The sequence below is a fragment of the Lolium perenne genome, chromosome 4, assembly GCF_019359855.2.
Source record: "Lolium perenne isolate Kyuss_39 chromosome 4, Kyuss_2.0, whole genome shotgun sequence".
NCBI classification, from domain to species: domain Eukaryota; kingdom Viridiplantae; phylum Streptophyta; class Magnoliopsida; order Poales; family Poaceae; genus Lolium; species Lolium perenne.
In genome coordinates this window covers 166,608,479-166,680,567 of record NC_067247.2, presented here as the reverse complement: position 1 = coordinate 166,680,567, position 72,089 = coordinate 166,608,479, and the positions used below count along the sequence as shown (strand labels likewise).

At 43.6% G+C, this 72,089-nt stretch overlaps 2 protein-coding genes and 1 non-coding gene across 3 annotated transcripts; all 3 read right to left on the bottom strand.

Moving 5' to 3' along the window:
- Nucleotides 1-26,766: 26,766 nt before the first annotated feature.
- Nucleotides 26,767-26,840, bottom strand: TRNAV-CAC (transfer RNA valine (anticodon CAC)). The gene has a single exon. It is a non-coding gene; the product is annotated as a tRNA-Val (tRNA).
- Nucleotides 26,841-26,965: 125 nt separating this feature from the next.
- On the bottom strand, nt 26,966-28,815 carry LOC127347359 (pentatricopeptide repeat-containing protein At5g43790). Its single transcript, XM_051373551.2, has one exon. The coding sequence runs from the start codon at nt 28,805-28,807 to the stop codon at nt 27,038-27,040; it is 1,770 nt and encodes a 589-aa protein (XP_051229511.1). The 5' UTR covers nt 28,808-28,815; the 3' UTR covers nt 26,966-27,037.
- Nucleotides 28,816-34,002: 5,187 nt separating this feature from the next.
- Nucleotides 34,003-36,666, bottom strand: LOC127294461 (rho GTPase-activating protein 2). The gene is made up of 5 exons (XM_051324279.2): nt 36,262-36,666; nt 36,051-36,171; nt 35,793-35,912; nt 34,918-35,148; nt 34,003-34,841 (listed from the first exon to the last, which is right to left on the bottom strand). The coding sequence occupies exons 1-5, from the start codon at nt 36,570-36,572 to the stop codon at nt 34,239-34,241; spliced, it is 1,386 nt and encodes a 461-aa protein (XP_051180239.1). The 5' UTR covers nt 36,573-36,666; the 3' UTR covers nt 34,003-34,238.
- Between the last annotated feature and the right edge of the window lie 35,423 nt (nt 36,667-72,089).

Genomic DNA, 72,089 nt, shown 5'->3' with positions numbered 1-72,089 from the left:
CACTAGGGATAAAACATTGGTGCTATGTTCGAGGATGTAGTTACTGATTACATTACGCGCAATACTTAATGCAATTGTCTGTTGTTAGCAACTTAATACTGGAGGGGGTTCGGATGATAACCTGAAGGTGGACTTTTTAGGCATAGATGCATGCTGGATAGCGGTCTATGTACTTTGTCGTAATGCCCAATTAAATCTCACTATACTCATCATAATATGTATGTGCATGGTCATGCCCTCTTTATTTGTCAATTGCCCAACTGTAATTTGTTCACCCAACATGCTGTTTATCTTATGGGAGAGACACCTCTAGTGAACTGTGGACCCCGGTCCAATTCTCTTTACTGAAATACAATCTACTGCAATACTGTTCTACTGTTTTCTGCAAACAATCATCATCCACACTATACATCTAATCCTTTGTTACAGCAAGCCGGTGAGATTGACAACCTCGCTGTTTCGTTGGGGCAAAGTACTTGGTTTGTGTTGTGCAGGTTCCACATTGGCGCCGGAATCCCTGGTGTTGCGCCGCACTACATCTCGCCGCCATCAACCTTCAACGTGCTTCTTGACTCCTACTGGTTCGATAAACCTTGGTTTCTAACTGAGGGAAACTTACTGCTGTACGCATCACACCTTCCACTTGGGGTTCCCAACGGTCGCGTGCTGTACGCGTGTCAATAGGCTATATGTGAATCAATTTTTTCTTCCAAGAACTTGTCAAGATTCAAATTTATCGGTGCTAATGGAAACTAGTGCGCACTAGACGAGCCCCTTGCGCAAGTGTTGGCCATTACATATAGTTTAAAACTCAAGAATGTTCATACATGATAGGCCATATGTGCAAAGGAATTTTTTTTTCCCGTGAACTTGTCAAAATTCAAGTTTATCGGTGCAAATGGAAACTAGTCCAAAAAATTACATAGAGGTCCAAGAGAACTAGACAATAACTAATAGGACCTGCAACTTTACAAAAAGGACCCCAAAACATATAGCAGAAAATCAACCGAGTCCTTCTGGACCGCACATCAGATCTCTGCTCCGCATCCTTTCCAGCAACTCCGTCGCCGGGGACGCACCACTTGGGACGGTGTCGCCGGTAGTCGCCAGGACGAAGGAGAAGAAGGGCCTCAGCAACGGCACATTGGCTCTAAGAAGGGCCGCTGAAAGGCCAAGATGTTCACGGGCAAGACGTATGACGCCGTCGTATGCCCCGAGCTTGTGAACGTTAGCAGCTTGACTTCCCCATTGACCAGATCTGAAGCACTGACCAAAGCAAGCCTCACCGTTAGCGCCATCACCTTGATGGCACCAGATCGGGTTTGGCCGGCAAGATCCGCCGATTCACCGTAGGCCGGATCTCGAAGCCGATGACGAGATCCCCGACTCCATTGCGCCATTCTGCTCATGGGAAACACTGGATCTAAGCTTACAACAACATGAACTCCCTCGGATCCAAATTAACTGACTCAACTTTGCTTATCTAAATATGGATGTATCCACACATGTTTTTACTCGAGATACATACACGTCTAAGGAAAGTTGAATCAATTAATTTAGTTCGGAGGGTGTACGATATACAGAGAGAAGTCGGCCTCGTCTCCGGTCGGCGAGGCTGCCGGAGAGAAGGGGGAGAGGAGCCAGGGGAGTGGGAGAGACTCGAGAGAGAAAGAGAAGAGGAAGAAATGAGAGCTCCCTGGGGAAGAACATTATTTTTGTCGTTCTGCTCGTAGCTTGAAACTGAAAATTTCGGCCGCGCGCCAAATCATCCCGCCGCATCCATTCGAAAATCCCGTGACCAGTTTTACCCTTTTAACCCTGGTCCGGAAGCTACAACCCACCGACCATGGAGGGCTCATTCGGTAACAATGAAATATCTTGCCTAGATCCCGAACCCTCCCCACAGGCCCACACCCACCCACAAACCATTCGCCCCATTAGCTCAAAAATACTCTCACACGCCAAAGCTCTGACTCTCTACAGTACTAGATCTGCTTCACCGCCGGCATACTCCTCCACAGCCTAGCCTTGATCGTGTTGGCTGTCCACCCACCTGATCCGCTCCCCCGCCGCCCTCGCCACCGACGGATCTGCTTCACCGCCGACCTCGCCACCGACAGATATGCTTCACCGCCGACCTCGCCACCGACGGATCTGCTTCACCGCCGACCTCATCCACAGCGTAGCAATCAACGCCTTTCCTGTCGATGCACCGGATCCTCTCCAACGGAACCGTGTCTACTTCACCGCGCCCCCCCTCCACAGAAGCCGATCTATTCCACCGACTACCTCGGTGCAGCGGCTGTATCAACTTCACCGAATCCCTTGCCAGCCAACCAGATCTGCTTCACTAACGCCCGCTTCTACTGAAACAGGGTCGACTCATCGTCTCCCGCGTTCGCCGCCGCTGGAATGCAAGTTGCCGCCCCCGTCCACCCCACCGCAGCTTGGTTAGTACGCTGGCCCGTTAGATCGCGGTGTTTCTTTAGCCATGTTTTGTGTAGTTATTTGCAGATCTCATATGCCATTAAATTTCTTGATGTGTTACTTCGCATGAAGTTCGTTTAAATATTGTACAAGCATCAAAGCATTATCCGGTCGCTACCATCCTGTTCATTCTACTGACACCTGTGTGCATCCACATATTTATAGGGGACCCATTCATTTGCTGCCAACTGTTTTTGTACTGCATGCTATTCCTTTTATAGTCATGCTATGGGCATTTCCAATCTGGTTGTTCATATACCACGTCATTAGCTCACCGCTAGCCGCTAGCTGTTTTCTCGTGTCTGCTATTCTTTTACTGCTTTTATAATCATGCTATGTGCATTTCCAATCTGCTTGCTCTTATACCTCGTCTTTAGCTTATAGCTATTTTTTCCATGAATGCTCCTGTCGCACAGCTTGTATAGTTATTGCTGCGTGCATGTCTGGTCTTTGTATTATCGTAGACTAACTTGTCAATGTTATTTTTCCTAGGGATTGATCATGCGAACCACTTATTAGAATATCCAACATTAACAGCGGGGACGCTAGGGAAGGTTGGAATCTGAGTTCTTGGTTGGTAACTTTGGCGCTTACTTCCGTTATTATCTATAACCTATATGCATTGTTCCTTATGCAAGAGATAAACACTTAGAACCCTGCCATAGCAATGCCATCCATGCTTTACTATGTTTCTGCCTATTTGATATGCTTGTCTTGGAGCAACTGCGAAGGTGATTTGAACCTGACATTTGGTCATTCTTAATGCCAGTTTACTTTATGTGGAAAACCTTGGCATTACCCTACTCTAAATCTGAATGTCTGAAATTCGTATCTCATGCAAAGCAACATCTAGTTGGTTTTAATCTGATATCTGGTAAATATTGGCTTATTCATTTGGCAGCTCAAGTTTTTTGTTATTTGAAACCAGCTGACTTGGTCTTAAATGTGATATCTAAACACAGATTAAGGACAATGGAGCAGGAGGATTAGCATTTCACTTGATGGCTGAACCTAAAATGACAGGCATGTCGACCACGACTAGTGCACGCAAGAGAAGGACCTGCAGCGAGCCAAGATGTTCTCGCTACATGTCAAGTTATCTGATCTCTACATTGCGTAATACATGTTTGAATAGTTAATTGTTGTAACTATTTTTGCAATATTACCAGAATGCGCTTTAGTGAAGCAGTCATCATTAGAAGATAGTCGCCAAAGCGACCACTGTGCAACATTATGATGTAAGTCTGCTTAGTACAAGTTCCATACATTGTCTTATTTATGCAACTTGTTATTATCTTATATCTACATTGCATAATAAATGTTTGAATAGTTCACTGTTGTAACTATGTTTGCAATATTACTAGAATGCAGTTGTAATGAAGAAGTCCTTAGTAGAAGATAGAGCGCAAAAAAGGTTCCGGCGTGAGCCTATGCAACGATATAATGTAAGTCTGCGCTTAGTACTTGTGACTATCTCATATCGACAATGCTTAATACATGATTGCATAGTTCATCGTTTAATCTTTTTGCATTATTATCAGAATGCAGTGCAGTTCTGATGAAGCAATCTTCATTAGAAGAGAGGCCCACAAAAAGTTCTGATCTTTGTTCTGATGCATCCTCTCATAGCCGTCAACCTAGACCATTCTTTTCATCAAATAGTGAACATCTCAAGGCTGTACTTTATAAAAGACATGGTATTGCCGCTTTAAGGTCTCAGAGCTGATATGTTGACCAAGAGTACACAAGATTCAATCAAGGCGATTGCCAAATGTCAACATGTTATTGATGATGCTAATAGAAGTCCTCAATGATTCTATGTAATTTTTTTATTTGGGCACATTAATTTCCTTGTAATTTTCCTAGTTATTTTATTTGTGTATGTAATTGTGTGTATCATTGATATCAGATTTTAGGCTCATGAAATTTAATGCAAGTTGACTAGTCAAACAACCAGGGCCCTATAACAGATTGGGCCGGCCCATTAACAGTAGTGTGGGACCCACTTTCATTTTGGGCCGGCTCACTTACTTACTGGGCCAGCCCGTTAACAGGAAAGTGGGACCCACCTGTGCTTTTGGCCGCCCACCTTGTCTTGTTGGGCCGGCCCACTTGCTACATGATGGACCCCACATACTAAATGGGCCTACCCTTTAAGAGGAAAGTGGGACCACTGCGTTTTTGGCCGGCCCACTAGCGTGTTGGGCCGGCCCACTTGCTATATGGTGGCCCCACCTATTAAATGGGCCGGCCCTTTAACAGAAAGTGGGACCCACTGTGCTTTTGGCCCGCCCACTATCTTGTTGGGCCGGCCCACTTGCTATATGGTGGACCCCACATACTAAATGGGCCGCCCTTTATCCTGGGAAGTGGGACCCACTGTGTTTTTGGCCCGCCCACTATATTGTTGGGCCGGCCCACTTGCTATATGGTGGACCCCACATACTAAATGGGCTGGCCCATTAACAGGAAAGTGGGATCCACTGTGCTTTTGGCCCGCCATCGGCTTGGTGGGCCGGCCCATTTGATCTAATGTGGACCCCACGCACTAAATGGGCCGGCCCGATTAGCGAGGAAAGTGGGACCCACTGCACTAATTGGGCCGGCCCAATAACTTCTTGGGCCGGCCCACTTGCTTTAAGGTGGACCCCACTTTGTAAATGGGCCGGCCCGATAACATGAAAGTGGGTCCCACATGTTTTGTGGGCCGGCCTTTTTGCCTGTTGACCGGTCAAACGAGTGCATTCGGCCCGGCCCACATGCTTAGTGGGCCGGCCCATTAATGTTTTGACCAGTCAACCTTAGAGGTTAGGCCCGGCCCACGTAACTAATGGACCAGCTCAGCTATATAGTTGACCGATCAAACTAAGTCAGCTGGCCCGGCCCGCAAACTTAATGGGCCGGCCCGCTTAAGACGTGGCAGGCCTCGTGTGGGCCTACCATCTATCACGGGGTTTCAGCGGTTAACGCCGTTAACTGCCAGTTAACGGTGTCTGCCACGTGGCAGTTTGCATGACGTCAGCAGTCAACGGGCTCCCGGAAACACTTCTGCAACGGTCCGATTTTCCGTGGCGGAAGGGCACCCAAGCGCGACGGACCGAAAAATACGTGGTAGGACTTTGCCTGACGCAGTTTCGACAACAGAACCCATATCGTCGGGTTAGGCCCATAGGCGACGAAAAACACCCCTTAGCGGACGATTTTGAGACGTTGCCTATCAGAACTTTTCTTGTAGTGGTAATGGACACACCCAATTAAGCGTAGCATAAGATCTCGTCATTAAGTTATTTGCTATAAGCTTTCAATACATAATTACCTAGTCCATATGACCATGAGATCATGTAAATCACTTATACCGGAAAGGTACTTTGATTACACCAAACGCCACTGCGTAAATGGGTGGTTATAAAGGTGGGATTAAGTATCCGGAAAGTATGAGTTGAGGCATATGGATCAACAGTGGGATTTGTCCATCCCGATGATGGATAGATATACTCTGGGCCCTCTCGGTGGAATGTTGTCTAATGTCTTGCAAGCATATGAATAAGTTCATAAGAGACCACATACCACGATACGAGTAAAGAGTACTTGTCAGGAGACGAGGTTGAACAAGGTATAGAGTGATACCGATGATCAAACCTCGGACAAGTAAAATATCGCGTGACAAAGGGAATTGGTATCGTATGTGAATGGTTCATTCGATCACTAAAGTCATCGTTGAATATGTGGGAGCCATTATGGATCTCCAGATCCCGCTATTGGTTATTGGTCGGAGTGAGTACTCAACCATGTCCGCATAGTTCGCGAACCGTAGGGTGACACACTTAAAGTTGGATGTTGAAATGGTAGAACTTGAATATAGAATGGAGTTCGAATATTTGTTCGGAGTCCCGGATGAGATCCCGGACATCACGAGGAGTCCCGGAATGGTCCAGAGAATAAGATTCATATATAGGAAGTCATTTTATGTGAATTAAAATGATCCGGAAGGTTCTATGGAAGGTTCTAGAAGGTTCTAGAAAAGTCCGGAAGAAACCACCAAGGAAGGCGGAGTCCCGGTGGGACTCCACCTCCCATGGCCGGCCAACCCTAAGGGGGAGGAGTCCCAAGTGGACTCCCCAAGGGGGTCCGGCCACCCCCTCCCAAGGAAGGTGGGATTCCCACCTCTAGTGGGAGTCCTAGCTTGGGTAGGTTTCATGTGTTATGGAAGGTTTTGGTTTGGGGTCTTATTCGAAGACTTGTAGACCAACTCTTGGGTGTTCCACCTATATAATGAGGGCCAAGGGGAGGGGTGATGTCTACGCCCCCTCCTTTTCCTGTAGACAGTGTTGGGCCTCCAAGAGCAGAGGTTTGTAGAACAGCGGCAAGTTTTCCCTTAAGTGGATCACCCAAGGTTTATCGAACTCAGGGAGGAAGAGGTCAAAGATATCCCTCTCATGCAACCCTGCAACCACAAAGCAAGAAGTCTCTTGTGTCCCCAACACACCAAATAGGTGTACTAGTTCGGCGAAGAGATAGTGAAATACAGGTGGTATGAATAAGTAGCAACGGCACCAGAAAAGTGCTTTGCCCAGACAAGATAAACAAGCGAGTAACGCAGCGGTAGTAACACAAGAAACAAGAAACAAACAGCGATAGCAGTATTTAGGAACAAGGCCTAGGGATTAGACTTTCACTAGTGGACACTCTCAACATTGATCACATAACAGAATAGATAAATGCATACTCTACACTCTTGTTGGATGATGAACACATTGCGTAGGATTACACGAATCCTCAATGCCGGAGTTAACAAGCTCCACAATTCAATGTTCATATTTAAATAACCTTAGAGTGCATGAAAGATCAATAAGACTAAACCAAGTACTAACATAGCATGCACACTGTCACCTTCATGCTAAGAAAGGAGGAATAGATCACATCAATACCATCATAGCAATAGTTAACTTCATAATCTACAAGAGATCATAATCATAGCATAAACCAAGTACTAACACGGATGCACACACTGTCACCATTACACCGCAAGTGTGAGGAATAAAACTACTTTAATAACATCACTAGAGTAGCACATAGATAAATTGTGATACAAAACACATTGCAATCATAAAGAGATATAAATAAGCACTTCACTATGCCATTCATAACAGTGAATAAGTATTCTGTGAAATATAGCCTAAGAGACCCACACGGTGCACACACTGTCACCTTTACACACGTGGGACAAGGAGTGTCTGGAGATCACATAAGTAAAATTCACTTGACTAGCATAACGACATCTAGATTACAAGCATCATCATATGAATCTCAATCATGTAAGGCAGCTCATGAGATTATTGTATTGAAGTACATAGGAGAGAGATGAACCACATAGCTACCGGTACAGCCCCGAGCCTCGATGGAGAACTACTCCCTCCTCATGGGAGCAGCAGTGGTGATGAAGATGGCGGTGGAGATGGCAGCGGTGTCGATGGAGAAGCCTTCCGGGGGCACTTCCCGTTCCGGTGGCGTGCCGGAACAGAGACTCCTGTCCCCCAGATCTTGGCTTCGCGATGGTGGCGGCTCTGGAAGGTTTCTGTGGGTTTCGTCGAATGTATCAGGGTTTTCGCGACGGAGGCTTTAAATAGGCGGAAGGGCAGCCTCGGAGAGGGCCTGGGGCCACCACACCATAGGGCGGCGCGGCCCCCCCTCTGGCCGCGCCAGGGTGTAGTGTGGGGCCCCCAGGGCTTCCCTCTGGCGGCTCTCGGGTGTTCTGGATGCTTCCGGGCAAAATAGGAACCTGGGCGTTGATTTCGTCTGATTCCGAGAATATTTCGTTACTAGGATTTCTGAAACCAAAAACAGCAGAAAACAGGAACTGGCACTTCGGCATCTTGTTAATAGGTTAGTTCCAGAAAATGCACGAATATGACATAAAGTGTGCATAAAACATGTAGATATCATCAATAATGTGGCATGGAACACAAGAAATTATCGATACGTCGGAGACGTATCAGCATCCCCAAGCATAGTTCTGCTCGTCCCGAGCAGGTAAAACGATAACAAAGATAATTTCTGGAGTGACATGCCATCATAACCTTGATCATACTATTTGTAAAGCATATGTAGTGAATGCAGCGATCAAAACAATGTATATGACATGAGTAAACAAGTGAATCATATAGCAAAGACTTTTCATGAATAGCACTTCAAGACAAGCATCAATAAGTCTTGCATAAGAGTTAACTCATAAAGCAATAATTCAAAGTAAAGGCATTGAAGCAACACAAAGGAAGATTAAGTTTCAGCGGTTGCTTTCAACTTGTAACATGTATATCTCATGGATATTGTCAACATAGAGTAATATAATAAGTGCAATATGCAAGTATGTAGGAATCAATACACAGTTCACACAAGTGTTTGCTTCTTGAGGTGGAGAGAAATAGGTGAACTGACTCAACATAAAAGTAAAAGAATGGTCCTCCATAGAGGAAAAGCATTGATTGCTATATTTGTGCTAGAGCTTTGATTTTGAAAACATGAAACAATTTTGTCAACGGTAGTAATAAAGCATATGTATCATGTAAATTATATCTTACAAGTTGCAAGCCTCATGCATCGTATACTAATAGTGCCCGCACCTTGTCCTAATTAGCTTGGACTACCGGATCATCGCAATGCACATGTTTTAACCAAGTGTCACAAAGGGGTACCTCTATGCCGCCTGTACAAAGGTCTAAGGAGAAAGCTCGCATTGGATTTCTCGCTATTGATTATTCTCAACTTAGACATCCATACCGGGACAACATAGACAACAGATAATGGACTCCTCTTTTATGCATAAGCATGTGGCAACAATTAATAATTTTCTCATATGAGATTGAGGATATATGTCCAAAACTGAAACTTCCACCATGGATCATGGCTTTAGTTAGCGGCCCAATGTTCTTTTCTAACAATATGCATGCTTAACCATAAGGTGGTAGATCTCTCTTACTTCAGACAAGACGAACATGCATAGCAACTCACATGAAATTCAACAAAGAGTAGTTGATGGCGTCCCCAGTGAACATGGTTATCGCACAACAAGCAACTTAATAAGAGATAAAGTGCATAAGTACATATTCAATACCACAATAGTTTTTAAGCTATTTGTCCCATGAGCTATATATTGCAAAGGTGAATGATGGAATTTTAAAGGTAGCACTCAAGAAATTTACTTTGGAATGGCGGAGAAATACCATGTAGTAGGTAGGTATGGTGGACACAAATGGCATAGTAGTTGGCTCAAGGATTTTGGATGCATGAGAAGTATTCCCTCTCGATACAAGGTTTAGGCTAGCAAGGTTATTTGAAACAAACACAAGGATGAACGGTGCAGCAAAACTCACATAAAAGACATATTGTAAACATTATAAGACTCTACACCGTCTTCCTTGTTGTTCAAACTCAATACTAGAAATTATCTAGACCTTAGAGAGACCAAATATGCAAACCAAATTTTAGCATGCTCTATGTATTTCTTCATTAATGGGTGCAAAGTATATGATGCAAGAGCTTAAACATGAACACAACAATTGCCAAGTATCACATTACCCAAGACATTATAGCAAATTACTACATGTATCATTTTCCAATTCCAACCATATAACAATTTAACGAAGAAGAAACTTCGCCATGAATACTATGAGTAGAAGCTAAGGACATACTTGTCCATATGCTACAGCGGAGCGTGTCTCTCTCCCATAAAGTGAATGCTAGGATCCATTTTATTCAAACAAAACAAAAACAAAAACAAACCGACGCTCCAAGCAAAGCACATAAGATGTGATGGAATAAAAATATAGTTTCAGGGGAGGAACCTGATAATGTTGTCGATGAAGAAGGGGATGCCTTGGGCATCCCCAAGCTTAGACGCTTGAGTCTTCTTGATATATGTAGGGGTGAACCACCGGGGCATCCCCAAGCTTAGAGCTTTCACTCTTCTTGATCATAGTATATCATCCTCCTCTCTTGACCCTTGAAAACTTCCTTCACACCAAACTTCTCATAAACTTCATTAGAGGGGTTAGTACATAATCAAAAACTCACATGTTCAGAGGTGACACAATCATTCTTAACACTTCTGGACATTGCTCAAAGCTACTGGAAGGTAATGGAACAAAGAAATCCACCCAACACAGCGAAAGAAGCAATGCGAAATAAAAGGCAGAATGTGTCAAAACAGAACAGTCCGTAAAGACGAATTTTTAATAAATACTTCTGTTGCTCAGATCAGAAAACTCAAAACTAATGAAAGTTGCGTACATATCTGAGGAACACGCACGTAAATTGGCATATTTTTCTGATTTTTCTACAGAGAAAACAACCCAGATTCGTGACAGATAGAAATCTGTTTCTGCGCAGAAATCCAAATCTAGTATCAACCTTCGATTAGAGGCTTCACTTGGCACAACAAAACACAAAACTAAGATAAGGAGAGGTTGCTACAGTAGTAAACAACTTCCAAGACACAAATATAAAACAAAGTACTGTAGCAAAATAACACATGTGTTATCTCCCAAGAAGTTATTTCTTTATAGCCATTAAGATGGGCTCAGCAGTTTTGATGATGCACTCGCAAGAAATAGTAGTTGAAGCAAAAGAGAGCATCAAGAGGCAAATTCAAAACACATTTAAGTCTAACATGCTTCCTATGCATAGGAATCTTGTAAATAAATAAATTCATGAAGCATAATGCAATAAGCATAGAAAGATAAAACAAGTGCAGCTTCAAGATTTTCAGCAAAAAGAGAGGTGTTTTAGTAACATGAAAATTTCTACAACCATATTTTCCTCTCTCATAATAATATCCAGTAGCATCATGAGCAAACTCAACAATATAACTATCACATAAAGCATTCTTATCATGAGTCTCATGCATAAAATTATTACTCTCCACATAAGCATAATCAATTTTATTAGTTGTAGTGGGAGCAAATTCAACAAAGTAGCTATCATTATTATTCTCATCAAGTGTAGGAGGCATAGTATAATCACAACAAAATTTACTCTCCATAATAGGTGGCACCAAAAGACCACTATCATTATAATCATCATAAATAGGAGGCAAAGTATCATCAAAGAAAATTTTCTCCTCAATGCTTGGGGGACTAAAAAGATCATGAAAACCAGCTTCCCCAAGCTTAGAACTTTCTATATTATTATCAACAATGGTGTTCAAAGCGTTCATACTAATATTACTACCAGCATGCAAATAAGATTCCATAGGTTTTTTAATTTTCGCATCAAACAATCCATGTTTTAAATCAGGAAATAGAATAAGAAGCTCATTCTTGTCCATCATGCCAAACTAGTGTAAACAAGAAACAAAAAGATGCAATTGCAGGATCTAAAGGAAATAGCTTCGAGTACTTACAACGGCGAAAATAGCTTAGTAGCCGAGATCCGGAGTGTGAGTACCTTTTACCTTTCCTCCCCGGCAACGGCGCCAGAAAATAGCTTAATGTCTACGCCCCCTCCTTTTCCTGTAGACAATGTTGGGCCTCCAAGAGCAGAGGTTTGTAGAACAGCAGCAAGTTTTCCCTTAAGTGGATCACCCAAGGTTTATTGAACTCAGGGAGGAAGAGGTCAAAGATATCCCTCTCATGCAACCCTGCAACCACAAAGCAAGAAGTCTCTTGTGTCCCCAACACACCAAATAGGTGTACTAGTTCGGCGAAGAGATAGTGAAATACAGGTGGTATGAATAAGTAGCAACGGCACCAGAAAAGTGCTTTGCCCAGGACAGTAAACAAGCAGTAGTAACGCAGCAGTAGTAACACAGTAAAACAGTAAACAAACAGCGATAGCGGTATTTAGGAACAAGGCCTAGGGATTAGACTTTCACTAGTGGACACTCTCAACATTGATCACAAAACAGAATAGATAAATGCATACTCTACACTCTTGTTGGATGATGAACACATTGCGTAGGATTACACGAATCCTCAATGCCGGAGTTAACAAGCTCCACAATTCAATGTTCATATTTAAATAACCTTAGAGTGCATGAAAGATCAATAAGACTAAACCAAGTACTAACATAGCATGCACACTGTCACCTTCATGCTAAGAAAGGAGGAATAGATCACATCAATACCATCATAGCAATAGTTAACTTCATAATCTACAAGAGATCATAATCATAGCATAAACCAAGTACTAACACGGATGCACACACTGTCACCATTACACCGTGCAGGAGGAATAAAACTACTTTAATAACATCACTAGAGTAGCACATAGATAAATTGTGATACAAAACACATTGCAATCATAAAGAGATATAAATAAGCACTTCACTATGCCATTCATAACAGTGAATAAGTATTCTGTGAAATATAGCCTAAGAGACCCACACGGTGCACACACTGTCACCTTTACACACGTGGGACAAGGAGTCTCCGGAGATCACATAAGTAAAATTCACTTGACTAGCATAACGACATCTAGATTACAAGCATCATCATATGAATCTCAATCATGTAAGGCAGCTCATGAGATTATTGTATTGAAGTACATAGGAGAGAGATGAACCACATAGCTACCGGTACAGCCCCGAGCCTCGATGGAGAACTACTCCCTCCTCATGGGAGCAGCAGTGGTGATGAAGATGGCGGTGGAGATGGCAGCGGTGTCGATGGAGAAGCCTTCCGGGGGCACTTCCCCGTTCCGGCGGCGTGCCGGAACAGAGACTCCTGTCCCCCAGATCTTGGCTTCGCGATGGCGGCGGCTCTGGAAGGTTTCTGTGGGTTTCGTCGAACGTATCAGGGTTTTCGCGACGGAGGCTTTAAATAGGCGGAAGGGCAGCCTCGGAGGGGGCCTGGGGCCACCACACCATAGGGCGGCGCGGCCCCCCCTCTGGCCGCGCCAGGGTGTAGTGTGGGGCCCCCAGGGCTTCCCTCTGGCGGCTCTCGGGTGTTCTGGATGCTTCCGGGCAAAATAGGAACCTGGGCGTTGATTTCGTCCGATTCCGAGAATATTTCGTTACTAGGATTTCTGAAACCAAAAACAGCAGAAAACAGGAACTGGCACTTCGGCATCTTGTTAATAGGTTAGTTCCAGAAAATGCACGAATATGACATAAAGTGTGCATAAAACATGTAGATATCATCAATAATGTGGCATGGAACACAAGAAATTATCGATACGTCGGAGACGTATCAAGGGGGCCAGCCACCCCAAGCACCACAAGGTGGCCGCACCACTAGATGGCCGGCGCCCCCCTCTCCACAAACCCTAGCCGCCCCACTACTCCTTCCTCCCCGCACGCTTAGCGAAGCTCCGCCGGGATTCTCCACCGCCACCGACACCACGCCGTCGTGCTGTCGGATTCAAGAGGAGGTACTACTTCCACTGCCCGCTGGAACGGGGAGGTGGACGTCGTCTTCATCAACAACCGAACGTGTGACCGAGTACGAAGGTGCTGCCCGTTCGTGGCGCCGGAGGGATCGTGATCAAGATCTTCTACGCGCTTTTGCAAGCGTCAAGTGAACGTCTACCGCAGCAACAAGAGCCTCATCTTGTAGGCTTTGGAATCTCTTCAAGGGTGAGACTCGATAATCCCCTCGTTGCTACCGTCTTCTAGATTGCATCTTGGCTTGGATTGCGTGTTCGCGGTAGGAAATTTTTTGTTTTCTATGCAACGTTATCCTACACTCGCCAGCGTGGAACAGCCACACGCAGCAGCTGATCGAGCTCTTCCAAAGACATGTGCAACACTGGGACATTGTTGGATGCAGCTCTACACCGATGGTCAGGACCCTTGACGCAGGGGTGGATGAAACCGGCTCTCTTTCTGCTGTCCAGCAGTTGCTTGGCAGGGAAATCCGGAAACAGCAGCTTCAGCTTCCGGTAACCGCACTAGCCAACCAAGAGGATCACAAATCATGATCAGCTTGCCTCTAATTTGGTACTATCCGAAGTTTTGAAGACATAGATGTCTCTCGGGTCTTCTCAACGAGGCATGTATGCCATGTCTAATCCTACCCATGGTGCTCAATCTTGGTCATGAACCAACTAGCTTGTAGCTTATTATATTTATTGGTTGTTCTCCGTTAGGCAGACCGTCCTCCTCATACCTGACGAACGCCCTCTCATGCCTATTGATGAAGAAGACGTCCCAAGTCTGTTGGTTGTCGGGATGCCAACGAGGATTCATCCGCTGCTTTGGCGTGAGGTCAAGGTAGTAGTGATTCGTGATGGCCGCTCGACACACAGTATCCTGAGAGACGGGAGGGACCGACACGCCCCCAGCGCTTAGGCTCCAGCCGGCGGGAACGCGGTAGCCCGATGGGCAAGCGTAGTTCGAGGCACAAAGCTCCTAAGCCTTCAATATTACTTGACTAGAGTGTTTCTCAGGGAAAAGGAAAAATATGTTGAATGCTTTAATTTTGTGTCTCGGAAAGCCTAATTCCTTTTTTAAACAATTGTCCACGAAAGTATTTTTTCTGCGGTTAATTTGGATTTTGTGTATATGCTGAATGCTTTCATTTTGTGTCTCGGAATAAGCTTCCTGTCTCGAAAAGCCTATTTTTTTCCATAAAGTTGGCTACTAAAAGTACTCCGCCTATGATTAAATAGGATTTGGTGTATATTTTGTAGGGTATAATTTGGAGTAAATGGTTTTAAAGTTGTGCTTATCCTTCTTTCCTTGAGAGTAGTAGAGTGTTGGTAGGGAGGAGGAAGTGAATGAATCAACACAGATTTTATTTAGATGGGTTGGTACGGTTTGGTTAGCTATTGCGTCAATTGGTATTTTGGGTCCAATAGTTGATATATATTCAATAAAAATTAACCCGGTGCAACGTACGGGCAATTTTTCTGGTCTATACCTAATAATAAAAGCAAAAGAGGTTCTTGTTGGTCCATTTTTTCTTACCCTATGTTTAAGTTAAAATTACATCTACTGCCACCGTTTAAGAAATACGTTTCGGCTCGCCTCGTTTTGGTCAGTTTGTCATCTTCCTTCGCCCGAACCTGCCCCTCTCTCCTCACCGCTAAAAGGAACTGATGCCATCATTCTTGTCGTGCTCCATGAGCCCCCACTTTGTCGCAGATGAGAGGAGGCGCGGTTACAGAAACGCGTACGGAGTACAACCTGCAGGCCGCTCCGTTAGAGGATAGACGCCCACGAGATCCAGTAGTGCTCAGATGCGGTCGGACCACGCGAGCATCCATCCACAGGCCATGACCATACTGTTGGAGATATGCCCAAGAGGCAATAATAAAATGGTTATTATAATATCTTTGAGTTTATGATAATGTTTACATACCATGCTATAATTATATTAACCGAAACATTGATACATGTGTGTTATGTGAACAACAAGGAGTCCCTAGTAAGCCTCTTGTATAACTAGCTTGTTGATTAATAGATGATCATCGTTTCATGATCATGAACATTGGATGTTATTAATAACAAGGTTATGTCATTATGTGAATGATATAATGGACACACCCAATTAAGCGTAGCATAAGATCACGTCATTAAGTTATTTGCTATAAGCTTTCAATACATAGTTACCTAGTCCTTATGACCATGAGATCATATAAATCACTTATACCGGAAAGGTACTTTGATTACATCAAACGCCACTGCGTAAATGGGTGGTTATAAAGGTGGGATTAAGTATCCGGAAAGTATGAGTTGAGGCATATGGATCAACAGTGGGATTTGTCCATCCTGATGACGGATAGATATACTCTGGGCCCTCTCGGTGGAATGTCGTCTAATGTCTTGCAAGCATATGAATAAGTTCATAAGAGACCACATACCATGGTACGAGTAAAGAGTACTTGTCAGGAGACGAGGTTGAACAAGGTATAGAGTGATACCGATGATCAAACCTCGGACAAGTAAAATATCGCGTGACAAAGGGAATTGGTATCGTATGTGAATGGTTCATTCGATCACTAAAGTCATCATTGAATATGTGGGAGCCATTATGGATCTCCAGATCCCGCTATTGGTTATTGGTCGGAGAGAAATCTCAACCATGTCTACATAGTTCGCGAACCGTAGGGTGACACACTTAAGGTTTGATGTCGTTTAAGTAGATATGGAATATGGAATGGAGTTCGAAGTTTTGTTCGGAGTCTCGGATGGGATCTAGGACATCACGAGGAGTTCCGGAATGGTCCGGAGAATAAGATTCATATATAGGAAGTCACTTTCCAAGTTTGGAAATGATCCGGTGAATTTATGGAAGGTGGTTTCTAGAATTATCCGGAAATAAATCACTATGGAAGGAGGAGTCCCAGAGGGACTCCACAAACCCTAACCAGCCAACCAAGTGGGAGGGTGGAGTCCATGGTGGATTCCACCTCCTTGGCCGGCCAAGAAAAGGGGGAAGGGGAGAGTCCCTGTCCCTCTAGGTTTCGTCCATAATGCAGTTTTTCTGTTGGGGTCTTATTCGAAGATTTTGGGCAAACCCTTGGGGTTCCACCTATATAATGAGGAGGAGAGGGAGGGGGCAGCCCATGGTTTGGCCGCACCACCCCTGCCCCCTTGAGGCCGGTGCCCATGGCACCCCCTGTCCCCAAACCCTAGCACCCCTCCTCCACTACTTCTCCCGCATATGCTCAGCGAAGCTCCGCCGGAGATCTCCATCGACACCGCCACCACGCCGTTGTGCTGCCGGGATTCCGAGGAGGATCTACTACTTCCGCTGCCCGCTGGAACGGGGAGAAGGACGTCGTCATCAACACCGAACGTGTGACCGAGTACGGAGGTGCTGCCCGATCGTGGCACCGTGATCAAGATCTTCTACGCGCTTTTGCAAGCGGCAAGTGATCGTCTACCGCAGCAATAAGAGCCTACTCTTATAGGCTTTGGAAATCTTCAAGGGTTAGTCTCATTCATCCCCTCATTGCTCCCATCTTCTAGATTGCATCTTGGCTTGGATTGCGTTCCCGCGGTAGGAAATTTTTTGTTTTCTATGCAACGAATCCCTACAGTGGTATCAGAGCCGTGTCTATGCATAGATGGTTGCACGAGTAGAACACAATGGTTTTGTGGGTGTTGATGCTCTTGTTGTCTTTATTTTGAGTACTTTGCATCTTTGTGGCATAGTGGGATGAAGCGGCCCGGACTAACTTTACATGACCGCGTTCATGAGACTTGTTCCTCGTTCGACATGCAACTTGTATTGCATAAGAGGCTTTGCGGGTGTCTGTCTCTCCTACTATAGTGAAGATTCAATTTACTCTTCTATTGACAACACTAGTATCACCGTTGTGGTTCATGTTCGTAGGTAGATTAGATCTCTCTCGTAAACCCTAAACCACGTAAAATATGCAAACCAAATTAGAGACGTCTAACTTGTTTTTGCAGGGTTTGGTGATGTGATATGGCCATAATGTGATGATGAATATGTATGAGATGATCATTATTGTATTGTGGCAACCGGCAGGAGCCTTATGGTTGTCTTTAATTTTCATGTTGAGTAGTATTTCAAAGTAGTTGTAATAGTTGCTACATGAGGTGAACAACCATGAAGACGGTGCCATGGACCTTGACGCTACACCGATGATGATGGAGATCATGCCCGTTGATGATGGAGATCATGTCCGTGCTTTGGAGATGAAGATCAAAGGCGCAAAGACAAAAGGGCCATATCATATCGCATATGAATTGCATGTGATGTTAATCCTTTATGCATCTTATTTTGCTTAGAACGCGACGGTAACATTATAAGATGATCCCTCACATTAATATCAAGATAATAAAGTGTTCTCCCCTCGTATGCACCGTTGCCAAAGTTCGTCGTTTCAAAGCATCTCGTGATGATCGGATGTGATAGATTCAACGTTCATATACAACGGGTGTAAGCCATGTTGCACACGCGGAATACTTGGGTTTGCTTGACGAGCCTAGCATGTACAGACATGGCCTCGGGACAACGGAAACCGAAAGGTTGAACACGAGTCATATGGATGATATGATCAACATGTTGATGTTCACCATTGAAGCTACATCATTTCACGTGATGATCGGTTTTGGTGTAGTGGATTTGGATCGTGTACCACTTAACAACTATGAGGGATGTTGTATTAAGTGGGAGTTCATTAGTAATTAGATTAAAACATGAACTAATTATCATAAACATAGTCTGAGTAGTATTTTGAATTAATTTTGTAGTTTTGGCATCCGTTTTTCTACCATGCGCTAGTCTTGTTATTGAGATAGAAATACTGTTAAAATCTGACAAGAAACTTTACGGACTGGTACCGTATTGTTAAAGAATCAAGAAGTGATTAAGTCCTATAGCAAACTTTTAGTAAACCTCACATTGTTGATTCAAAGAGCTATGGTTTCAATTAGTACATAAAGTTATCTTGTCTCCGTGAAAATCGAAGTTCAAATCTGTTTGAAAAGTAAGGAGCTGAAAATTTAGTTTTCAGAAATAATCAAGGTATGAGATATATGTGATATCTAAGACCTTATTGCAAGATGATAGAATATAATTTGGTGAGACTACATAAACTCATAAGTTTTATGGGAATGTACGAAGGTTGAAGACGCAAGGCGTCCCAATCCTCCAACTATTGGGGCACTAACAATATTCACATATCCATGAAGTTATCATCCTTAGTATGCACCGTTGCTAAGACTCGTCGTATCGAAGCATCACGTGATGATCGGGTGTTATAGATTCTACGTGTGCATACAACGGGTGCAAGCCAGATTTGCACATGCGAATACCAAGGTTAAAACTTTATGAGCCTAGCATGTACGTACATGGTCTCGTAAAGTCATTATGATACAATGGATAAAATTATGAGTGAAATTGTTCATCATATTACAAGGTTACTAATAGTGAAATCCGGAACACTTGTCATATGATGATCAACTTCAAAGTAAGAACCTCAAGGTTATTGGTATTTGACTAACAAACCGAGAAGTTATTGAAGTTGATGTGTTTTCTGAATAATGAAGAAAGCTAAAAGAGAAACTACAAAAGATTATTGGCAGAAAGAAAGAAAAGACTAGAATGTCTAGCCCAGGTGTATATAAATGATATACATGTTATGGTTATATTCCTAGTTAGGTCACACAATGAAATTCTTGGGTATTTGTACCATATTGGTTGGTATGAAGTGTCATACAAAACAACGCAATACAAGAATACAATGGCCTAAGTGACTGACAAGGAATATGATAGGAATGCACGACTGGAACAAAATAAAGTGTTATTATGTTCGTCATTAGCATTCTATCTAGCCCTTAGAATTTATAATAAAGAACTTAATAATTGTTATTTTGCTCTGGTCAAATGAAAACAATGAGTTGTTCAAATTATGACATTACTCCATATACGATGGATAAGTTATTATAAATAGTGAAACACACATACATAACACTGACGCTAAAATGCCATAAGGCAAATGATTTGAATTCCACTTATTTGTGGAACCGCCATTTAGGTCATGTTAGAAAGGAACGCATGAAGGAACTCCATGCAAATGGATTTTTGGAGTCATTTGATTTTTGAATCATTTGGCGCTTGCAAATCTTTTCTAAAGAGAATGATTAAAATACCGTTCATAGGCCAAGAGTTGAACGGGCAACTAACTTAGTGAAAAGATACATGATGATATATGTGGTTCACTAGGCATAGTTGTGTGCGGGAGATTCTTCTACTTCATGAATACTTCCAACAATAAATTGAGTATATATATGTGGATATATTCGATAAGGAAGAAGTTTGAAACATTTGAATGGATTCAAATAAATTTCAGCATGAAGTGGAAATCATCGTAATAGAAAATTCAAATATTTATGATTGGATCATTGGGAAAATATTTGAATTACGAGTTTTAGCGAACATCTAAGAGAGTCATGAAGTTGTTCTAAAACTCACATTTCTTGGAGTATCATAATGATGATATAGTATCCGAGAGATGTATCCAAACCTTGTTGGATCAATGATGAGATAAAATATTGATGCCATTATATTTTTTGTGGATTATGCTTTAGTGACTACCGCTTTTACACTTAATAGAGCATCATCATGATCCGTTGAAATGACACCATACGAGTTATGGCATGGGTATGAATCCTAATAGTCTTTTCTTAAAATTTTGGTATGCATAGCATAAGTAAATAAGTTTACAACCAAAATCGGATGAATGTCTTTGTTGGTTATCCCAGAGAATTGATTGGGAATTCTTCCCACTATGTAGACAAAGACAAAAGTGTTTGTCAATGTTTCTTATTTCCAAGAAATTGTTTCTAGCGAAGTATTTGAGTGGGAGGACAATAGAACTTGATAAGGTTTATGAACCTGAGCATAATGATCAGAGTAGCACAGCATCGGAATTGGTTCCGGAAGCGGCCACGACAATCATGGCTCCCATGACTACAAAGTGTTTAAGCCATGGAGATCGAAGTACTTATTGAACCTTGTAGGTATGGTTTACTTTGTGATCAAATAAATGATTTGTGGACAAAGGATTGATTTTGAACAATGATAAACCAACTACAAACAAAGAAGTTATGATGGGCCCTGACTCCGTTTAAAATGGCGATACACCATGAAATCCAAAATAGATGAATACTTATTGAAAGTAAATGGATCTATAAAATAGATGAAGCTTGACTTGTCGAAAAGTTGTTTGCGACAAAATTCAAAGAGTTGAATACAATAAGATTAGATCTTCTGTAGCAATGCTTATAGTCTATGTGGATTATTCTAGTAATCACTACATATTTCTTTTATGAGATATGATAGTAGGATGACAAAATACATTACTTATCAGAAGTGTGTATTAAAGGTGTATACAAGATACAACCAAGAGTTTTGCTGGTCCGTGGAATACTAGATAGGTATACAAACTTCAATTGGATGAAGTAAGTATCATGGAGTTGAAATCTTCACCAGATGAAATAGTCAAAGAGTTTTTGATTTCATCAGAGACGATGAAGAGACTTGCATTTGCAAGAAATTAAGTGGGAGCGCTGAGACATATTTATAATACTTTATGTAGATGACATATAGTTGGTTATAAATGATGTAATTGTATACTTGATTAAAAAGGTTTCATTGAGAAATTAACTTCAATGAAAGGATATGGACTGAAACAAATTAGTGTCAAGATCTATGAAGATAGATTGAAACACATAATAAGTTTAAGTCAAAGTACATAGAATGGATATTGAAGTAGTTCAATATATAAATATTAAGAAAATGTTCTTGTCATGTGAAGGTTTAACAAGACTTGAGTGTATCTGACACTCGATGAGTAAAAACACATGAGTGATTTTAGATCATGAATAATATGTACATAATCAGATATCTTGTGCTCTAAAAAGTTAGGAGCATATACCAGAATGATTCATGTGATGATCATTGAAAAACAGTAAGAATATTCTTGAGTACTTAAGAAGAACCAAGAATATATATATATAGTTTTTGTATGAAGAAATGACAAACAAATCGCTGTAAAGTGTTGCACCGATATTTGTTTTGTCACATATGAAAATAAAATTTCAATTTCAAATTAGACTAAGTGTTGTTTAAAAGGTAGCACAATGAGCTAGAAGTTGTCTATGCTAGATTTAGAAGAGTTCTAAATATTGTGACGGATTCTACAAAAGAAGGCAGAGTATGTCATTGTTTTGACAATGACAAAGGATGTTAAGTCAAGAGGTTCTTTTAGAACTTGGTGTAGTTCCGACAGAGTCAGAACTTTGAAGCTATATTGTGTATGACAATATTAGTGACATATTTCAGACCGCGGAATTAAGGTTCCACCAGAAGACCAAACATATTTAATGCCGACTCATTTGGAAATGAGTGATGCGTTGAGACGCAAATGAATTACAAAATACATACGGTTCTGAGCATGTCAGATCCATTGACTAAAACCTCTCCCGTGAGCAAAACATGATAAAGCACCGGAAGGCCAAGGTGTTATATCTTTACAAATATAAACTAGATTATTGACTCTAGTGCAAGTGGGAGACTGTTGGAGATATGCCCAAGAGGCAATAATAAAATGGTTATTATAATATCTTTGAGTTTATGATAATGTTTACATACCATGCTATAATTGTATTAACCGAAACATTGATACATGTGTGTTATGTGAACAACAAGGAGTCCCTAGTAAGCCTCTTGTATAACTAGCTTGTTGATTAATAAATGATCATCGTTTCATGATCATGAACATTGGATATTATTAATAACAAGGTTATGTCATTATGTGAATGATATAATGGACACACCCAATTAAGCGTAGCATAAGATCACGTCATTAAGTTATTTGCTATAAGCTTTCAATACATAGTTACCTAGTCCTTATGACCATGAGATCATATAAATCACTTATACCGGAATGGTACTTTGATTACATCAAACGCCACTGCGTAAATGGGTGGTTATAAAGGTGGGATTAAGTATCCGGAAAGTATGAGTTGAGGCATATGGATCAATAGTGGGATTTGTCCATCCTGATGACGGATAGATATACTCTGGGCCCTCTCGGTGGAATGTCGTCTAATGTCTTGCAAGCATATGAATAAGTTCATAAGAGACCACATACCACGGTACGAGTAAAGAGTACTTGTCAGGAGACGAGGTTGAACAAGGTATAGAGTGATACCGATGATCAAACCTCGGACAAATAAAATATCGCGTGACAAAGGGAATTGGTATCGTATGTGAATGGTTCATTCGATCACTAAAGTCATCGTTGAATATATGGGAGCCATTATGGATCTCCAGATCCCGCTATTGGTTATTGGTCGGAGAGAAGTCTCAACCATGTCTACATAGTTCGCGAACCGTAGGGTGACACACTTAAGGTTTGATGTCGTTTAAGTAGATATGGAATATGGAATGGAGTTCGAAGTTTTGTTCGGAGTCTCGGATGGGATCCAGGACATCACGAGGAGTTCCGGAATGGTCCGGAGAATAGGATTCATATATAGGAAGTCACTTTCCAAGTTTGGAAATGATCCGATGAATTTATGGAAGGTGGTTTCTAGAATTATCCGGAAATAAATCACTATGGAAGGAGGAGTCCCGGAGGGACTCCACAAACCCTAACCAGCCAACCAAGTGGGAGGGTGGAGTCCATGGTGGATTCCACCTCCTTGGCCGGCCAAGAAAAGGGGGAAGGGGAGAGTCCCTGTCCCTCTAGGTTTCATCCATAAGGCAGTTTTTCTGTTGGGGTCTTATTCGAAGATTTTGGGCAAACCCTTGGGGTTCCACCTATATAATGAGGAGGAGAGGGAGGGGGCAGCCCATGGCTTGGCCGCACCACCCCTGCCGCCTTGAGGCCGGCGCCCATGGCACCCCCTCTCCCCAAACCCTAGCACCCCTCATCCACTACTTCTCCCGCATATGCTCAGCGAAGCTCCGCCGGAGATCTCCATCGACACCGCCACCACGCCGTCGTGTTGCCGGGATTCCGAGGAGGATCTACTACTTCCGCTGCCCGCTGGAACGGGGAGAAGGACGTCGTCATCAACACCGAACGTGTGACCGAGTACGGAGGTGCTGCCCGATCGTGGCACCGTGATCAAGATCTTCTACGCGCTTTTGCAAACGGCAAGTGATCGTCTACCGCAGCAATAAGAGCCTACTCTTATAGGCTTTGGAAATCTTCAAGGGTTAGTCTCGTTTATCCCCTCATTGCTCCCATCTTCTAGATTGCATCTTGGCTTGGATTACGTTCCCGCGGTAGGAAATTTTTTGTTTTCTATGCAACGAATCCCTACACATACTTGACTGAAGGAGGTGCTTCAAGAGCCGTGATGCTTTGCTCAATAGAGAGCATGCACAACGGGGATGAGGGGGAGATCCTGTCATGGTCATCAAGGGTGGAAGAAGAGATAAATCTAGATCTAGGCTGGAATTATAAGAATGGGAGATAAAGTGCAGAATTGTAAAGGCAAAAAACTAAAGACAACTAAGGAAAGTATGAGGGTAGGTTTTTTATTTTTCTTATCGAGCCACCCAGCCTCCCGCTCTCCGGCCTTATAGGTGCGACCGCGAGCCTCGATGTTAAGTACGGTTATTACACTGGTGCACTCATTAGTGCTACACTCACTTAGTCTTAATTATTACAGAAACCTAGAGAACAGGGGAAGCTCCTGCATTGGATCATCATCAGACGGCTATTGTACGTCAAGGATGAAAGCTGATCGATAGACACCTGGAGAACAGAGGAAGCTCCAGATCGTGACATTACCGGCTGGCCGAGACAAGACTTCCAGGCTTGAAGGCAGGGAATGCCGCCATGATGAACTTGACGTCTTCCCAAGTGGCTTCCTCCTTTGAGATATTCTCCCAATGTATGAGCCATTGTTCCACGGCTATGTCATAATCACCTGCAGAACGAGAGATCCGGCGACGTTGTAGTATGTTAGCAGGGAATGCTTTAATCTTACCTTCTGCTGCGAGTCCTGGTAGTTTAGAATTCGGTACCACCTCTGTTCCAATGTGCTTCTTTAACTGATTGACATGAAAAACATCATGTAACTTTGTTCCTTATGGCAACTGAAGCTTGTAAGCCACACTTCCCACTTTTTGTATGATTCTGAATGGACCATAAAATTTTGATGTTAACTTCAGAGAATTTCGGAGGCCTAGTGCAGGTTCTCTATATGGCTGCATCTTGAGATATACCAGATCCCGTTCGCTAAATTGTCTCTCATTTCTATTCATGTCAGCGATTTTTTTTTCATTCTGTTTTGAGCCTTCTGGAGGTTGTACTGTAGAGCTTTCATAGCTTCTTCTTGTTCTAGTAATGTCAGGATTTGGGGGCATCGTCAGAACCGGCGCGTTGCCACCCTCGATGTGCTCGATGACGGCGTCGAGCGTCCGGCCCGGCACACGCTCCACCAACGCTTGCGTCCCACGGTGTTGTTGCGCGGAGGCGGCGGCCGTCGTAGGAGGCGAGCTCCTGCTCCCACCGCCGCAGGAAGTCGGAGTTCCACACTGTGTAGTTGTCGGGGTGGTAGCGTGGCTCGGCGCGCTCCTGGTCCGATAATGTGAGTCGGACCTCCTCGATGGCGACGTCGAGGGCGTGTCCCTGGGGCGGCGGCGGGATTGGCACGCCGCCCGCACTTAGCTGCCACCCGCCGCCGGGAGGCCTCTTGTCCGGCGGGCAGGGGTACCCCGCCTGGTAGAGGAGGTATCCCTCCCACGTGTGGACCGACCGGCGGGGAAAGCCGTTGTTGGCCGCGCCGTCTTGCTCGTTGAACGCCATGGATCTCGTCGAGGGAAGAGTGGCGGATAGAGTTCGTCTCTGGCTGGGGTTTCGTCGGTGCTACGCGTCGCGGTGAGCGGGGATATTTAGGCGGGGCTGGGCCCGACGATTAAATGCCGCGTGGATGCTACGCGTCCGCGGCGAGCTGACTGGCGGCAGCATTTTCTGCGCGCGGAAGACGATGCGTCTGTCGCTGACCGGCCGGGTCCACATCTGCGGCGAAGCCGAAGCGAAAGCGCGGGAGAGATTTCTCGGCGTTTCGCGCGCTTTCGCTTCGTCCGGAGTCCCCGAGCGCACCTCGGGGGACCGGGGATGGCGTGGGCTCGCCGGATGGATGAAGACCCGAATCCGGGGAAAAACGAGGAACCGGGGGCGCGACTGGGCCGAATTTCACCGTCCGGATGGAAAAAACGGCGCTCGGAGGCCTCGTCGGGGAGACGAGTGGGGATGCTCTTAAGATGCACATCATGCAACAGTTTCAAAAGCAATAAGCCATAGCTAGATTTAGAATAGGTCTTCCACTGTGCCGGAACTCAGAATCTACTAGAGCTGATGATGTAGACTGGAGCCAGTCATCCTTTGCCACAACATGAATAATTTTGTTACACCTTTAGATGCTGGTTTATCTTTAGTGAAATGATCCGACAGAGATTGATTACTATTACTATGCCTTTTGCTGCGGCAAAGGTTATTGAGAAAAATGTGATATTGAGGTGAAATGAGTTGGCCCCGTTGTTTCAGTGTAGCATTAACATGATGATTTAGTAACTTAAACAATACTAATGTGATATATACACAGCTCGGTTAGCTCCTGCAGCAGTAAAATGCAGACTTCATAAAAGGTTACCCAAAGGCTCTTCCAATTCAGATAAAAGAATAGACAATCGCAGATAGAAATTCCTTGAAAAAAAACGAAGATAGAAATTGGAAAGAGAAAATGAAAAGAAGTTTTGTCTGAGGCCACAGGTTCAAACAAAGATTGAAATTCCTCGCAAAAAAAATCAAAGATCAAAATTGCAAAGAAAAATAAAAAAAGATTGTCTGAGCCCAGGTTCGAACTGGGGACCTTTAGTGTGTGAGACTAACGTGATAACCAACTACACCACCCAGACATGTTGTACATGTTGCTAAGACAAACATTTTATATCGTACATGTCAATGACTTTTAATCGTCCTTGATCGATCACAAGTTCGGAAGTGGAGATGTGTGCACCGCTGTATGACAGAGATGTATCGATTGGACAGGGACAGAGAACATGTGAAGGAACAAGAGTCTACAGCACATTCTGATGTACATGACAGACAACGGTCACCAAAAATCTCCACATGAGCAGCGGCCATCTCTGAAGTGATGGAACCGGGTACGGTCCCTCATGATGATCTCCCTTCCATACAGCCGGGAGACGAGCTTGGTGCTGTCGTGACAATCACTGCACACCCGGAGGTTCTTGATGATCCTGATGGGCGAACCTTGAGGGGAGGCGATCAGGGCGAATGCAATGGCGAGCCTCTCGCTGTGATAGGACAGAGCGTCTGCCTTGTCCTCCTCCTCGACATTGAAGAGCACGGCCGTGGTGCTCGGGCGGTGCCCGCATTCGTTTAATCTGGCCTCGATCTCTTGAACCATGGCATATATCTCCCTTGACGCAGGGTGTGTCTTGTCTCCCATCAAGAACTCATGGAGAACACCGTCGATGTCAAGGAGGCTTGACCCAGGGCTCTTGTCAATGCCCATGTCCTTCATCTCCTTCCTCGCCTTCTTGGCGTCCTCCCATAGTCTCATTCTTGCGTAGAAGTTGGACATGAGGACATAATTTCCACTCTGCTCTGGCTCGAGCCGCACCAGCTCTCCGATCATCCTCTCCCCAAGCTCTAGCTTGCCATGAATCCCGCAAGCCCGTATCAGAGACCTGTACATGGCGGCATTCGGCGGAATGTCCATCCCTCGGATAAGCTTCTCAGCATCATCGAGCCGACCAGCTCTTCCCAGTATATCGACCATGCATCCGTAATGCTCAATCCTCGGTGCGACCCCAAACTGAACCTCCATTTTGTCGAAGAGCCATTGCCCTTCATCCACTAACCCAGCGTGGGCACACGCGCACATCACCGCTAGCACCGTAACGCTATCAACCAGGAAGCCTTGGGCGCACATCCTTTCAAACAAGGTGAGGGCAGCACGGCCATGCCCATGGAATGCCAAACCCTGGAGCATGGCGTTGTAGCAGCGCGTGTCCATGTCGTCGTCAACGCTAGCGAATACCTGCTCGGCCAGGTCCATTCTCCCGCACCTGGTGTACATCTCGACAAGCGCGGTGGCCACGAAGCAGTTCACGGCGAGCCTGCGCCTGAGAAGATACGTGTGCGCCCACAGGCCATGCCCGAGAGCGCCGAGCTCCCCGCACGCGCTGATGACGGCGACGAGGGTGATCTCGTTTGGCCGGACTGTCGATGACACCACCATGCGCCCAAACAGATCAAGAATCTCCGCGGCCTCGTCGGCGGCCCGGCGGCGCGCGTAGACGGTGAGCAGCGCGTTCCAGGCCGGCAGGTCTGGCTCGACGATCCTGTCGAACACCCGGCGGCAGGGCACGATCCTGCCGCAGCGAGCGAAGGCGTCGAGCAGCGCGGCCCCAAGTACGCGGTCGCGGGATGCCGCCCCGGCGCCGAGGAATTTGATCGAATGGGTGGCGAGCGCGAGCGCTGCGCGGGGCGGGGAGGCGCGGAGGAGGGCCGGATAGGTGAACTCGTTGGGGCGGAGGAGCGCGGCGCCGCCGAGGAAGAGGACGCAGTAGAGAGGGAGCGCCGAGGGGAGGTGCGCGAGGAGGAGGGAGTTGGCGAGGAAAGCTGTGGGTTGCAGCGGGGAGCAGAGGAGGAGCTGGAGGCGGTGGGAGACGGAGGAGGAGGAGGCGAGGCGGAGGAGGAGGGCGAAGTTGGGGGAGTGGAGCGCGAGGCCGGTGGTGAGGAGCAGCGCGTGGAGCTGCCCGAAGACGCGCGGCGCGGCGGCCCGGAGGCGGCGGAGCGCCGGCAGTGGGTCGGCGGCGAGACTGTGGCGGGAGGGAGCCGCGTCTGGGCTCATTTGCGCCCAAATTTGGGCTGATAGGAAATCATTTGCCTTTATGGGCTTAAGTAAAATCAAAATTTTGGGCCGTCTAGAACTACATGCACAGTTGTCATACAGTATTAAAAAAGGTAAAAAAGATGCACATGTTGGATACACGTACTGGCTTTGAACCTGAAAGTCTAGGGGCAAAGAAGAAGCTAGACATGAATGCCTCATCGCATGTAGATAAAGGAAAAGAAGAAAGAGTGCCCCCTCCACCACCAGTCTATGTGCCACCAAAGGAAAAAAAAAGCGTTTGAAGAAAGCTGAAGGGGCGGCTCTGTCCAAGAGTGGCCAGGAGAAGAAATCTGCTAGCATTGAATCTGTATTGGCGGCCTCCTGCGAGGAGGGCAGCCAGGCGTAATGAGTGTTTTCAGCTGGAATGGTCGCGGGGCTGGCATGGCCGCGACTATTCATGAACTCCGTGATTTCGCGCGGAAATATGCCCCATCTATTCTTTGTGTTGTTGAAACTCAATTACCTAAGTCTAGAGTGGAAGGACTAGCGAGTACGCTAGGTTATGATAGGGCCTTTGCGGTCAGTAGCTCTGGTCGGAGTGGAGGCATTGGCATTTTCTGGAATAATGAAATAAAAGTGGAAATTTTACCTTACTCTCAGTATCATTTGGTTGCTATTGTTTCTTTACTTGATATGGAAACTTGGCGTCTAACATGTGTTTATGGAGAGGCACAAGTACAAGAACGTCATAAGACGTGGGACATGTTGAAGTTCATCAAATCATCGTCAAATCTTCCGTGGATGTGTATTGGTGACTTCAATGAAGTACTCCATAGGAAGGAACATGTGGATGTCAACGAGAGGAGCAGGGCTCAGATTGCAGCCTTCCGTGAGACAGTTGACATTTGTGGACTTGCTGATCTTGGTTATAGCGGGCTACCTTGGACGTTTGAAAAGAAGGTGGCGGGAGGATCTTACTGTCGAACACGGTTAGACAAGGCTTTGGCGTCACCGAGCTGGAGCTCTCGGTACCCTCTCACGCGTCTCGAGCACCTCACGGCAGTCACCTCGGACCATTCGCCGATACTCCTCCGCTTGTCACCCAATGAGTTCAGTCATCGGCCAGGAGGTAGCATGTTACGGGATTAGATCATGTGGGAATCACATGAGAATTTTTACCCTTTCTTGAAGAACGCATGGCAAGAAAAGGGGAGCAGTACAAGCACTGATCAAGTAAAGAACAAGCTGCGGTCACTATCCAACAATCTCAATGGGTGGAACCGTGATACTTTTGGCAATGTTAGAAAGAAATTAAGGGATCTAAAGGCAGAACTAGAGAGGCTACGTTCCCTGCCTAATAGAGTTGGACCGACCCAAGTGGAGCTCAAGGTCTGTGATAATATAGCTCAACTGCATCAGCAAGAAGAGGTAATGTGGCAGCAACGATCCCGAGTTCAGTGGCTCTCGGAGGGGGATAAGAATACACATTTTTTCCACCAGAGAGCAAGTAATCGGAAGAAGAAAAATAGAATATCAAGGCTGCAAAAACCGGATGGGAAGTTCACTGACAACCCACATGAGCTTCAATCTCTAACACGTGAGTTCTACTCGAACCTGTATGCGTCAGAGGGAACAAGTGGGATGGATGAGATTCTGAATACTGTGCCCAGCTCGGTATCTAGAGAGATGAATGAAGGACTAATGGCACCATATACTGAAGAAGAGGTGAAAACAACTCTATATCAGATGTTCCCTACTAACGCGCCGGGGCCAGATGGATACCCAACACATTTCTTCCAGAGGAATTGGGAGTTATTTGGAGATGAAGTTACAAGTTCAGTCCTCCGCATACTCCGGGGAGATGATAGCCCTGAGGAAATAAATGACACCTTCATTGTGCTTATTCCGAAGGTGGCAAGTCCGACCGAACTAGGTCAGTTTCGACCAATTAGCCTATGCAATGTTATTTATAAAATTGCTTCGAAAGTCCTTGCTAATCGACTGAAGAAGATTTTGCCGGAGATTATCTCGCAGGAGCAATCAGCCTTTGTCCCAGGGAGGTTGATCACAGTTAACATAAATACAGCTTATGAGTGCTTGCACTTTATGAAGAGAAACAAGGCGAAGAAATACCAACATTGTGCTCTTAAGCTAGATATGAAGAAGGCATACAATCGGGTTGAATGGTCATATCTACAAGCTATAATGTTGAAATTAGGCTTCAACTCCGGATGGGTAAACCTAGTGATGAGAATGGTATCCACGGTTACATTCTCAGTTCTGTTTAATGGATCACCGACTGAAACTTTCAAACCTACTCGTGGTATCCGTCAAGGAGACCCTATCTCCTCGTATTTGTTTTTCTTGCAGCAGAGGGCCTCTCGTGCCTGTTAAAATCAAGAAGTGTGTTACAATCATCAAGTCTTCAAGGTTTAAAAGTGGCTAGCACTGCCCCGGCAGTCAACCACCTATTGTTTGCTGATGATAGCCTGCTGTTTGTGAAAGCGAGTGTGCAGGGTGGGGAAGTAGCTGAGGTGTTGGATGCTTATTGTCAAGCCTCAGGTCAAAGAATCAATCTTGATAAATCTTCGGTGTTCTTCAGTAAAAGGTGTCCAGGGGTGACACAGATAGCAATGAAGAATGCTCTAAATGTCCAGAACGAGTCATTGAGTGAAAGATATCTTGGTATGCCGTCAGATATTGGATGATCTATCAGGGGTGCATTCAAACACTTAAGTGACCATGTCTGGAAAAGAATTCAAGGATGGCTGGAACATCTTCTATCCTCTAGGGGTAAAGAGATTCTTATCAAATCCGTTGCACATGCAATTCCCACATATTCCATGGCGTGCTTCAGACTACCGCGTGGTCTATGCCAACATATCAATGGACTCCTCCGTAATTTTTGGTGGGGATGCCGTGATGGGAAGAGGAGAACTTGTTGGGTGGCATGGGAAGAAATGACCACACCCAAATATGCACGAGGTTTGGGTTTTAGAGATATTGAAATTTTTAATCTGGCTTTGCTAGCTCGGCAAGCTTGGAGAGTTCTACAAAACCCAGAAACTTTAAGTGCCAGGATTCTCAAGGCAATTTATTTTCCAGATTGCGGGTTTCTTGATACATGGTTGGGGTCACACCCATCTCAGATTTGGCGTTCGATTATCGATGGTCGTGAGATACTTGTTCAGGGCCTCATAAAAAGGATCGGAACAGGTGAAAAGACACATATTTGGAATGACAATTGGTTGCCACGTGAATCTTCCCTAAGGCCAATTGCATGTCGCAAAGAAAACCCTCCAATGACAGTAGCGGCCTTCATTGACTCGACTACTGCAACTTGGAACAGTCAGAGGCTAGACGAATGGTTCTTGCCCATGGATGTTGAAGCAATACAGGCCATCCCGATCAGTACGACACGCTTTGATGATTTTTGGGCTTGGCATCATGAACGAACTGGAGTTTTCTCTGTTCGGTCAGCTTACCGTATGGTTGTGAATTCGAAGCGGCGACGTGAGGAATGGCTTGACGGCACGACGACCAGCTCAGACCACAAACAGGAGGAAAAGAATTGGTCAGCTCTTTGGAAGGTACAAGTACCATCGAAACTTAGGGTCTTTCTTTGGAGGCTGGCCAAGCAATCCATTCCCACTGGTGACGTCCGACATCATCGAAACATGGCACCAGATTGTTCATGTTCAATTTGTGGAGCTGAGGACTCGTGGCGCCACTCGCTTCTTGAGTGCACGATGAGTAGATGTGTATGGGCTCTTGCACCGGAAGAAATCACAGAACATATGATGGGCACGGCTGAACCGGATGCAAAACAATGGATTTTCTCGTTGATCAACTCACTAAAACACGAGGACCTGATTCGCTGCTTTGTCACGCTATGGGCGATTTGGTTTGCCCGACGAAAAGCAATTCATGAAGGGGTTTTTCAAAGCCCGCTTTCCACCCATGCTTTCGTGGAAGCTTTCTTGCGAGATCTGGAACATGTTTCGGCAAGCAAGAAGAAGGCTAGATCACCGGGCCCCATTCAGCCGGTGAGGAGATGGATCGCACCACCGGCAGATTATGTCAAGATAAATGTTGATGCGGCTGTGCGGAAGGCCAGCATTGCAGGAGCGGGGGCGGCTGTGTGTCGTGCGGCCAATGGTGATCTCCTGGGAGCATCGGTGATGGTGGTGAAGGGTATTGCCGACCCTGCGACGCTGGAAGCGATTGCCTGTCGTGAGGCTCTTGCTTTGGCAGCTGATCTCCAAGTCACGCGGCTGAGAATCGCAACGGACTGCTTGGAGATAATAAACAGCCTGGATGACAATTATATGGGACACTTCAGTAGCATTATGAAGGAGGTAAAGTCCAGAGCTGTTAGCTTCGCTCATGTGTCTTTCGTTCACGAGCGAAGATCATCAAATACTGAGGCACATGGTCTTGCTAGATCATCTACCTCACGAGACTTTGGTCGTCACATCTGGTTGGCTCAAACCCCAGACTGCTTTTGTATCCCTATGAAAATTTCTGTTTAATAAAGTGACGGCTGTTTTTCCCTCAAAAAAATAAAAATAAAGATGCACATGTCGTCTACGAGTGCCAGGAACAGGACACATTCGGTAAAAGCACAAGAACTTGATAATAATATAAATTCGCAAAAAAGGTAATTATAGAATTATTTACATGCTGAAAAGCATTGCATTTTTCATGTTGGCTACTAATCAATCTGAATTAGTCCAAAGATTGTAGATAGAGGGGATCACTAAATGATCAATGTTGTGGGAGAAAAGATGATAGCAGTAAAACTACTCATCTCTGAACTTTTGTCGGAAAGTTTGTAGTCCTGGAGAGGTCAGGCAATATTGCTTTGAGATTCGTCCATGATTCATGAAAATAAACATACGTGCACCTTCCAAGATTCATGGGAAGAACTCCATTTTGATCTTCAGTTTCGAGTGAATTAGCTCACATCGCCCAAAAGATTCAAGAATTAGAAAACGTTTTTTTTAATCCAAAGGCTGAATGCAAACGGTGAGATTGATTCAGAAAAGAGCTGCTCTCAGTGGGATGTACGGCAGGCTACATTAGAAGCAAGACTTAAGGGGAAAACTTACAGAACAATTGTTACTGACGGATATTTCTATTTAGAAGCAGGTTCCTATATATGAAAGCAATTCGGATGTCTCCGTTGAACAGTTATCACAGATCCAACTTGCTAGAGAGTAGAAACTTGGCATTTCATCTTAATTAAATAGCACAAGTACCCAATTACACAGCTCAAGCTGGAGAACGTGCAAAGAATATGTTGACTGAACGACAAAGTTCCTCAACCCTATGTTGACTGAACGACGTGCAAAGAAAGAGTACCAAGTTACAACTACGCGTGAAATTACATGGATGACAACCAAAGGTGAAATGTAAATCCTCGCAAGTACTGTAGATGAGCATCGAATTAGCTCCCTTCCTTGGCAAACTCTACCTCCTCATTTGTAGTTTTGGTCTTCATTTCCATTTGCGTCTGCTCAACGCTCTCAGCATCTTCCATTCTGCTTATTTGATCATTCACCTCGCAAGATCCAGTGGAGCTCAGCTGCGCTGGCTCTTCCTCTTTGCTGGAGTGAAAGATGCTGCTTCCCTCGTCTTCATCGGCTGGTTTGCTCACTTGGTGCCATTCTAGCCTTCTTAAGAAACCTTCTTCGATATCATTGAGCGACAGATCCTCGTCGTCACTGCTGTTGCTGACGTAAGGCAGACGAAATTCAAACGAGGCGTGCCTCCTGGACGAACCAATTAACTCTTCACTGTCCACTTTTAGTTGATTGGTCTTGCCAACACTGTTTGGGCTTTCACTACTGTCATCACCATATTTCTCAGTCCCACTTTCATTGTCATCACCTTGATGCTCCTCATCAAGTTCATCGCATAAAGATGATGATGAAAATGTCGAATATGTTCCCTCATCGTCCTCACGTTCTCTAAGTGTTTTGAGAACCAAGGTTTTGAGCAAGTTCATGACTTGAACGGCATGCATCAGAGCAGTAAGAGGGTCTGACATCTGATTGCAAAGCATTCATTATGTTAGCAGTCGTGTGAACAAAGAATCATGTCGAAGTAAGAGAGAAAATTAATACCTGTGTCATATTGGGTGCAAAAACCATGGCAATATTCCTGGCGTTCATCTTATTTGAGTCCTCTTCCTCGACTACATCAGCCATGAGCTCTACAACCCAGCTAAGAAGTGCAGCCTGTGTTAAAGGAAGAAGCTTCACGAGCTCGACACATTGTTCGTCTGTGTTGCAGTGAAGGACTTGCTCTGGTGAGAGGCTATCAAGCACACCTTCAGGTAGCTCCCTGAACCAGGCCTGATTCAAATTGCACAACATAATTACCATCTATGGTTTTACCAATTGTGTGAAATTTTCCAAAACAAATACAATTTGAAAACAACGATCGGCTACATGTGTCAGGAAGTTGGTATTAATTATTTCTTTGGTATCCTAGTAGCAGTTTATTGTGAGAAAGCTATTTAATTAGACAGTAAAGTAGAACATTTTTGGGCAGAAAAGAATTATCATACGTACCACTGAACTGTACAGTCACGTCTAAAATGTGAATGTTTGTCTGAATTAGAGTTCCAACATCTTATTTCACAATTCTCTTCACTACTGAATAATTCTAGTGATGTGTGAACAATGGTGCTTTATCATGGTTTTGGCGAAAATTAGAAAAGTCTGAGACAGAGATGTCATTTACAAATATCGTTCATAGAGCATAATATTGGCATAATAGGATATAAAGTAAAAACATTTCTATTTCATAGCAAAATTATTTGAAGACGTTGATCACTAGTTAATTTTGTGCAGTCTGGTTTTGTATTTCCTTGTGAATTTTCCACACATTTTTATCTGTAATTAGCATCTGACTTTGTAATTTGCATAACAGAATATCAAGGTATGCTTTCATAGCAAAATTCTTGGAAGACGTTGTTCCACACATTTGTTCTTACCTTAATTAAACTAGCAAGGCAGTGCACGTCGATGTCATCAGGCACGACACCCCTGTTAAGCTGTTCTCTGACATGCTCCTCCTGGCTGTTCTCCGGAGTGATACGGAAGATGCCTTCTGCCTGCATATACATAATGGATCCACAAAGATTGGTGAACAACATACTGCATTTTAAAGCAACTTTCTTGGCTCGAATTGAAATGGAGTTTCAGGCAGCAAGGAGGAGAAGTTTAAAAAAAAAATGGCAGTTGAGTATTACCTTGAGTCCATCTTGCGAGTAGAGCCTCTGCTGCATGAGCAGAAGGATCTTGGGGACCGAGTTCCCCTTGTCGTCGTAGCCACACTGCATCGACTCCGGCGACACCCCGAAGACGCTCGCGCTGCAGGAAGGAAAGGAAAGCACGCATCTTTGATTTCCGTCCAACCCACATTTGAAAAAAAGGAACTGAATCCGAATTAGCTAGTTATACCTGGCGCTGGGTACTTGGCAGGGGATTTCGAGCTCGAATTCGACGGGGAGGCCGAGGAAGCCCTGGAGGCGGTCGAAGGTGACGTGCGCGACGTGGCGGACGTCGGTGGGCCAGCCGATGTCCATCCCCCAGGCCACGGACGGGTCGTCGGCGTCCGCCATCTGGCACGGCAGCGCCACCGACTTGCGCAGCGCGCTCAGCAGCAGCTCCAGCACCTGCCCCTGCTGCTGCTGCTGCTGCTGCTCCACCTTCTTCTCGCCCCCGCCTCCTGCGCCGCAGCCATTGTTGGAGGCGAGCAGCACCTCAGCCATGGCGATCTCCTAACCGTTGTGCTGTACGAGCGGTGGTGCTTGCTGGTTCTTGAGCTGAGCTGAGCTTAATCGGGGGGCAGTGAGTGTGTCGATTTTAAATGCGTTCAGCGGGGGATCTCGATTTTGAATTGAGGAGAAAGAAAAAGCACGTGGGGCCTGGAGCCCAGACAAGATCTCCAACGGCTGGCTGCCCAATTCAAATGCTAGGCAGCCTTGTAGCGCGCGGTAGACACCACAGCATGCAGTGCTTTTCCCCGCACAAGAAAAAGGGCTACGTGGCTAAATCTAAGGCCTCCTTTGATTTAAAGGATAGAAAAAAAACATAGGAATAGAAAAGGTATATGATTGGAATGACATGTCTAATTTAATCCTATAGGAAGATGAAGTTTGTTTGATTGTAGCAAAGGAATTTTTCCATGAGGTATGAGCTAATGTTTTTTTCCTATAGAAATTACACTACAAGATTCCTATAGGATTTTTTCCTATAGGATATGTTCCTATGAATCCAACAACATGTATAGGAAATTTTCCCATAGGAACCAAATCCTACACAATTTCTATGCAAATCCTTTGAATCAAAGGAGGCCTGAGTCAGCCGAGAATAAGTGACGCCATTTTTATAATTTTATATTACTGCATCTATCCATAAATAAATGTTTTATATTTATTTGTTAAAAATTAGATGAATGTAGACACTATTTAATACTACGTATATACATACACGGAAATTCACTTTTAAACTTAGGAGCATCCGCCTCAGAAAAACATTTTAAAATTTCAGAGGCTCCTATTTCTAGTGCGTTGGTCCCTATAAGAACGGGAACGGAACTAGGTACATGTAATCCCACCTTACATCATCTATTTTAATAACTCTGAATATATAAAATGATTTATTGGTCAATTCTTTGACCGCACTTTCATTATATTTAAACTAGTTGAATGCCCGTGCGTTGCTACGGCTACTATTATATATTTTCGGGTATTTTTCAAAAACACCGTGTCTTGTTTTATGTTGGTGCTTTCTTTTTAAGCGTCGAGAATATCTATTTTTGTTCATCTATAATCTATGAAGCCAAACATTTTTGGGAAAACTGTTTTAATAATGTCATATTCCTTTGATCGTGTAAAAGTCGGTGTTTTTTTCCACTGAAGCCATTATATGAGAATGGTACTGATCAAGTTGTTAGTCACTTAGTCTCTAGCTTTTTATGGGTCTTTACATGAGAGACATGGCTAACGGCATATTTCGAGTGCTCTCCCAAGTCCCAACCGAGTTCACGCTTCCGTTTAGTAGAGCCATGGAGAAAATTATGTTCACAATAGAGCTTGTTTAGATCATGTACAGATTATAGTTAGAACTTTTTTTTGTTAGATGTCATAACAATAAACATGCCACATTTTCTTCGTTAGAAGTCACCACAACAAACAGCCAATTCTTGAGAAGCTAACACATCAACTGCGAAAGGTATAATGGAGAAGGGCATAATCTATTTGTGGTGCTTTTTCAGGTACAATGATTAATACTAACTAATCTATTATGGAATTCTAACCTCCTAGCACTTTGAGCAAGCACTGGTAGAAAAACAGGCTTCCGTCCAGCCCCATTAGTCGCGAAACTATTGGAACCGCGACTAATGGGACCTTTAGTCGCGGTTCGGGAGGCAAACCGCGACCAAAGGCCTGGGCCCAGGGCGCTCGGTGGCCAGCTGGTGCACGTGAGGGGCTTTAGTCGCGGTTGGCCAGGCCAACCGCGACTAAAGGTGCCCAAAGGCCTTTAGTCGCGGTTGGCCAGGCCTATAAAAGGGCCTCAGCTCACAGCACTTAGCCATTTGGTGCCACTTCTCTTCACAAGCTTCACAAGGGGGTGTAGGTTTGCTTTTGGTTCCTCTTATGCACACAAGGTGTTTGATAAAATGCCCCAAGAGCATGAAACAAACATGATATGAAGTGTTGGAGCCACACTTGAGCTTCCTTATTTATTTTTTCCTCCTCGATCGCGGTTAGCAACTTGAACCTTTCATGTGTCATTGATAAAATATGCATGTGTGTAGTTCATTGTTTAATTTATATTGTTTGTAGCTAGTTAGTTTAACAAATGCATGATGGTTAATTATATATTTTATATTATAATAATGCAGATGAATCGGCAATGGATGTACGGTAACCGACTCTCCGGCGAGTTCACTACGGGTTTGAAAGATTTCCTCGTAGTGGCTAATGCGAACAAGCAGGGGGGTTTTGTTATCTGTCCATGTGTTAACTGTAAGAATCAGAAGGGTTACTCTTCCTCAAGAGATGTTCACATGCACCTGCTTCGGCACGGTTTCATGCCAAGCTATAATTGTTGGACCAAGCATGGAGAAAGAGGGGTTATAATGGAAGAAGATGAAGAAGGGGATGATTTCATCGATGAAAGCTATCTTGCTCATTTCGGTGATACTTTCATGGAGGATGCTGAAGGTGAAGGGGAAGGTGAAGGGGAAGGTGAAGAAGAGGCACGTGATGATCCCGTTGATGATCTTGGTCGGACCATTGCCGATGCACGGAGACGCTGCGAAACCGAAAAGGAGAGGGAGAATTTGGATCGCATGTTAGAGGATCACGAAGGCGATGTACCCCGGATGCGATGATGGTCTGAAAAAGCTGGGCTGCACACTGGATTTGCTGAAATGGAAGGCACAGCAGGTGTAGCTGACTCGGCATTTGAAAACTTGCTGAAAATGTTGAAGAATATGTTTCCAAAGAATAACGAGTTGCCCGCCGATGCGTACGAAGCAAAGAAGGTTGTCCGCCCTCTAGGTTTAGAGGTTACGAAGATACATGCATGCATCAACGATCGCATCCTCTACCGCGGTGAATACGAGAATTTGAATGAATGCCCGGTATGCACTGCATTGCGTTATAAGATAAGAGGCGATGACCCTGGTGACGATGTTGAGGGCCAGAAACCCAGGACGAGGGTTCCCGCCAAGGTGATGTGGTATGCTCCTATAATACCACGGTTGAAACGTCTGTTCAGGAACAAAGAGCATGCCAAGTTGTTGCGATGGCACAAAGAGGACCGTAAGTCGGACGGGGAGTTGAGACACCCCGCAGATGGAACGCAATGGAGAAAGATCGACAGAGAGTTCAAAGATTTTGCAGCTGACGCAAGGAACATAAGATTTGGTCTAAGTACAGATGGCATGAATCCTTTTGGCGAGCAGAGCTCCAGCCATAGCACCTGGCCCGTGACTCTATGCATCTACAACCTTCCTCCTTGGTTGTGTATGAAGCGGAAGTTCATTATGATGTCGTTGCTCATCCAAGGTCCGAAGCAACCCGTGCAACGACATCGATGTGTACCTAAGGCCATTAGTTGATGAACTTTTACACTGTGGGGCAGACCTGCTGTCAGTGTGTGGGATGAGCACAACGAAGCGGAATTTGACCTACGAGCGTTGCTTTTCGTAACCATCAACAATTGGCCTGCTCTTAGTAACCTTTCGGGACTGTCAAATAAGGGATACAATGCATGCACGCACTACTTACATGAGACTGAAAGTGTACATTTGCCAAATTGTAAGAAGAATGTGTACCTTGGACATCGTCGATTTCTTCCGAAAATTCATCCAGTAAGAAAGAAAGGCAAGCATTACAACGGCAAGGCAGATCACCGGCCGAAGCCTGCGGAACACACTGGTGCTGAGGTATTTGATATGGTCAAGGATTTGAAAGTCATCTTTGGAAAGGGTCCTGGCGGACAATCAGTTCCGAAGGGAGCTGACGGGCACGCAGCCATGTGGAAGAAGAAATCTATATTCTGGGAGCTAGAATATTGGAAAGTCATAGAAGTCCGCTCTGCAATCGACGTGATGCACGTTACGAAGAATATTTGCGTGAACCTCCTAAGCTTCTTGGGCGTGTATGGGAAGACAAATGATACAAAGGAAGCACGGCAGGACCAGCAACGTTTGAAAGACCCTGATGACCGGCATCCGGAACGGTTTCAAGGTCGTGCGCCTACGCTACGACCAAAGAAGAGAAGGTCATCTTTTTTGAATGCCTGAGCAGTATGAAGGTCCCGTCTGGATTCTCGTCCAATATAAAGGGAATAATAAACATGGCGGAGAAAAAGTTCCAAAACTTGAAGTCTCACGACTGCCACGTGATTATGACGCAATTGCTTCCGATTGCTTTGAGGGGGCTCCTGCCGGAAAATGTTCGAGTAGCCATTGTGAAGCTATGTGCATTCATCAATGCAATTTCTCAGAAGGTAATCAATCCAGAAGTTCTACCACGGTTACAGAACGATGTGATCCAATGTCTTGTCAGTTTCGAGTTGGTGTTCCCGCCATCCTTCTTCAATATTATGACGCACCTCCGGGTTCACCTAGTCGATGAGATTTCCATTCTCGGTCCTGTATTTCTACACAATATGTTCCCCTTCGAGAGGTTCATGGGAATATTAAAGAAATATGTTCGTAACCGTGCTAGGCCAGAAGGAAGCATCGCCAAGGGCTATGGAAATGAGGAGGTAATTGAGTTTTGTGTTGACTTTGTTCCTGACCTTAAGCCGATTGGTCTTCCTCGATCGCGGCACGAGGGGAGACTAAGTGGAAAAGGCACGATCGGAAGGAAATCAACGATACGTATGGACGGCCATTCTCTGACTGAAGCACACCACACAGTTCTGACCAATTCCAGCTTGGTGGCTCCGTACTTTTTTGGGATCGAGAGGGGGCGGCGAGGGTTATGTGTCCTCGGCACCGCCACCGTCCTTTCGCCACCGCCACCGGTCTCTCGGTCACGCGGTCACTGCGCCCCCCTCTCTTTATATGTATAAGAGATGTGATAATGCATATACACAATTAATTTGTTTTGACTACATGTTTTCAGGACTGACATATGGCGGACGATAGAGCTGACCCGATTATGGAGAACTATGATCCGGACGCTGAAGACCATATTTTCGGCATCATAAACGGCGATATTCAATATGTGCCGACCGGACAAGAAGAAGATGATATCTCTTCTTATCTGAACCTTGAGGGTGAAGATGAAGGGCGCCGTCAGCAAGATGATGCCGAAGAAACGTCGATAAACGACGATCTTCAATTGGAAGTAGCAACCACCTCCGGCGCCGAGGTATATATATACATTGAGCCTCTGGTGATACAAACTAACTGATTTGAATAAATATGTGTGTACTAACATGCGCGACTCTCTTTCTTATTTTAGCCCTCGGCCGGATCGTCGAAACAATCGAGTACGTCGTCAAAGCGTGGCGCAACCAAGACGATGAAACCAGGAGAAACATGCACCATCGAGGTTGTCGAGGAAGCAACCGGCAGGCCGCTAGAGCCCCGCAAGAACGCCACCAAGTTTGTCAGCCAATGCGGAGCCATTGTTAGAGACAACGTCTCGATCACCGTCCAGGAGTGGAATCAGCCAAAGAAGGCACGTCTTGGTTTCACTTTTGTCGATAAGAGAACAAAAAAAGATTGCTTCAACAAGCTTATGGAACATTTCGTTCTACCTCCGGAATACCAAAAATTCGATGAGGAGGGTAACAAGATTGAGGAAAACAAGGAGAGGAGGAGGCTAGTCAAACAGTTCGCTCTTCATAGGATGTCCGACGCATTCCGGAAATACAAGCAAAATCTAACCCATGACTTTGTCAAGCAGAACAAGACTCCGGATTTCAAAGGACAATATGAGAAACTGCAACATGATTGGCCAGAATTTGTGAAGCAAAAGAAATCGGAGCAGTTCCTTCAAATATCGAAAAAATAAGGAAAATGCGGCTAAGAAGGAGTACAATCATATTATGGGGCCAGGAGGGTATCGCCTTTGGGAGCCTAGGTGGGAGAAGATGGAGAACGAGCTGAGGGCGCGAGGAATCCGTCCAGGTACGGAGGGATGGGACCCAAGGGCCAAAAGCTGGTGGTACGGGCATGGGGGATCGCTGAACCCGGAGACAGGGGAGTGTGTTTACCGGGGCAAAATAATTAAACCCACCCAAAAGCTTATTGAGGCAATGAGGGATGCTCAAGAGGGGAGGATCAAATTCAACAGAGAGAACGACGCCCTGACAAAAGCCCTCGGGAATCCTGAACACGGAGGACGTGTACGAGGCATGGGGCACATTCCGTGGAAAATAGGGTTCCCCCAGAACGATGACCCGTACGGTTACAGAAGCCGTAAGAGAAAGATGGATCGGGAAGCAGATGTTGTGGCACGGTTGGCATCGGAAATGGATGTGATGAAGAAAACCGTGAGTGTACTAGTAGCTGAAAGAGATGCAGCTCGGGCGCAGCATGAAGATCATCCATTGGATCTCGGAAGCCAGCAGCGGAGAAGCAGCGTGGCTTCCACGGAGGCCCCACCGGTGATGGCGTGTAACTCACACGTTCGTTGGGAACCCCAAGAGGAAGGTATGATGCGCACAGCAGCAAGTTTTCCCTCAGAAAGAAACCAAGGTTTATCGAACCAGGAGGAGCCAAGAAGCACGTTGAAGGTTGATGGCGGCGGGATGTAGTGCGGCGCAACACCAGGGATTCCGGCGCCAACGTGGAACCTGCACAACACAACCAAAGTACTTTGCCCCAACGAAACAGTGAGGTTGTCAATCTCACCGGCTTGCTGTAACAAAGGATTAACCGTATTGTGTGGAAGATGATTGCTTGCAGAAAACAGTAGAACAAGTATTGCAGTAGATTGTATTTCAGTAAAGAGAATTGGACCGGGGTCCACAGTTCACTAGAGGTGTCTCTCCCATAAGACAAACATCATGTTGGGTGAACAAATTACAGTTGGGCAATTGACAAATAAAGAGAGCATGACCATGCACATACATATCATGATGAGTATTGTGAGATTTAATTGGGCATTACGACAAAGTACATAGACCGCCATCCAACTGCATCTATGCCTAAAAAGTCCACCTTCAGGTTATCATCCGAACCCCCTCCAGTATTAAGTTGCAAAGTGATACGTCTCCGATGTATCGATAATTTCTTATGTTCCATGCCACATTATTGATGTTATCTACATGTTTTATGCACACTTTATGTCATATTCGTGCATTTTCTGGAACTAACCTATTAACAAGATGCCGAAGTGCCAGCTTTGTTTTCTGCTGTTTTTGGTTTCAGAAATCCTAGTAAGGAAATATTCTCGGAATTGGACGAAATCAAAGCCCAGGGGCCTATTTTGTCACGAAGCTTCCAGAAGTCCGAAGGAGAGACGAAGAGGGGCCACAGGGGAGCCAAACCATAGGCGGCGCGGCCCCCCTTGGCCGCACCGGCCTGTGGTGTGGGGCCCCGTGCCGCCTCTTGACCTGCCCTTCCGCCTATAAAAAGTCTCCGTGACGAAACCCCCGCACCGAGAGCCACGATACGGAAAACCTTCCGTAGACGCCGCCGCCGCCGATCCCATCTCGGGGGATCCAGGAGATCGCCTCCGGCACCCTGCCGGAGAGGGGAATCATCTCCCGGAGGACTCTACGCCGCCATGGTCGCCTCCGGTGTGATGTGTGAGTAGTCTACCCCTGGACTATGGGTCCATAGCAGTAGCTAGATGGTTGTCTTCTCCCCATTGTGCTATCATTGTCGGATCTTGTGAGCTGCCTAACATGATCAAGATCATCTATCTGTAATTCTATATGTTGCGTTTGTTGGGATCCGATGAATAGAGAATACTTGTTATGTTGATTATCAAAGTTATATCTATGTGTTGTTTATGATCTTGCATGCTCTCCGTTACTAGTAGATGCTCTGGCCAAGTAGATGCTTGTAACTCCAAGAGGGAGTACTTATGCTCGATAGTGGGTTCATGCCTGCATTGACACCGGGACAAAGTGATGAGAAAGTTCTAAGGTTGTGTTGTGCTGTTGCCACTAGGGATAAAACATTAGTGCTATGTTCAAGGATGTAGTCACTAGTTACATTACGCACCATACTTAATGCAATTGTCTGTTGTTAGCAACTTAATACTGGAAGGGGTTCGGATGATAACCTGAAGGTGGACTTTTTAGGCATAGATGCAGTTGGATGACGGTCTATGTACTTTGTCGTAATGCCCAATTAAATCTCACTATACTCATCATGATATGTATGTGCATTGTCATGCTCTCTTTATTTGTCAATTGCCCAACTGTAATTTGTTCACCCAACATGCTGTTCGTCTTATGGGAGAGACACCTCTAGTGAACTGTGGACCCCGGTCCAATTCTCTTTACTGAAATACAATCTACTGCAATACTTGTTCTACTGTTTTCTGCAAACAATCATCTTCCACACAATACGGTTAACTCTTTGTTACAGCAAGCCGGTGAGATTGACAACCTCACTGTTTCGTTGGGGCAAAGTACTTTGGTTGTGTTGTGCAGGTTCCACGTTGGCGCCGGAATCCCTGGTGTTGCGCCGCACTACATCTCGCCGCCATCAACCTTCAACGTGCTTCTTGGCTCCTCCTGGTTCGATAAACCTTGGTTTCTTTCTGAGGGAAAACTTGCTGCTGTGCGCATCATACCTTCCTCTTGGGGTTGCCCAACGAACGTGTGAAATACACGCCATCAAGCTCTTTTTCTGGCGCCGTTGCCGGGGAGATCAAGATACGCTGCAAGGGGAGTCTCCACGTCCCAATCTCTTTACTTTGTTTTTGTCTTGCTTAGTTTTATTTACTACTTTGTTTGCTGCACTAAATCAAAATACAAAAAAAATTAGTTGCTAGTTTTACTTTATTTGCTATCTTGTTTGCTATATCAAAAACACAAAAAAATTAGTTACTTGCATTTACTTTACTTATTTCATCATGTTTCCTTTTAATTTTACCACAAAAGACATACCGGTAGGACGTGGGTCTATAGTTGGGAGAAATAATATAGAAGAATTTTTCAATCATGTTAGTACTATTGAAAATTTTGAAGATAGACACTTGGTAGACCTTGCGCCTACTTATGAAATTGCTGCTGCGCATTTAGTTCGCCTGTTGGAAACTAAATTTGTTAATCTCAATCCTATAATCCAACACATGTTCTTCACACTTGGCGATATGGAAGAAGGGGAAAAGAAAGATTTTGTATTAGAAACCCTTCTTAGAGAATTTGGTGGTCTAGCAAGAGAAGCTAGAAAGGTGTTTGCTAAATTTAATATGCTTGGTTCTCCTACTAATTTTGTTAGTCTCCTTGAAAAGATGGATATGGATAGAATAAGATACACCAATAATATTGATGATGGAGGGGAGATCAAAGCACCAATACCATGTAAGCTCCTAGCTATGAATGATGCACTAGAAAATAACTATGCTTGGCTTGTTCCTGAAAATTTGTTTGATGAGAGTAGCACGCCTAAGACTAATGAAAAGGGAGATGCTAAAACTTATGTATCTAATATACTATGCCTGGTTGAGAAAAGCCCACACCCCGCTGTAGAAGTACCACCCTTCGATAATACTTGATACACACTTTCTGCGCCTAGCTGAAAGGCGTTAAAGAAAAGCGCTTATGGGAGACAACCCATGTTTTTACCTACAGTACTTTGTTTTTATTTTGTGTCTTGGAAGTTGTTTACTACTGTAGCAACCTCTCCTTATCTTAGTTTTGTGTTTTGTTGTGCCAAGTTAAGCCGTTGATAGAAAAGTAAGTACTAGATTTGGATTACTGCACAGTTCCAGATTTCTTTGCTGTCACGAATCTGGGTCCACCTCCCTGTAGGTAACTCAGAAAATTATGCCAATTTACGTGCATGATCCTCAGATATGTACGCAACTTTCATTCAATTTGAGCATTTTCATTTTAGCAAGTCTGGTGCCATTTTAAAATTCGTCAATACGAACTGTTCTGTTTTGACAGATTCTGCCTTTTATTTCGCATTGCCTCTTTCGCTATGTTGGATGAATTTCTTTGATCCACTAATGTCCAGTAGCATTGTGCAATGTCCAGAAGTGTTAAGAATGATTGTGTCACCTCTGAATATGTCAATTTATAATGTGCACTAACCCTCTAATGAGTTGTTTCGAGTTTGGTGTGGAGGAAGTTTTCAAGGATCAAGAGAGGAGTATGATGCAACATGATCAAGGAGAGTGAAAGCTCTAAGCTTGGGGATGCACCCGGTGGTTCACCCCTGCATATATCAAGAAGACTCAAGCGTCTAAGCTTGGGGATGCCCAAGGCATCCCCTTCTTCATCGACAACATTATCAGGTTCCTCCCTGAAACTATATTTTTATTCCATCACATCTTATGTGCTTTTTCTTGGAGCGTCGGTTTGTTTTTGTTTTTTGTTTTGTTTGAATAAAATGGATCCTAGCATTCACTTTATGGGAGAGAGACACGCTCCGCTGTAGCATATGGACAAGTATGTCCTTGGTTTCTACTCATAGCATTCATGGCGAAGTTTCTCCTTCGTTAAATTGTTATATGGTTGGAATTGGAAAATGATACATGTAGTAATTGCTATAAATGTTTTGGGTAATGTGATACTTGGCAATTGTTGTGCTCATGATTAAGCTCTTGCATCATATGCTTTGCACCCATTAATGAAGAAATACATAGAGCATGCTAAAATTTGGTTTGCATATTTGGTTTCTCTAAGGTCTAGATAATTTCTAGTATTGAGTTTGAACAACAAGGAAGACGGTGTAGAGTCTTATAATGTTTTCAATATGTCTTTTATGTGAGTTTTGCTGCACCGGTTCATCCTTGTGTTTGTTTCAAATAAGCCTTGCTAGCCTAAACCTTGTATCGAGAGGGAATACTTCTCATGCATCCAAAATACTTGAGCCAACCACTATGCCATTTGTGTCCACCATACCTACCTATGCTACATGGTATTTTCCCGCCATTCCAAAGTAAATTGCTTGAGTGCTACCTTTAAAATTCCATCATTCACCTTTGCAATATATAGCTCATGGGACAAATAGCTTAAAAACTATTGTGGTATTGAATATGTAATTATGCACTTTATCTCTTATTAAGTTGCTTGTTGTGCGATAACCATGTTCACTGGGGACGCCATCAACTTTTCATTGTTGAATTTCATGTGAGTTGCTATGCATGTTCGTCTTGTCTGAAGTAAGAGAGATCTACCACCATAGGGTTAAGCATGCATATGTTAGAGAAGAACATTGGGCCGCTAACCGAAGCCATGTTCCATGGTGGAAGTTTCAGTTTTGGACAACAATCCTCAAATCTCAAATGAGAGAATTATTAATTGTTGTTATATGCTTATGCATAAAAGAGGAGTCCATTATCTGTTGTCTATGTTGTCCCGGTATGGATGTCTAAGTTGAAGAATAATCAATAGCGAGAAATCCAATGCGAGCTTTCTCCTTAGACCTTTGTACAGGCGGCATAGAGGTACCCCTTTGTGACACTTGGTAAAAACAATGCATTGTGATGATCCGGTAGTCCAAGCTAATTAGGACAAGGTGCGGGCACTATTAGTACACTATGCATGAGGCTTGCAACTTATAAGATATAATTTACATGATGCATATGCTTTATTACTACCGTTGACAAAATTGTTTCATGTTTTCAAAATCAAAGCTCTAGCACAAATATAGCAATCGATGCTTTTCCTCTATGGAGGACCATTCTTTTACTTTCAATGTTGAGTCAGTTCACCTATTTCTCTCCACCTCAAGAAGCAAACACTTGTGTGAACTGTGCATTGATTCCTACATACTTGCTTATTGCACTTATTATATTACTCTATGTTGACAATATCCATGAGATATACATGTTACAAGTTGAAAGCAACCGCTGAAACTTAATCTTCCTATGTGTTGCTTCAATATCTCTACTATGAATTATTGCTTTATGATTAACTCTTATGCAAGACTTATTGATGCTTGTCTTGAAGTACTATTCATGAAAAGTCTTTGCTATATGATTCACTTGTTTACTCATGTCATTTATATTGTTTTGATCGCTGCATTCATTACATACGCTTTACAAATAGTATGATCAAGATTATGATGGCATGTCACTCCAGAAATTATCTGTGTTATCGTTTTACCTGCTCGGGACGAGCAGAACTAAGCTTGGGGATGCTGATACGTCTCCGACGTATCGATAATTTCTTATGTTCCATGCCACATTATTGATGTTATCTACATGTTTTATGCACACTTTATGTCATATTCGTGCATTTTCTGGAACTAACCTATTAACAAGATGCCGAAGTGCCGCTGTCTTTTTTCTGCTGTTTTTGGTTTCAGAAATCCTAGTAAGGAAATATTCTCGGAATTGGACGAAATCAAAGCCCAGGGGCCTATTTTCTCACGAAGCTTCCAGAAGTCCGAAGGAGAGACGAAGAGGGGCCACAGGGGAGCCAAACCATAGGGCGGCGCGGCCCCCCCCCTTGGCCGCGCCGGCCTGTGGTGTGGGGCCCCCGTGCCGCCTCTTGACCTGCCCTTCCGCCTATAAAAAGTCTCCGTGACGAAACCCCCAGTACCGAGAGCCACGATACGGAAAACCTTCCAGAGACGCCGCCGCCGCCGATCCCATCGCGGGGGATCCAGGAGATCGCCTCCGGCACCCTGCCGGAGAGGGGAATCATCTCCCGGAGGACTCTACGCCGCCATGGTCGCCTCCGGTGTGATGTGTGAGTAGTCTACCCCTGGACTATGGGTCCATAGCAGTAGCTAGATGGTTGTCTTCTCCCCATTGTGCTATCATTGTCGGATCTTGTGAGCTGCCTAACATGATCAAGATCATCTATCTGTAATTCTATATGTTGCGTTTGTTGGGATCCGATGAATAGAGAATACTTGTTATGTTGATTATCAAAGTTATATCTATGTGTTGTTTATGATCTTGCATGCTCTCCGTTACTAGTAGATGCTCTGGCCAAGTAGATGCTTGTAACTCCAAGAGGGAGTACTTATGCTCGATAGTGGGTTCATGCCTGCATTGACACCTGGGACAGTGACAGAAAGTTCTAAGGTTGTGTTGTGCTGTTGCCACTAGGGATAAAACATTAGTGCTATGTTCAAGGATGTAGTCACTAGTTACATTACGCACCATACTTAATGCAATTGTCTGTTGTTAGCAACTTAATACTGGAAGGGGTTCGGATGATAACCTGAAGGTGGACTTTTTAGGCATAGATGCAGTTGGATGACGGTCTATGTACTTTGTCGTAATGCCCAATTAAATCTCACTATACTCATCATGATATGTATGTGCATTGTCATGCTCTCTTTATTTGTCAATTGCCCAACTGTAATTTGTTCACCCAACATGCTGTTCGTCTTATGGGAGAGACACCTCTAGTGAACTGTGGACCCCGGTCCAATTCTCTTTACTGAAATACAATCTACTGCAATACTTGTTCTACTGTTTTCTGCAAACAATCATCTTCCACACAATACGGTTAACTCTTTGTTACAGCAAGCCGGTGAGATTGACAACCTCACTGTTTCGTTGGGGCAAAGTACTTTGGTTGTGTTGTGCAGGTTCCACGTTGGCGCCGGAATCCCTGGTGTTGCGCCGCACTACATCTCGCCGCCATCAACCTTCAACGTGCTTCTTGGCTCCTCCTGGTTCGATAAACCTTGGTTTCTTTCTGAGGGAAAACTTGCTGCTGTGCGCATCATACCTTCCTCTTGGGGTTGCCCAACGAACGTGTGAAATACACGCCATCACAAAGCAACAGACAATTGCATTAAGTATGGTGCGTAATGTAATCAACAACTACATCCTTAGACATAGCATCAATGTTTTATCCCTAGTGGCAACAGCACAACACAACCTTAGAACTTTCATCCTTGTCCCAGTGTCAATGCAGGCATGAACCCACTATCGAGCATAAGTACTCCCTCTTGGAGTTACAAGCATCTACTTGGCCAGAGCATCTACTAGTAACGGAAAGCATGCAAGATCATAAATAACACGTAGATATAACTTTGATAATCAACATAACAAGTATTCTCTATTCATCGGATCCCAACAAACGCAACATATAGAATTACAGATAGATGATCTTGATCATGTTAGGCAGCTCACAAGATCCGACAATGATAGCACAATGGGGAGAAGACAACCATCTAGCTACTGCTATGGACCCATAGTCCAGGGGTAGACTACTCACACATCACACCGGAGGCGACCATGGCGGCGTAGAGTCCTCCGGGAGATGATTCCCCTCTCCGACAGGGTGCCGGAGGCGATCTCCTGGATCCCCCGAGATGGGATCGGCGTTGGCGGCGTCTCTGGAAGGTTTTCCGTATCGTGGCTCTCGGTACTGGGGGTTTCGTCACGGAGGCTATTTGTAGGCGGAAGGGCAGGTCAAGAGGCGGCACGGGGGCCCCACACCACAGGCCGGCGCGGCCAAGGGGGGGCCGCGCCGCCCTAGGGTGTGGCCCCCTCGTGGCCCCTCTTCGTCTCTCCTTCGGACTTCGGAAGCTTCGTGGAAAAATAGGCCCCCGGGCTTTGATTTCGTCCAATTCCGAGAATATTTCCTTACTAGGATTTCTGAAACCAAAAACAGCAGAAAAAAGAATCGGCACTTCGGCATCTTGTTAATAGGTTAGTTCCAGAAAATGCACGAATATGACATAAAGTGTGCATAAAACATGTAGATAACATCAATAATGTGGCATGGAACATAAGAAATTATCGATACGTCGGAGACGTATCAGCATCCCCAAGCTTAGTTCTGCTCGTCCCGAGCAGGTAAAACGATAACACAGATAATTTCTGGAGTGACATGCCATCATAATCTTGATCATACTATTTGTAAAGCATATGTAGTGAATGCAGCGATCAAAACAATGTATATGACATGAGTAAACAAGTGAATCATAAAGCAAAGACTTTTCATGAATAGCACTTCAAGACAAGCATCAATAAGTCTTGCATAAGAGTTAACTCATAAAGCAATAATTCAAAGTAAAGGTATTGAAGCAACACAAAAGAAGATTAAGTTTCAGCGGTTGCTTTCAACTTGTAACATGTATATCTCATGGATATTGTCAACATAGAGTAATATAATAAGTGCAATAAGCAAGTATGTAGGAATCAATGCACAGTTCACACAAGTGTTTGCTTCTTGAGGTGGAGAGAAATAGGTGAACTGACTCAACATTGAAAGTAAAAGAATGGTCCTCATAGAGGAAAAGCATCGATTGCTATATTTGTGCTAGAGCTTTGATTTTGAAAACATGAAACAATTTTGTCAACGGTAGTAATAAAGCATATGCATCATGTAAATTATATCTTATAAGTTGCAAGCCTCATGCATAGTGTACTAATAGTGCCCGCACCTTGTCCTAATTAGCTTGGACTACCGGATCATCACAATGCATTGTTTTTACCAAGTGTCACAAAGGGGTACCTCTATGCCTTTGTACAAAGGTCTAAGGAGAAAGCTCGCATTGGATTTCTCGCTATTGATTATTCTTCAACTTAGACATCCATACCGGGACAACATAGACAACAGATAATGGACTCCTCTTTTATGCATAAGCATGTAACAACAATTAATAATTTTCTCATTTGAGATTGAGGATATATGTCCAAACTGAAACTTCCACCATGGATCATGGCTTTAGTTAGCGGCCCAATGTTCTTCTCTAACATATGCATGCTTAACCATAAGGTGGTAGATCTCTCTTACTTCAGACAAGACGGACATGCATAGCAACTCACATGAAATTCAACAATGAATAGTTGATGGCGTCCCCAGTGAACATGGTTATCGCACAACAAGCAACTTAATAAGAGATAAAGTGCATAATTACATATTCAATACCACAATAGTTTTTAAGCTATTTGTCCCATGAGCTATATATTGCAAAGGTGAATGATGGAATTTTAAAGGTAGCACTCAAGCAATTTACTTTGGAATGGCGGAAAATACCATGTAGTAGGTAGGTATGGTGGACACAAATGGCATAGTGGTTGGCTCAAGTATTTTGGATGCATGAAAAGTATTCCCTCTCGATACAAGGTTTAGGCTAGCAAGGCTTATTTGAAACAAACACAAGGATGAACCGGTGCAGCAAAACTCACATAAAAGACATATTGAAAACATTATAAGACTCTACACCGTCTTCCTTGTTGTTCAAACTCAATACTAGAAATTATCTAGACCTTAGAGAAACCAAATATGCAAACCAAATTTTAGCATGCTCTATGTATTTCTTCATTAATGGGTGCAAAGCATATGATGCAAGAGCTTAATCATGAGCACAACAATTGCCAAGTATCACATTACCCAAGACATTAATTACTACATGTATCATTTTCCAATTCCAACCATATAACAATTTAACGAAGGAGAAACTTCGCCATGAATACTATGAGTAGAAACCACATACTTGTCCATATGCTACAGCGAAGCGTGTCTCTCTCCCATAAAGTGAATGCTAGGATCCATTTTATTCAAACAAAACAAAAAACAAAAACAAACCGACGCTCCAAGAAAAAGCACATAAGATGTGATGGAATAAAAATATAGTTTCAGGGGAGGAACCTGATAATGTTGTCGATGAAGAAGGGGATGCCTTGGGCATCCCCAAGCTTAGACGCTTGAGTCTTCTTAATATATGCAGGGGTGAACCACCGGGGCATCCCCAAGCTTAGAGCTTTCACTCTCCTTGATCATGTTGCATCATACTCCTCTCTTGATCCTTGAAAACTTCCTCCACACCAAACTCGAAACAACTCATTAGAGGGTTAGTGCACAATATAAATTGACATATTCAGAGGTGACACAATCATTCTTAACACTTCTGGACATTGCATAATGCTACTGGACATTAGTGGATCAAAGAAATTTATCCAACATAGCAAAAGAGGCAATGCGAAATAAAAGGCAGAATCTGTCAAAACAGAACAGTTCGTATTGACGAATTTTAAAATGGCACCAGACTTGCTCAGATGAAAATGCTCAAATTGAATGAAAGTTGCGTACATATCTGAGGATCATGCACGTAAATTGGCTTAATTTTCTGAGCTACCTACAGGGAGGTGGACCCAGATTCGTGACAGCAAAGAAATCTGGAACTGTGCAGTAATCCAAATCTAGTACTTACTTTTCTATCAACGGCTTAACTTGGCACAACAAAACACAAAACTAAGATAAGGAGAGGTTGCTACAGTAGTAAACAACTTCCAAGACACAAAATAAAAACAAAGTACTGTAGGTAAAAACATGGGTTGTCTCCCATAAGCGCTTTTCTTTAACGCCTTTCAGCTAGGCGTAGAAAGTGTGTATCAAGTATTATCAAGAGACGAAGTGTCAACATCATAATTTGTTCTCATAATAGAATCAAAAGGTACCTTCATTCTCTTTCTAGGGAAGTGTTCCATACCTTTCTTGAGAGGAAATTGATATTTTATATTACCTTCCCTCATATCAATAATAGCACCAACAGTTCGAAGAAAAGGTCTTCCCAATATAATGGGACAAGATGCATTGCATTCAATATCCAAGACAACAAAATCAACGGGAACAAGGTTATTGTTAACGGTAATGCGAACATTATCAACTTTACCCAAAGGTTTCTTTGTAGAATGATCAGCAAGATTAACATCCAAATAACAATTTTTCAGTGGTGTCAAGTCAAGCATATTATAAATTTTCTTAGGCATAACAGAAATACTTGCACCAAGATCACATAAAGCATTACAATCAAAATCTTTAACTTTCATCTTAATGATGGGCTCCCAACCATCCTCTAGCTTTTTAGGAATAGAGGCTTCGCGCTCTAGTTTCTCTTCTCTAGCTTTTATGAGAGCATTTGTAATATGATGCGTGAATGCCAAATTTATAGCACTAGCATTAGGACTTTTAGCAAGTTTTTGCAAGAACTTTATAACTTCAGAGATGTGGCAATCATCAAAATTCAAACCATTATAATCTAAAGCAATGGGATCATCATCCCCAATGTTGGAAAAAATTTCAGCAGCTTTATCACGAGCGATTTCATAGCTTTCAGCATTTGTGCGGTTTTTCGCGCTTTGCATTAGAAGTGGAAACATTGCTAACACCAATTCTTTTATTAGTATTAGTAGGAGGTGCAGCAACATGTGTAGCATTAGCATTACTAGTGGTGGTAATAGTCCAAACTTTAGCTATATTCTTCTCTTTAGCTAGTTTTTCATTTTCTTCTCTATCCCACCTAGCACGCAGTTCAGCCATTAATCTTATATTCTCATTAATTCTAACTTGGATGGCATTTGCTGTAGTAACAATTTTATTATGATGATTCTCATTAGGCAAAACTTTTGATTTCAAAAGATCAACATCAATGACAAGACTATCGACTTTAGAAGCAAGTATATCAATTTTCCCAAGCTTTTCTTCAACAGATTTGTTAAAAGCAGTTTGTGTACTAATAAATTCTTTAAGCATGGCTTCAAGTCCAGGGGGTGAACTCCTATTATTGTTGTAAGAATTCCCATAAGAATTACCATAGCCGTTGCCATTATTATAAGGATATGGCCTATAGTTGTTACTAGAATTGTTAGGTAAGCATTGTTGTTGAAATTATTATTTTTAATGAAGTTTACATCAACATGTTCTTCTTGTGCAACCAATGAAGCTAATGGAACATTATTAGGATCAATATTGGTCCTATCATTCACAAGCATAGACATAATAGCATCAATCTTATCACTCAAGGAAGAGGTTTCTTCGACAGAATTTACCTTCTTACCTTGTGGAGCTCTTTCCGTGTGCCATTCAGAGTAGTTGATCATCATATTATCAAGAAGCTTTGTTGCTTCACCAAGAGTGATGGACATAAAGGTACCTCCAGTAGCTGAATCCAATAAATTCCGTGAAGAAAAATTTAGTCCTGCATAGAAGGTTTGGATGATCATCCAAGTAGTCAGTCCATGGGTTGGGCAATTTTTAACCAAAGATTTCATTCTTTCCCAAGCTTGAGCAACATGTTCAGTATCTAATTGTTTAAAATTCATTATGCTACTCCTCAAAGATATAATTTTAGCAGGGGATAATATCTACCAATAAAAGCATCCTTGCATTTTAGTCCATGAATCAATACTATTCTTAGGCGAGAGATAGCAAACCAATCTTTAGCTCTTCCTCTTAATGAGAAAGGGAACAATTTTAGTTTAATAATATCACCATCTACATCTTTATATTTTTGCATTTCACATAGTTCAACAAAATTATTAAGATGGGCAGCAAGATCATCGAACTAACACGAGAAAATTGCTCTCGCATAACAAGATTCGATAAGCAGGTTTAATTTCAAAGAATTCTGCTGTAGTAGCAGGTGGAGCAATAGGTGTGTATAAGAAATCATTATTATTTGTGGTTGTGAAGTCACACAACTTAGTATTTTCAGCGTTGGCCATTTTAGCAACAGTAAATAAAGCAAACTAGATAAAGTAAATGCAAGTAAACTAATTTTTTTGTGTTTTTGATATAGCAAACAAGATAACAAGTAAAGTAAAACTAGCAACTAATTTTTTTGTATTTTGATTTAGTGCAGCAAACAAAGTAGTAAATAAAACTAAGCAAGACAAAAACAAAGTAAAGAGATTGAGAAGTGGAGACTCCCCTTGCAGCGTGTCTTGATCTCCCGGCAACGGCGCCGAGAAAATATGCTTGATGGCGTGTAACTCACACGTTCGTTGGGAACCCCAAGAGGAAGGTATGATGCGCACAACAGCAAGTTTTCCCTCAGAAAGAAACCAAGGTTTATCGAACCAGGAGGAGCCAAGAAGCACGTTGAAGGTTGATGGCGGCGGGATGTAGTGCGGCGCAACACCAGGGATTCCGGCGCCAACGTGGAACCTGCACAACACAACCAAAGTACTTTGCCCCAACGAAACAGTGAGGTTGTCAATCTCACCGGCTTGCTGTAACAAAGGATTAACCGTATTGTGTGGAAGATGATTGCTTGCAGAAAATAGTAGAACAAGTATTGCAGTAGATTGTATTTCAGTAAAGAGAATTGGACCGGGGTCCACAGTTCACTAGAGGTGTCTCTCCCATAAGACAAACAGCATGTTGGGTGAACAAATTACAGTTGGGCAATTGACAAATAAAGAGAGCATGACCATGCACATACATATCATGATGAGTATTGTGAGATTTAATTGGGCATTATGACAAAGTACATAGACCGCCATCCAACTGCATCTATGCCTAAAAAGTCCACCTTCAAAGTTATCATCCGAACCCCCTCCAGTATTAAGTTGCAAAGCAACAGACAATTGCATTAAGTATGGTGCGTAATGTAATCAACAACTACATCCTTAGACATAGCATCAATGTTTTATCCCTAGTGGCAACAGCACAACACAACCTTAGAACTTTCTCACATGTCCCAGTGTCAATGTGCATGAACCCACTATCGAGCATAAGTACTCCCTCTTGGAGTTACAAGCATCTACTTGGCCAGAGCATCTACTAGTAACGGAAAGCATGCAAGATCATAAATAACACGTAGATATAACTTTGATAATCAACATAACAAGTATTCTCTATTCATCGGATCCCAACAAACGCAACATATAGAATTACAGATAGATGATCTTGATCATGTTAGGCAGCTCACAAGATCCGACAATGATAGCACAATGGGGAGAAGACAACCATCTAGCTACTGCTATGGACCCATAGTCCAGGGGTAGACTACTCACACATCACACCGGAGGCGACCATGGCGGCGTAGAGTCCTCCGGGAGATGATTCCCCTCTCCGGCAGGGTGCCGGAGGCGATCTCCTGGATCCCCCGAGATGGGATCGGCGTTGGCGGCGTCTCTGGAAGGTTTTCCGTATCGTGGCTCTCGGTACTGGGGGTTTCGTCACGGAGGCTATTTGTAGGCGGAAGGGCAGGTCAAGAGGCGGCACGGGGGCCCCACACCACAGGGCCGCGCGGCCAAGGGGGGGCCGCGCCGCCCTAGGGTGTGGCCCCCTCGTGGCCCCTCTTCGTCTCTCCTTCGGACTTCTGGAAGCTTCGTGGAAAAATAGGCCCCTGGGCTTTGATTTCGTCCAATTCCGAGAATATTTCCTTACTAGGATTTCTGAAACCAAAAACAGAATCGGCACTTCGGCATCTTGTTAATAGGTTAGTTCCAGAAAATGCACGAATATGACATAAAGTGTGCATAAAACATGTAGATAACATCAATAATGTGGCATGGAACATAAGAAATTATCGATACGTCGGAGACGTATCAACCGGCTGGTGCACCGACGATCGAAATTACTGCACCGGAGCCTCTGGTGGTCGAAATTACTGCACCGGAGCCTCCTCGCTACCCCGTGGACGATATAAAGGAGATGAAAGAATGTCATCTGTATTATCCTATCAGGAACATGTCCATGAAGGTAGCCATCGGCAGTGCTTTACCACCTGGAGCACTCCACCACAACAACCCCATTCAAGATGGCTATGCTCGTGTCACGGTGGAGGACATAGTCCAACGGTTTGAGGACCTGGACATTGACATTGCTACACCTGAAGGGGCGAGAAGACTTGGAGATGTCAAGCGCCAGTTCATTCTATGGCAAAAGAAGTTTATCAAGTTTCCAGGCGAGGCGCCAACAAGTCCACCCCCCTACGGTGGTGGTGGTGGCGGCGGTGGCGGTGGTGGTGGTGCTTCACCTACACCTCCTTCACGTCAGCCCGACGCGCCCCCAATTCACCTCCGGCGGGTAGCAACTGCCGCCCCTAGTCCGCCCGGGCGGGTGCGACGCCGCCCCCAATCCACCTCCGGCGAAGAAGCAGAAGCAGCAGTCCTGGATTATTAACCCGGACCCTTATGTACCTAAGATAACAAAGGTACCGGAGCCATCACTGAAGCCTCTCCCCACGAGGCCTTGGGAACGTAGTGCCGAGGAAGTCGAGGCGGCCGCGACTGCTGAATATGAGAAATGGAAGGCGGACTGCAAGAAGAAAAGAGAGCCCGAGCCCAAGCCAGTATTTTCTGATGAGCAAAAGAAGTGGGCTAAGTCATTTTTGAACGCACCGTCCCAAGCCGCGAAGAATCTGCCTGACGACTATGCACGTGAACTTCGTAATCAGGCACGCATGTTCAAGGAGAAGAAAGAGGAGGCCGAGAAAGCGGAATTAGAAAGTAAAAAAAGCGGGAAACGAGTTGCCCAGCTCGGGGAACAAAGTAAACAATCGATTGCCCCGCTTATAGTGACAGCCGCCGGTCCGGATGCCCCCGATATCATAGAAGTTGCGGCAGCACAGGGATTGACTGTAACGAGTGCCAGAGAACAAGCGGCCAACTTAGGTATTACTCTTCGTGAACTGTTAGGCCTTGATGAGGCGCCAGTGAAGGAGGTAGTACTTACATATGTGAAGAATGGGCCTCTCGTCGAGCCTGCGCAGGAAGAGGATCTACCTCCACAAATGAAAGGTCTGCTGAAATGGTACAAGGGTTACATAGAAAATAAAAACGCCAAAGATTATATTTATGCGGAAGTTGGATATGAGCATCACTTCAAACAGTACTCTGTACAAATTCATCTGAGTGAATTGTTCCAGCTTTTCAATCTGCGCGAGCTCGACAAATCTATCATCAGTTGCTACGTTCTGTAAGTGATTTATTTCTTCCCCATCTCGTTCATATTGCCTGCACTATATATATATATGTCCTAACTATATTGTTGTGTCCGCTATTATACATGCAGAATGAAGATTAAGGAATGCAGAGTAAGGAACATCCATGATGTTGGGTTCATTGACCCACACATCGGTAATGGATATATGTTACAGCATCACCCCGCCGACGTGGAGGCATACCTGTGGCAGTTTCTTACAAAGCAGGAACTCAAAAGTGATATTCTATTTCCTTACCATTTTGGGTGAGTGTTTATGTCTTGAGCATATTCTCTTTTGTTTACTCCATGCATGGTATGTGGCCGGCTAATCGATGAGTTATGCATGACGTACTGTGCATGTATCGTGTCCGCAGGTTCCACTGGATTCTGCTAGTAATTAAAGTTGACAAATCAGAATGTCTCCTCCACGACTCTCTGAATATGGATAAGGCGCGTTGGGCCGACATGAGAAAAATGATTCAAAAGTAATTGTTTTCATTCATTTGCGCTCTATATCGATCGGCCTATTTCGTTCATTTCCTAATTAAGCTTCAAGTAATTAACTAATAACTCTCTTGTTCATTTAATTTTCTTTGCCTCGTAGGGTTTGGAGACGGTTCTCAGATACAAAGGTCGGTGATTTCAAAAAAGAGCTACATTTCATGCGGTCAAAGGCTAAGAATGGTGGCGATATTCAGCCACCGGGGACCAATCTATGTGGATACTATGTCTGTGAGATGATCCGGAGATACGCCTCTGAGCGCGTTCCGAGTGATACCAATGCTCAGAGGAATAACCTCCGGATGCTGCTTAGTCCAGAAGCTCGCTTCCGACCACTTCAAGAGGAAATAGCTGGATGGTTCAGGAGGGAAGTCCTCGATCCTAAAGGAGAAAACCACTGCGAGGACGTAGAACTATACATGCATTAAATTATGTATGGAAACTTGTTCAAACTTGTATATGGTCATCCGATGATATTGAATATATATTGTATATTCCTCTTGAATTCTTTTTGGTTCTAATTTCAAATTTGTTTGAAATTGTACATTCATATGCATGTATGTAGTACCGTAGAATATGTGAAACTCCTTCAAAATTACAATAAAGAACAAAAGAAATAAAACAATACAAATTAAACAGAAAACAGGTTTAGGGGGGGGGGGGCAGGTTTAGGGGGGCCTAAAACCCTAAACCTGCGGCGGCCTTTAGTCGCGGTTGGCCAGAAGAACCGCGACTAAAGGTCCTCCGCCCCGACGGTCGCCTGGCGCCTACGTGGACGGGCCTTTAGTCGTGGTTCGTAAGCAACCGCGACTAAGGGGGGGGGGGGCTTTAGTCGCGCTAATTTGGTCGCGGTTGCGCAACCGCGACTAATGGCAGTTGCGAACCGCGACCAAAGGCCCTTTTTCCACCAGTGATGTCCACACACAAAGGCACTATCAGCAAGTTGCAAACTATTCAGCATTCAATATTCCAGCAACCCGTCATGATGTCTTGGTTTTCACCAAAATACATCTTTTGACAAGTACTGTTGCTGTTTTCTACATATTTAATTACTTGCAGAATTCGGACAAGTAGTGTCTCCATTTTCTGCAGATTTTAACTTGCATATATTTCATCCAATCTTCCGTTAAAAGAGAGTATAGTTGATGCATGCAAAATATTAGACATGATCAGGGTGAGAAGATATGATAGCTCTGGGACAAGAACTTACACGGTTATTTTTTCGGTGATACTCCTCAATTCTAGCGGATGTGCCCATCTGCAAGTTTACATTAAATAATCAGTATTAGAGGATAGTGCTGATAAGCTGCTGTGTTTAAAACAAAAGCATGGATGAACCATAGGTGGAAAATGACCATGAAAGGGAAATCGAAATGCTTACATCTTCTGCAAGTGGTTTCCAGTATTTGTAATGGATGGTGTGCATACCCGATCAGGATCAGTCAAAGCATTCTGCAAAAAAGAAGTGGGCTCAAAATGAGGAGCATTTGAAAATTATACAGCTAGAGAAAATGTGACAGCAAGCACATACATGGAATTGGAATAATGCATGGGTTTTTTTTGAAATTTGGAATACTGCATGGTTCATTCAACTGAATTGAGCAGTAAATTAGAGAAAAATTGTACAAGGCCCCTGTCCTGCTGCTGAGTGTCCGGAGTCAAGACTGCACAACATTTTCTTTTTCTCTGATTCCAAAACACTTGATTCAGAATGCACACAAAATTTAAAGGGAACCACAAGTGTGGGAGGCAGAGCCATAAGATATAGTTGAATATGGAGTTCTCTAGTAAAATAACAACTTAAACACCATTTCCCACTGAGCAACATATGGAAAAGAAATTACACTTCATATAGGTATTTCAATGAACATATTGTACTGCAATCATTTAAAAATATTGCACCATTACAAAATTGACAAACGGATCAGAAACAACAACTGAAACACTACAGTGTAATGTATGGCTTATCGTGTTTACATTCCCACCCTAAAATTTTCCTATCTAGATGCCATCTTAAGTGGACAAAATAGATACATTTCTTGTTGATGTAGTGATGATGGTCATCGCAGCCCCCCCCCCCCCCGAATCAACTCCACTCGTAGGAAATGAGCTTTATGTCAATTACATCAACCATCTACATTGCAGAGCATGAAGGACTATTACCACTCATATTTTCCAACAGAACTTGAAGTAACAATCACCAATAATATTGTAGGATAACGTTGCAAAGAAAACAAAAAATTTCCTACCGCGAACACGCAATCCAAGCCAAGATACAATCTAGAAGACGGTAGCAACGAGGGGGTATCGAGTCTCACCCTTGAAGAGATTCCAAAGCCTACAAGATGAGGCTCTTGTTGCTGCGGTAGACGTTCACTTGCCGCTTGCAAAAGCACGTAGAAGATCTTGATCACGATCGCTTCCGACGCCACGAACGGGCAGCACCTCCGTACTCGGTCACACGTTCGGTTGTTGATGAAGACGATGTCCACCTCCCGTTCCAGCGGGCAGCGGAAGTAGTAGCTCCTCTTGAATCCGACAGCACGACGGCGTGGTGTCGGTGGCGGTGGAGAACTCCGGCGGAGCTTCGCTAAAGCTACGCGGGAGATATGGAGGAGAGGGGGGCGGCTAGGGTTTGGGAGGGGGTGGCCGGCCACTTCAATGGGGCGGCCAGCTTGTGGTCTTGGGGTGGCCGGCCCCCTCCCTTGGCCCCTCATTATATAGGTGGAACCCCAAGTGTTGGACTCCAAGTCTTCGAATAAGACCCGAAACCAAAACCTTCCATATGAAAAGGAAACCTACCTAGGGTGGGAATCCCACTTGGGGTGGGATTCCCCCCTTCCATATGGGGGGGGTGGCCGGCCCCCTAAGGGGGAGTCCACTTGGGACTCCTCCCCCACTAGGGTTGGCCGGCCATGGAGGTGGAGTCCCACCGGGACTCCACCTTCCTTGGTGGTTTCTTCCGGACTTTTCTAGAACCTTCTAGAACCTTCCATAGAATCTTCCGCATCATTTTAATTCACATAAAATGACATCCTATATATGAATCTTATTCTCCGGACCATTCCGGAACTCCTCGTGATGTCCGGGATCTCATCCGGGACTCCGAACAAATATTCGAACTCCATTCCATATTCAAGTTCTACCATTTCAACATCCAACTTTAAGTGTGTCACCCTACGGTTCGTAAACTATACGGACATGGTTGAGTACTCACTCCGACCAATAACCAATAGCGGGATCTGGAGATCCATAATGGCTCCCACATATTCAACGATGACTTTAGTGATCGAATGAACCATTCACATACGATACCAATTCCCTTTGTCACGCGATATTTTTACTTGTCCGAGGTTTGATCTTCGGTATCACTCTATACCTTGTTCAACCTCGTCTCCTGACAAGTACTCTTTACTCGTACCGTGGTATGTGGTCTCTTATGAACTCATTCATATGCTTGCAAGACATTAGACGACATTCCACCGAGAGGGCCTAGAGTATATCTATCCGTCATCGGGATGGACAAATCCCACTGTTGATCCATATGCCTCAACTCATACTTTCCGGATACTTAATCCCACCTTTATAACCACACATTTACGCAGTGGCGTTTGGTGTAATCAAAGTACCTTTCCGGTATAAGTGATTTACATGATCTCATGGTCATAAGGACTAGGTAACTATGTATCGAAAGCTTATAGCAAATAACTTAATGACGAGATCTTATGCTACGCTTAATTGGGTGTGTCCATTACATCATTCATACAATGATATAACCTTGTTATTAATAACATCTAATGTTCATGATTATGAAACTAATCATCCATTAATCAACAAGCTAGTTAAGAGGCATACTAGGGACTTCTTTGTTTGTCTACATATCACACATGTACTAATGTTTCGGTTAATACAATTATAGCATGATATATAAACATTTATCATAAACATAAAGATATAAATAATAACCACTTTATTATTGCCTCTAGGGCATATCTCCTTCAGTCTCCCACTTGCACTAGAGTCAATAATCTAGATTACATTGTAATATACCTAACACCCATGGCATTCTGGTGTTGGTCATGCTTTGCCCTAGGGAGAGCTCTAGTCAACGGATCTGCTACATTCAGATCAGTGTGTACTTTGCAAATCTTTACTTCTCCATCTTCGATGTACTCGCGAATCGAGTGGTAACGCAGCTTGATATGCTTCAGCCTCTTGTGTGACCTTGGCTCTTGTGCATTGGCGATGGCACCCATGTTATCACAGTAAATGATTAATGGGTCCAATGCACTAGGAACCACACCGAGCTCTACAATGAACCTCTTCATCCATACCGCTTCTGATGAAGCCTCTGAAGCCGCTATGTACTCGATTCTCGTTGAAGACTTCGCCACCGTGCACCGCTTCGAGCTTGCCCAGCTTCGCAGCACCATTCAATATAAACACGTACCTGCATCGTGACTTAGAGTCATCAGGATCAGTGTTCCAACTTGCATCGGTGTAACCACTTACAACGAGCTCTTGGTCACCTCCATAACAAAGAAACATATCCTTAGTTCTTTTCAAGTACTTCAGGATATTTTTGACCGCTGTCCAGTGTTCCATTCCTGGATCACTTCGATATCTGCTAGTCAAACTAACATCATGTGCTATATCCGGTCCAGTACATAGCATGGCATACATGATAGATCCTACTGCCGAGGCATAGGGGATATTACTCATCCTTTCTCTTTCTTCTGCCGTAGCCGGTCCTTGAGTCTTACTCAAGACCTTGCCTGGTAACATAGGTAAGAACCCTTTCTTACTTTCGTCCATTCTAAACTTCTTTAGAATCTTGTCCAGGTATGTACTCTGTGATAGCCCTATTAGGCGTCTTGATCTATCTCTATAAATCTTGATGCCTAATATATACGATGCTTCACCAAGGTCTTTCATTGAAAAAACTATTATTCAAATAACCTTTAACATTGCTTAATAGTTCTATATCATTTCCGATCAATAATATGTCATCTACATATAATATCAGGAATGCTACAGAGCTTCCACTCACTTTCTTGTAAATACAGGCCTCTCCATGACACTGTATAAACCCGAAGTCTTTGATCACCTTATCAAAGCGTCGGTTCCAACTTCTCGATGCTTGCTTCAGTCCATAGATTGAACGCTGAAGTTTGCATACTTTGTCAGCATTTTTAGGATCGACAAAACCTTTGGGTTGTACCATATACAACTCTTCCTCAATGTCTCCATTAAGGAACGCCATTTTGACATCCATCTGCCAAATCTCATAATCGAAAAATGCAGCTATTGCTAACAAAATCCTCACAGATTTTAGCTTCGCTACAGGTGAGAAAGTCTCATCGTAGTCAACTCCTTGAATATTTCGGAAACCCTTTGCGACAAGTCGAGCTTTATAGACAGTAATATTACCATCAACATCTGTTTTTCTCTTGAAGATCCATTTATTCTCGACAGCCTTTCGGCTATCAGGTAAGTCTACCAAAGTCCATACTTTGTTATCATACATGGATCCCATTTCGGATTTCATGGCTTCTTGCCATTTGTTGGAATCTGGGCTCATCATCGCTTCTTCATACGTCGCAGGGTCCTCATCATTGTTATCCACAATCATGACATTTAGACAAGGATCATACCAATCAGGAGTGGTACGTTCCCTTGTCGATCTGCGAGGTTCAGTAGTTTCCTCGTTCGAAGTTTCATGATCATTATCATTAGCTTCCTCTATTGCCGGTGTAGGCGGTACAGTACAACTTCCGATCGCGCTACTCTGATCAACGAGTATAGATTCATCAGTCTCATCGAGTTCTACTTTTCTTCCAGTCACTTCTTTAGTGAGAAATTCTTTCTCAAGAAAGGTTCCGTTCTTAGCAACAAAGATTTTGCCTTCGGATTTGTGATAGAAAGTATACCCTATAGTTTCCTTAGGGTATCCTATGAAGATGCATTTCTCCGCTTTGGGTTCTAGCTTGTCCGGTTGTAACTTCTTTACATAGGCTTCGCAACCCCAAACTTTCAGGAACGACAACTTAGGTTTCTTATTAAACCATAATTCATACGGTGTCGTTTCTACGGATTTTGATGGTGCTCTATTTAAAGTGAATGCGGCTGTCTCTAATGCATAACTCCAAAATGATAACGGCAAATCAGTAAGAGACATCATAGAACGAACCATATCTAAGAGAGTTCGATTACGACGTTCGGACACACCGTTTCGTTGAGGTGTTCCCGGCGGTGTCAATTGTGAAAGTATTCCGCATTTCTTTAAATGCATGCCAAACTCATAACTCAGATATTTACCTCCACGATCAGATCGTAGAAATTTAATCTTCTTGTTACGTTGATTTTCTACTTCACTTTGGAATTCCTTAAACTTCTCGAAAGTTTCAGATTTATGTTTCATGAAATAGATATACCCATATCTACTCAGATCACTGTGAAAGTTAGAACATAACGATAACCACCGCGCGATGCTACGCTCATTGGTCCACACACATCGGTATGTATGATTTCCAATAAGTCAGTAGCTCGCTCCATCATACCAGAAAATGGAGTCTTTGTCATTTTTCCCATTAGACATGCTTTGCGTCTATCAAGTGACTCAAAGTCAAGTGATTCAAGTAATCCATCAGTATGGAGTTTCTTCATGCGTTTCACTCCAATATGACCAAGACGACATTGCCACATATAAGTAGAATTATCATTCAATTTAATTCGCTTAGCATCAATGTTATGTATATGCGTATCACTACTATCGAGATCTAACAGAAATAAGCCATTCTTTTGTGGTGCTTGACCATAAAAGATATTATTCATAAAAATAGAACAACCATTATTCTCAGACTTGAATGAATAACCGTCTTGCATTAAATAAGATCCAGATATAATGTTCATGCTCAACGCGGGTACAAAATAACAATTATTTAGGCTTAAAACTAATCCCGAAGGTAGATGTAGAGGAAGTGTGCCGACAGCGATCACATCGACTTTGGATCCATTTCCAACGCGCATCGTCACTTCATCTTTCAGTAGTCTTCGTTTATTCTTTAGTTCCTGTTTCGAGTTACAAATATGAGCAACCGAACCAGTATCAAATACCCAGGTACTAGAATGAGAACCAGTGAGATAAACATCTATAACATGTATATCAGATATACCTTCTTTCTTCTTCTTGACAAGGCCGCTCTTCAGATCAGCCAGATACTTGGAGCAATTACGCTTCTAGTGTCCCTTTTCCTTGCAGTAATAGCACTCAGCATCAGGCTTAGGGCCGTTCTTAGGTTTCATAGGAGGCGTGGCAGCTTTCTTGCCACCCTTCTTGAATTTTCCCTTAGACTTGCCCTGTTTCTTGAAACTGGTGGTCTTGTTGACCATCAACACTTGGTGCTCTTTCTTGATCTCAATCTCAGTAGCTTTTAGCATGCCAAAGAGTTCAGGTAACTCCTTGTTCATGTCCTGCATATTGTAGTTCATCACAAAGTTCTTGTAACTTGGTGGCAGTGATTGAAGGACACGATTAATCCCCAGTCTATTAGGAATCACTATTCCCAAGTCACTGAGTTTCTTCGCATGCCCGGTCATGGCGAGCATGTGCTCACTAACGGAGCTGCCTTCTTCCATCATACAGCTGAAGAATTGTTTCGATGCTTCATAGCATTCCACTGCCGCATGAGTCTCAAAAATAGCTTTCAGCTCATTCATCAACTCATGAGGATCGTGGTGCTCAAAACGTTTTTGAAGATCGGATTCCAGACTGCATAAGATGGCACACTGAACTTGCGAGTACCGAGTTTTCCGAGTCTCGTAAACAGCTTTTACTTCATCGGTTTCAGTTTCTGCAGGAGGGTCACCTAGCGGTGCATCAAGCACATATTGCAGATTTCCGCCAGAGAGGAAGATCCTCACATGACGGAACCAGTCGGTGAAGTTGCTACTGTTGCTCTTAAGTTTTTCTTTCTCTAGGAACTGGTTAAAATTGATTGGGGACGCCATCTCTACAACATATATTTGCAAAAGTTTAGACTAAGTTTATGACAAATTGAGTTCAAATTTTAATTCAACATAATTAAAAATCTAGATGAACTCCCACTCAAAACAATATCCCTCGCATTGTCTTAGTGATCACACGAACCAAATCCACCACACCTATGTCCGATCATCACGAGACAAGGTGTGATTTCAATGGCGAACACTCAAAGTGTTCATCATATCAACCATATGATTCATGCTCTACCTTTCGGTATCACGTGTTCCGAGACCATGTCTGTACATGCTAGGCTCGTCAAGGCCACCTTAGTATCCGCATGTGCAAAACTGTCTTGCACCCGTTGTATGCACTTGTTGATTCTATCACACCCGATCATCACGAGATGCTTCGAAACGACAAGTCTTGGCAACGGTGCTACTAAGGATGAACACTTTATTATCTTGAGATTTTAGTGAGGGATCATCTTATAATGCTACCGTCGCGATCTAAGCAAAATAAGATGCATAAAAGGATTAACATCACATGCAGTTCATATGTGATATGATATGGCCCTTTTGTTTTTGCGCCTTTGATCTTCATCTCCAAAGCACGGACATGATCTCCATCATCTTCGGGCATGATCTCCATCATCATCGACGTAGCGTCAAGGTCAATGGCGCCGTCTTCATGATTGTCCTCCATGTAGCAACTATTACAACTACTTTGAAATACTACTCAACATGAACTTTAAAGACAACCATAAGGCTCCTGCCGGTTGCCACAATACAATAATGATCATCTCATACATATTCATCATCACATTATGGCCATATCACATCACCAAACCCTGCAAAAACAAGTTAGACGTCTCTAATTTGGTTTGCATATTTTACGTGGTTTAGGGTTTTCGATAGAGATCTAATCTACCTACGAACATGAACCACAACGTTGATACTAATGTTTTCAATAGAAGAGTAAATTGAATCTTCACTATAGTAGGAGAGACAGACACCCGCAAAGCCTCTTATGCAATACAAGTTGCATGTCGAACCAGGAACAAGTCTCATGAACGCGGTCATGTAAAGTTAGTCTGAGCCGCTTCATCCCACTATGCCACAAAGATGCAAAGTACTCAAACTAAAGATAACAAGAGCATCAACGCCCACAAACCATTGTGTTCTACTCGTGCAACCATCTATGCATAGACACGGCTCTGATACCACTGTAGGATAACGTTGCAAAGAAAACAAAAAAATTCTACCGCGAACACGCAATCCAAGCCAAGATGCAATCTAGAAGACGGTAGCAACGAGGGGGTATCGAGTATCACCCTTGAAGAGATTCCAAAGCCTACAAGATGAGGCTCTTGTTGCTGCGGTAGACGTTCACTTGCCGCTTGCAAAAGCGCGTAGAAGATCTTGATCACGATCACTTCTGGCGCCACGAACGGGCAGCACCTCCGTACTCGGTCACACGTTCGGTTGTTGATGAAGACGACGTCCACCTCCCGTTCCAGCGGGCAGCGGAAGTAGTAGCTCCTCTTGAATCCGACAGCACGACGGCGTGGTGTCGGTGGCGGTGGAGAACTCCGGCGGAGCTTCGCTAAAGCTACGCGGGAGATATGGAGGAGAGGGGGGCGGCTAGGGTTTGGGAGGGGGTGGCCGGCCACTTCAATGGGGCGGCCAGCTTGTGGTCTTGGGGTGGCCGGCCCCCTCCCTTGGCCCCTCATTATATAGGTGGAACCCCAAGTGTTGGACTCCAAGTCTTCGAATAAGACCCGAAACCAAAACCTTCCATATGAAAAGGAAACCTACCTAGGGTGGGAACCCACTTGGGGTGGGATTCCCCCTTCCATATGGGGGGGGTGGCCGGCCCCCTAAGGGGGAGTCCACTTGGGACTCCTCCCCCACTAGGGTTGGCCGGCCATGGAGGTGGAGTCCCACCGGGACTCCACCTTCCTTGGTGGTTTCTTCCGGACTTTTCTAGAACCTTCTAGAACCTTCCATAGAATCTTCCGCATCATTTTAATTCACATAAAATGACATCCTATATATGAATCTTATTCTCCGGACCATTCCGGAACTCCTCGTGATGTCCGGGATCTCATCCGGGACTCCGAACAAATATTCGAACTCCATTCCATATTCAAGTTCTACCATTTCAACATCCAACTTTAAGTGTGTCACCCTACGGTTCGTGAACTATGCGGACATGGTTAAGTACTCACTCCTACCAATAACCAATAGCGGGATCTGGAGATCCATAATGGCTCCCACATATTCAACGATGACTTTAGTGATCGAATGAACCATTCACATACGATACCAATTCCCTTTGTCACGCGATATTTTTACTTGTCCGAGGTTTGATCTTCGGTATCACTCTATACCTTGTTCAACCTCGTCTCCTGACAAGTACTCTTTACTCGTACCGTGGTATGTGGTCTCTTATGAACTTATTCATATGCTTGCAAGACATTAGACGACATTCCACCGAGAGGGCCCAGAGTATATCTATCCGTCATCGGGATGGACAAATCCCACTGTTGATCCATATGCCTCAACTCATACTTTCCGGATACTTAATCCCACCTTTATAACCACCCATTTACGCAGTGGAGTTTGGTGTAATCAAAGTACCTTTCCGGTATAAGTGATTTACATGATCTCATGGTCATAAGGACTAGGTAACTATGTATCGAAAGCTTATAGCAAATAACTTAATGACGAGATCTTATGCTACGCTTAATTGGGTGTATCCATTACATCATTCATACAATGATATAACCTTGTTATTAATAACATCCAATGTTCATGATTATGAAACTAATCATCCATTAATCAACAAGCTAGTTAAGAGGCATACTAGGGACTTCTTTGTTTGTCTACATATCACACATGTACTAATGTTTCGGTTAATACAATTATAGCATGATATATAAACATTTATCATAAACATAAAGATATAAATAATAACCACTTTATTATTGCCTCTAGGGAATATCTCCTTCAAATATATCTCTTAACAATACAAAAAATTATAAAGAAGGAGGCCTAGGTGACTTGTTAGATAATGCGATGACAATTTAGGTCTTGGAGGTGGCCGCCCAGTCCTGGATAATGGATATGGCGGCGGAAAGGTGGCAGTGACCCGTTTAAGAAAACTTGCAACATAAAGGCACAAGTGATATTCTAGCCAGTTAATTATATGAAACCTACATCGAAAGAAAATAGAAACATTGTAACTGCTATTATAGACAAACTTAAATACAATTCAATTTTGCAAAAAAAAAAGAGGCAGCCCAATCTATCTATTTTGCATGCAGGCAAAGCTTAAAGTGATTTGTAGGTACAATGGTCTAAACTTCATGCCCTAGATATAATAATTATGGGGCTGACAATAAAAATGATATGGTAGTCATAACTAAAAAGAGATTTATGACGCCCAATGTTTTCTATAAAAAGTAGAAAACTGTGTAGTTGGAAAGTTGTAACAACCCAAAAATTTCAAAACAAACAAAATGAATTTCCCTAGTTCCAAATTTTGGAACCAACAAAAACTTTTGTTAAAATAAGATTTGATACATATAGACCTTGTTTAAATCTTGTGTTTTGCCATGATGAGTGTTATTATGCTTTTGTGCTAAACCCTAAAAACCTAAAGTGATCAAGTGAAGATCACCAATCAAATAAAACAAAGGAGAAAGAAATCAAATAAGAAAAACCTTAAACCCTAATCTTCTCCTTAAATCAATTGGATCTTTTTTTGAGAAACCCAAAATAAAATAAAAGACCTATGGGAACCTATAACCCCCAATAGGTAATTCTTGAACCCTACCTTTTTAATTTTGCTAAATGGTGGTGAACCTTTGTGAACCCCACTAAACCCTAGACCTCACCCCTCTTTTCACCACTACTAGATAAAATGAAATAAAAAGAAATTAAATAAGAAAAAGGCATATGTGCCTATGGCTATTTTTATAAAACTTTATCCTAAGCCTTTCTACTTTACTTAGAGGTTTGGAAAACCTTCCTATACCTTACCTAGTACCTATTCAACCAAATCCAAGTGGTTTCCAAAGAAAATAAAAAGAAACTAAAAATTGCCATAGAGGCATATGTGAGAAAAGTGCAAATTTGTGAATTTGAGAAGATTGACCCTAGGACTTGTTGTGAATGGATGGATCACTTCCATATACCATTTCAACATTTCAACAACATCTTTTGGGCCACAAACACTCAAATCAAAAATCAAATGCAACATATGCATAGAAGCATATGTGCCACATAGCCCTTTTCACCAAATCTTGACCTATGCTTTTCTACCTTGACCAAATGGTGTGAAACCTTCTCCAAACCTAATATAACACCAAATTGACCCTACCACATGTCCAAGTGAAGCAAGGTGAACCCTTTTCAAAAATAATAAAACTTAACACATCACCTCTTATGTGTTATGGCCAATTTTGCAAATCTTGGATCAAGACCTTTGAAATGGATTCAATGGT

What these genes read in the sequence shown, in the direction of transcription:
- LOC127347359 (XM_051373551.2), bottom strand. Translation starts at nt 28,807, where the DNA reads ATGAGCCCAGACGCGGCTCCCTCCCGCCACAGTCTCGCCGCCGACCCA.
- LOC127294461 (XM_051324279.2), bottom strand. Translation starts at nt 36,572, where the DNA reads ATGGCTGAGGTGCTGCTCGCCTCCAACAATGGCTGCGGCGCAGGAGGC. An exon ending in GCCTTGCTAGTTTAATTAAG is followed by an intron (nt 35,149 to 35,792) that starts GTAAGAACAAAT and finishes AATTTGAATCAG; the next exon opens with GCCTGGTTCAGGGAGCTACC. An exon ending in TTGCACCCAATATGACACAG is followed by an intron (nt 34,842 to 34,917) that starts GTATTAATTTTC and finishes CTTTGCAATCAG; the next exon opens with ATGTCAGACCCTCTTACTGC.